At 44.7% G+C, this 72089-nt stretch overlaps 1 protein-coding gene across 5 annotated transcripts; it reads left to right on the plus strand.

The window, feature by feature from the left end:
- The first annotated feature begins 9105 nt into the window (after positions 1–9105).
- LOC147616555 (protein SPA1-RELATED 4-like) lies at positions 9106–51458 on the plus strand. Of its 5 annotated transcripts, none has more exons than XM_086777623.1 (11): positions 9242–9866; positions 20267–20465; positions 20653–20768; positions 20860–21053; positions 21322–23257; positions 23375–23532; positions 25247–26237; positions 49999–50145; positions 50247–50564; positions 50647–50706; positions 50789–51458. In XM_086777623.1, exons 5-11 carry the CDS (start codon positions 21551–21553, stop codon positions 50978–50980), a joined length of 3573 nt encoding a protein of 1190 aa, XP_086633749.1. In that variant the 5' UTR covers positions 9242–9866; positions 20267–20465; positions 20653–20768; positions 20860–21053; positions 21322–21550; the 3' UTR covers positions 50981–51458. The 5 variants fall into 5 exon arrangements, with proteins under 5 accessions (XP_086633748.1, XP_086633749.1, XP_086633753.1 ...); XM_086777627.1 differs by having other exon boundaries at positions 20885–21053; XM_086777626.1 differs by having other exon boundaries at positions 20890–21053.
- Positions 51459–72089: the final 20631 nt, after the last annotated feature.

Here is a 72089-nt window from a genome sequence, read left to right on the forward strand (position 1 = left end):
ATTTGCAAATCGGCTATCATTAGATCTGTATTGCAAAGGAAGATGTTCCTAAAATTGCTTTTAGGACACGTTATGGCCATTATGAATTTTTAGTGTTACCATTTGGTCTCACTAATGCAACATGCCTGTGGTCTAAGAAGTGATTTGAATGTGCAGATGAAACTCTTGCATTAAGTTAGCAAGGCGTGTGAAGTACAATACACAAAAAATGATCTCAAAGAAATGCTGCAAATGGGGAAGGCCAAGGATGAGTTCCAAGAGAAGATCATCCGAATTCAAAAAGAAAGGCTGGAAAAGGATGGGCAGGATTCTAAGTTGACCAAGTATATTCAGAATGTGACCTCTCTGAAAAATGAATTGGCTTAGGAGCTTGAATATTGAAGCTATGCTTCTTGATTAAAAAGCAAGTTATTTTGTAAATGCTCCCCTTTATATTCTAATTTGATTCCTCACTTTTTTAAAAAAGTTTTTTTGGGCAAAATTTTGAAGAATTGGCTCCCCCACCACACACACCACACATTGAACCACATATGATCCATATGCCGGTTCCAAAGCCCATGGATGGAGAACTCACCACCAATTGTGCGTGTATGCCTGTATACACACATGTGCTTTCATGTGTGTGCGTTGCATGTGCATACGTATGTGTGCTAGTGATTTTTTTGGGCAAAACTTAGAAGAATCGATTCACTCCTCACATGCACATGCACACGCACACGCACACGCACACGCACACACACACATTCATTATTTATACAATTCATAAATAAACACTAAAGAACTTGTTGCATTATCACCCCCAACAAGCAAAGAATTACCTGATTTTCCACATATCAATAAGGAATAAATCTCACCAAGTAGTAGTCACACAAATGACTCAAAAAATATAGACATGAATCAACAACACGAAGACAACATATTAGACTATAGTAATGAGAATTCTAAGATTGTAACATTGTCCAAAATGCCCTCTAGTTAGTCCCATACTTCAATGCTAATTTATAAAGGACTCATGCAAGTACACACGGCGTAGGGAAAGATACAAGTTATGTTTTTCATCTTATGCAAAACCTCTTACTTCCATCAAGGCATGTGAACATGCGTAAGTTAGTATAGAGGAGTAAAAGAAGGTAGTGGAGTGTAGAGAAAATGTGTGTGTTCTCTACAAACCGTCATCACCACACATCAATGAGTGAATGACATGTGGGCCAAACTCGTAAACAAATCAATTAAGTTCATATTTATTGAGTCAATAAAAATTTAAAATCATAAACAATTCAAGTCAGTTTCATAAAATCATAAAGAATTCAAGTAAGTTCAATTTCATTGAGTCAAGCAAGAATTAAAAAATATTATGTGAAAAATGTCAAAGTAATCATGACTTGGAATACGTAGTAAGCTACAATACCATAACTAACGAACAGTTTTCCAAATCACAAGAATTATTATCCCCATTATACCCCACAGACATCCTAAGGCCATGTTTTAGAAAGGTGTCGATGCCAAGTTTGCTAGTTGTAATCCACCATCACTCATCATGCTCTCCATAAAGACAAAGGGGAAAGACTTACCTGCTAACATCCCAAAAATAAAACAAGTTAGTATTATGAATTTATTGAAGTGGGATGCATATGTCAACACCCTTCCCTCTTTGTTATTGGTGAGGTGTCTTCATAGACTCTCTGAAAACGATGGTTAGCATAGCTTCAAACCAAGGCATCAAAGAAATAAGCATATTAGAGTTCAAGGTAGGCAAACCATCAGGTTGGCCCCCCATATCATACGAGTGTACTTCAAGGTAAGGGCATACACTAAAAATCCCAAGCCACTCATAGCATGGTGCAAACTACTCTATATACAATCTATTAAAGAATCAAAGGAAGTCCTATCAAAGCATCAAAGGAAGTCCTATGTATACTAAAATTTTCATTTACTTCAATGTAACAATTTAAATAAGGTATCATCACAGGCATCACACGAAAGCCATAATCTCACCAAAAATTTGACAATAATCATCTATATGGACATGTATCATATGTCAGGACTATGGTCCTACGGAAGTCGAACCCTAGCATAAGTTAATAGCTTTCGGAGTCTCGAGAGTATTATTAGTGCTAGCGGGGTTCAGGGGTTAATGGGCGTTAGGGTTTGGTCCATGTGTGTACACATTTAAGTTAGCACGGCTCTTAAGTAAGATGGGCGGCCGGGCTAGGAGGTGTGGACACAGGCCAGGGTTTTGCTATAAAACCCAACGAGAAACCCTAACTCGTCATTATATGGTTGGGAGGTGAACCGACTTCCACCCTCTCTTCTTCTCCACGCCGAGGCTATGGCGGCTTGAGGAAGACGCAGCCGTAGCGGAGGCGTTACACTGGTATCAGAGCTAGCGGCGACCGGCGTGACCTGTACGAGAAAAAGAGCTCAACGCTGCAGCAAAAGAAACGAGCGCCGCCGCCCGTACGGTGACCTGCACGAGCGCAGCCTACACGCGTCCGCGTGAACAGCCCACAGCGAGCGCCGCCACCCACCCGCCGTCCGTACGGCCCGAGCAGACGGCCACCACAGCGGACGCCGGTGGCGACCAAGGCAGACCGGCAGTCCTCGAAGGCGATCGGTGAGCGATCGTTGGCGCGCCGTTGGCGAGCGCGCGAGAATTCTCCCTTACTTGAGTGGCACAAGGGGGAGGCTTCACCATCCAAGGAGTGGGGTTTTGAACCCACAACCTCAAGCTCCAAGGCAAGTGTGCTAGCCACTTCACCTTTTCACTTGTGTTGTTCTTCTCTTCAAAAGAGCTCTACTTATTCTTTCAAGGGAGGACACAAACTACAAGGAAAGTGACACAAACTACAAGGAAAGTGACCTTTTCACCTTCAACTTTCCTTCTTTCAATTTGTGAGAGGAGTTTTCTATGCTCCAAGTTTGGAAGTTTTTGGTGGACGGATCTTCAACGACATGCTACATGCAACACACTTTTTTGCATGCATGTGTTGATTGACGACTCAAGTGGTGATTTCTTCTCGATTTCCGTGCATGCAAGAGGACTTCTTCTACGACGCTTCAATTGGAGTTCACTTTTGAAGGTAATCCGTTCTCTATTTGTAAGTGCATACCATGGCCTCAGCGGAACCGTCTCATGTTCACTTCGATTTTGAGAATGATATGCATGATGTTAGTGAGGCACACCCTTTGGGTGGTGGTGTGGGTGATTCGCGACAGGCCGTTGCGCCTGATCGGGATGACAACATGACCGATGCCGAAGGGGATGCGAGTCCAATAGATGATTATGGTTTGGTAGACACGGTAGAGTTTGGGCGTCTCACTTCAAGGGTAGTTGCACTTGAGCGCACTATAACAAATGTCAATACCAATCTCACAAACATGAGCACGCTTTTTACTGAATTTATGGCACGTTTTGCAAGTGGATCGGCGGCAAGTGGAGGGCCTATTCCGATAGTTATGCCTCCTCTTGTTCCAAATCCTATAGTAGAATCTATTGCACCATCTGCAACGCAGGAAGGGGCTATGTTGAAAAACGTGAAGCCGCCTGTGTTTAAGGGAGAGGAGCGCGATCGTAACAAGGATGCGGTCCATACATTTTTACACAAGTGGACGGACTTGCATCGCTTACGCCGCACTCCCGCTGCTGTTATGGTCACTGAGACGAGTCTCACACTTGAAGGTAAAGCCTACAAGTGGTGGATGAGTCTACCTATTGAAACTCGCCCTAAGACTTGGGAGGAGTTTGTGACAGCATTTAAAAAGGAGTTCTTACCACAAAACGAGAAAGATCGGAGTTGGACAGCCTGGGACAAGTGCAAGATGGAAGGTCTTACACTTAATCAGTATGTGTCCAAATACCGTGAAGTCATTCTCAAGCTAGATGGTTTGGACGACTTTCAAAAGGTTCGTGGGTTTGTTAGAGGCCTTGATAAAGAATATCAGGCAAAGGTTAAAACCCAATATCCTAAAACTTTGGAAGCGGCTATCCAAAGTGCCCTTATCTTTGATGACACCATGGATAAGAAGGGCATGGATAGACCGGCCAAATTCAATGGCTCGCAATTTAATGCTAATAAGCGTAAACTTGCCAGCAATTCTACTGAAAACACAAAGAAGTCTAAAGGGTCAAGTGGTCCGTTGTCTTCACAAGACTTTGAACGGGCCAAGAAGGAGAAACTATGTTATCATTGCTTAGGTAGTGATCATGAGAAGAAAAATTGTCCACAGTTGCCTCGCAAGAATAAGGATAAGGAGAAGGTCAAGGAGAAGGCTGTACACATGGTGCAAACACTTCCCTTGGATGCTGATCCTAAGTATTCTGCGGTAGAGGTTTCGCACACTGCCGAGATGCATGAGTGTAATCTCACTGCATCTATGTGGCAAGAGACAGTTGGACCACATGATTTGGTCCGTATGCATGGCTCCATTTATGGTCATCGAGTACGTATTCTCATTGATGATGGTGCTACGCACAATTTTTTGAACTATGCATTAGTTAAGAAATTAAAGTTGCCGGAGACAAAGAGTTCTCATCGTTATGTGGTGTCCACCATTCAGGGGGATGATCACGATGTGTGGGATACTCTAGTACGGCAAGTGCCTGTGTTTGTGCAAGAACACACTATGGTCCTACGGAAGTCGAACCCTAGCATAAGTTAATAGCTTTCGGAGTCTCGAGAGTATTATTAGTGCTAGCGGGGTTCAGGGGTTAATGGGCGTTAGGGTTTGGTCCATGTGTGTACACATTTAAGTTAGCACGGCTCTTAAGTAAGATGGGCGGCCGGGCTAGGAGGTGTGGACACAGGCCAGGGTTTTGCTATAAAACCCAACGAGAAACCCTAACTCGTCATTATATGGTTGGGAGGTGAACCGACTTCCACCCTCTCTTCTTCTCCACGCCGAGGCTATGGCGGCTTGAGGAAGACGCAGCCGTAGCGGAGGCGTTACATCATATCACCAATAGAATTAAAGGTAAGCAATGATAACCTTTAACGCACCATGTCACCAGTAGAATTAAAGGTAAGCAATAGAATTAACAATAATCATCCATATAGACATGCATCATATCACCAATAGAACTCAAGGTAAGCAATGATAACCTTGATGGACATGCACCAAAAAAGATTATGGACACGTACCATATCACCAATAGAATTAAAGGTAAAAAATAATGAACTTTATCAAAATGGACACATAACATCTCACCAATAGAATTAAAGGTAAAAAATACTCAAATAGGAGTAATCTTATCTTAAGTTCAAGGTCTTAAAGGGTAAACTAGATTTTAAATCAAGAAAACTATTGTTTTAAGTAAAACTAGACATATATATAGACCAGAGGAGGATCAAAAAGAAGATGTAATACCTCTACTATCCATGTTATACAATAGTTTTGTCCAAACAAGAAGAGGTATAGTGGTGGCGACTGGCACATCAACTTGAACAAGCTGCTCCACAAGCTTTAAAGAGCCCAACACCATTGTCTCTACTAGAGAAGCTACCAACTTGTTTAGTTTAGTAAGGTTCACCAAGCATCTTATATTACTACTTAGTAGAGCACCATGTTGTAGGATAGAGGAGTGAAGATTGCAAGAGATAGCCTCATGAGCATAATGGCTATCATACCTAACTTATTGGGAGGAAAGCAAGCATGGAGAGGCAGTATCCAAATAGAAAAAAAATCCACCTATGCTTGAAGAATATGTTGGCATATGCTTTGTAAGGTTGCCTTTATAAAAAAGGCACAATCTAATAGAAGTGCCATTAGGGTACAATTTCTCCAACTTTTGTGTGTGTCTCTCTTTTTCAATATTTTAGTCTCTATGCCCAATTAGTGTGCAATAACCTTAATCTCTTTTCATTAGCCATTAGTTATGCTTAAAACATGAGCTTTTTCTTCTACCTTGATCCACCCTAAACCTATTAGTGGTATTAGACTTCTACACTTACATTAAGCAAATGACTACTAGATTGCTTTGTAATTAAGCCTAATCACAATTTAATTATAAAAAAAATAATTTTATGAGATTTCCCTCTTTTTGTCAAAACCTATAGCCCTTTTACTGTTGAATTCTCTCTCCACGCAAAAGCATTTGACGAAATTCAACTTGGGAAGGCTTCTTAGCTCCTAGGCACTGCTCCTCATCACCACATGTACACAGAAGCTGCCGCTAGTGTCATGAATCTGCACCTACTCCAGGGAGTTTTTTGAAGAAATTTGATTGATATGGCTTCATTAAATCAAATTATCGCAATTCCTCTCACCTCTAGGGGTTTTCGGGCATGGCAAATTGATTTGCATCTTCAAATTTGAGAGAAAACGTCACTAACTACCTCAACCAGGCCTATACACACACCTTAGAAGGTTGTTTTAGTAAGAGTGAGATTAAAGCTTAATACTCTTGTGTTTGTGGGCTCAAAACTCACTTAAACACATCGCTCTCTTGAACATTTTTACTTGTATGTTTGAGGAGGCCATCAATTTCTTTCCCCAAGTTACCTTATTTTTCTCTAATACAACCAAAATTTTACCATCACTAAAATTACTGATTAAATATCACTAATCTAAATGTTCAGAGTTGTGGGACTTTTTGATGCGCTTTGTAGATCCTATAATTCTGATAGGGGACTTTAATACGGTGGAGTCCCCCCCAGGATAGATTGCTATGCATGGGACATACAATTAGAGGACTAGAAAGAACTAAATGAATGGACCTAATAAGCATCCATGCTCGGTAGGATATGTCCTATGATAATGAATTCACATGGGATAATGGTAGATTGGGCAACCAATTAAGAAATGCACGGATGTGCTGGACAAGTGCTATTCATCCTTTGGAATTAACAATCTTTTTCTCAATACCAAGGTCAAAGTCCAATGCAACATTGTTCTCTTGGACCATTACCCCAAACAAATGAAGTCAGGATGAATGTTTGTTGAAAAATCCATTGTTTTATAATTCTAGATCGGTTACAATCAATTAGACCTTTAGTGTTGTAAGAAATTATTGTCATATCTTTCATGCCTTTTGATTTTTTTATTTGTGGAAAGAGGGGAGACCATGCCCCCTACTTGGGGCTGTCTCCTCTTAAGGGCAAGTATCTCAACTTTTGTTTGCCTTGCGTTTCTGATGTTCTGTTTGATAATGGCCTAGCGAAGGTGATTCCTCCCCCCTCTAGGCGGGATTCTTCCTGAGCTTGTGTTGGGCCAGCACCTAAGTTCACCAATGAGACATCTTGGAAGTCCATATTCTCTACCTCTTTCTCTAGATCATTTTGTACTTGGTATCTCTTCATCATTCTCCTCACTTGAGGAGTCTTTGATTGTTTGGGTAGGATCAGAAATGCCAACCAAGAGTGGGGAGAACCTATTGTAATTTCTCTTTCTTGGCTGGTTTCTAGAGCCTTGTGGATGCCCTTGGCCTCTGCCTCTTCTCCCAACAAATTGAAATCCTTAACTGTCTTCTTTAAGTTCTCAACCTAGGGGGTTGGTGGTTGAGGAGGGAGGGGGGGTTGGTGAATGGGGCAATTCCTAATAAAATGGTCTTTGGCTCCACAATGGAAGCAGGTATTCAGGATGTTTTTGAAGACCAGTGGTTGGTCTAAGATGAAACCCATTCCTACATTAATAGATAAGGAACTAGGGAGATCCTTACTTATGGCTATTTCTACTAGGGCTTGAGGGTGCCAATGTGGGTTTAGGTCCACATTTGATCTCACTCCCAACAGTCTTCCGACTGCAGGAGCTTGATTAAAGGGTGTAAATACAGAGGTAGTTTAGGTAGTTCTACCCAAACAAGGCAGAGGGTAGGTTTGGGACCAACATGAGAGAATTCAGGGGTCCAAGGAAATAGGGACAAAGGGGAATTTCTCAGGACTCATTGTCTTGCACCTAGAGCATTGAGAGCCATACCTTTTTCTTTAAATAGGAGACAAAAATAATTATTGGGAAGGTACTAGGTATATTTCACTATGACCCCCCTGAAAGCCTAGTTTGCTCTCATCCAAGCTTTGAGACCTTTGGCTAGAGGTCTTGGCCCATAGCAAAGGCCAATTAGGACGCTAGTCTAGTAGATATTTTGCCATTCCTGTACTAAATCCAGAGGAAGGGAAACAAAAATCTTACCACTTCTGCTTGGTTGATCTTTTCTTCTAGTAGCTCCATCGCTTCCATCCGGGTGATGTTGGTGTCCAGATCCACTTGGGCCCCTCCTGGTTTCTTCTGTGCAGGACACCCTTCAACTGGGCTAGTTCCATCTCACTGAGGTAGTATAACTTGGTCTTTGAGTCTTCCCTAGTCTTAGTCTTTTTTGGCCTGGTTAGGGTTGCGGGATGGGCCAACCGAGCTCTTTATAGCTAGTTTGTAAAGGATTTGAAAAGAGACCTAGTTTAGGCGAGGAGTCAAGTATGGCAAGGGAGAAAAGAGATTATTAACACGCACAGAGGTTGGTGCCACGTGTGTGGACTGCTGTGATAGGGCAAGTCGGCAAACATAGAGCCAGTTTGAACACATGTGAGAGGAGGAATCCCGCCGCCTGGCGTTGCTCCCACTCCTCTGCCCGATGGGGGAGGATTTGGGTGGGATTCCTTGCAGTGTATTCTTGATGATTTGTCTCCACCAACTGGGAAGTGACAGGGTTTTTGTCTTTCTTTGCCTTGACTGTTGGCACCTGCTATACGAATCTTGGATGATGACGAAGGTCGTTGTACTATGCTTGGTGAGGCAGATGAAACAAGGGTAAGTCCCTATAGCCTAGAGGCCATCGGGACAGTGGGGCCTCCCTGTTCTTGGCGTTGTGAGCAGTAGGAGGAGTACAATTAACAGACGAGAAAGGAGTTGATGTGATCGCTGTGCTGACAAAAACCCTAATTTGTCACCATCAGATGCAACTGTCCGTACATTATCGCACTCACCTGTCCCTTTCTTATTTCCTCCCAAAAAAATCACTAGTAGCTTGTGTACACACGCGTGACACACACACACACATAAAAATTTTATAAGATCCTCCCTTTGGAGCTATCCTATGGATTAAGTGCGGTTCATTGGCTTGCCTGTGATGTTCAAAGACTCATCTCATCAAAAGAGAGAGGGAGAGAAAGTTCCATCAAGATTTATGGATCATATGCGGCATGTTTCGCTATGACATTAAAAGATCATATGCATGCAAAATATGCCATGCCCATAATTCTCATGCTTTTCAATTATTGTAGTGAGTGTCTCCAGAAAAGGCATCAATTGTTAGCTCGAGTGTCAATGCTGCACATGACCCTAAACTTGGGCTGAAAGTTACTGAGATGGCAACGCTGTAACGATGATGATGAGGTGGCACCACAGTGATGTGCCACGTGGCTGAGGCCATGTGGGTGGAAGATCGCTAATGGCGGAGAAGTAAGGTGGTGGGTCCTGAAATGAAGGGTGCCTTCACAGGCGTGCCGTCAAGATGGAATTCCATATTGGCCCTTCATCTCAATTGAGAAAAAAAAATAGGGTTTCCCGCAGAACTGTGTGCAATCCACAGTTGCAGTAGAAGCCTTCGGTTCACAGCTGAGGAGGACGAAGAAGAAGCAGCAGTTTCCTTTGGAAATTTTGGGTTTCCAGAAGCACAGAAGATTTTAGGTTTTCCTGAAGCTCTGAGATTGTTCGCTGAAGAAGATGCAAAGGTGCAGAGATTGTTTTGCTATGTTCAGACGCGACCTTGGAAACAAGGCTTTTCAGGAATCTTGAAATGCTTTTTATCTACAGAAATTAGGGTTTTTCAGACTGCAAAGAATGGTGTGTGATCCATAATTGCAGAAGAAGAGAGCTGGAAATAGGCAGAAGATTAGCAGAGTTAAACTGCCTATTGGGCATTGCAATTATTTTCTCAGGTATGATCAAGAATGCTCTCTGCATCCTTTTAAGTACTAGTGTCCTACCATTTTTCCGATTATTTCCGACGAATTCCACATTTGTTTTCTTTCACGCTGAATTATCTTCGGACGCAATTTTATATTATTTTTTCCATGAAATGTGGTTTTTGAGGCCGCAAATCAGTTTTATTATCAATGTGAGGCAGTAAACTGTAAGATGCCTGATTCCATTACTTTTGTGAGCCAGTCAGATGCCAGAAAATTACTCTATTTTGCAGTGTTTGACAGTGGGTCTAGGCTACAATCACGACAGCTTTAGAGATTGGTATCACATTCACGGGCTATTGATGAGAAAGTGGCTTGGTGGAGGGACCTTATACTCACTTAAGGCGGTCTAAAGGTCACCTTCAATGGATCCTTCAAGTAGGGCGAAACAATGTGGTGAGTGTGCTGCCACGTGTGCTGGGGATCTTGTCTTTACGTTCCAGACGATGCAGGTGACCCACACTGTCATGGTGATGCCAACTTGTGAAGTAGTCCATGGGAGACGGTCTCCTCTCTTGTGTTCAAGAGATGGTCTAACATGATCTCCACCCTGGAAATAGTACCTATTTGATCCACTGGTTATCTGGGATTGTTGAATTTTCACAGTCATGAGACCAAGCTCCGCCTCAGGTGTTGCTTTTACTCTTGAAACCATGGCCTACCAGGTTCTCGCTGCCATCTCATGGTACAGCCTTCTCAAGATACAGTCAGATGGTCTCAACTTGCTGTACTATACTGCCTGGAATTCTGTAAATTTGTTAACTATAGCCCATAGTCACAAGGAACGGGGGACGGGGACGGGGGACGGGGACGGGGACGGGACGGGGGACGGCCATAAGTAGGGAACGGGGACGGGGGAGGGAACGGCACTCAAAAATAACTTTTTTTAAAAGTTTTTCTACTCTACCCTTATTCTACTTTGGAAGTACATCAAAATGAGCACAAATTTACATAAAATGGTAAGCTTTTGAGTCATATTAACACCGGATGGTGGCCGATTGTGGCCAGATAGCATGAGACGATTCTGGAGAAGGTTGGCACGCTGCCAACCAGGCTACATGCATATGTGGTGAGTTATTATACACCTACTGCATATGGGCTGTAAATTTTGGGTCCGTTGCGGCGCGCAGTTTCACACCAGCCTACTTGGGGGAAGGTGCGGAGGGGGGCGTGAGCCCCTCTCTGCAGGGGGTCCGGGGGGGAGATGACTCCCCCCCGGCCCGAAGGGCCGTTTACGCTAAAGCCTAAACTCCATGCTTGTAGCCTTGTAGCCTTGTTCTTATATAGATATTAGATAGGCAAGAGAGAGGCAAGGGCAAGTGAGAGAGAGAGAGGGGCAAGGGCCAAGCCTCAAGGGCCAAGGCCCAAGGCCCCAAGGCTCAAGCCTAAAGGCCAAACCTCAAGGCAAGAGAGAGGCCAGGCCCAAGGCCCAAGCCTCAATGCCCAAGCCTCAAAGGCTCAAGGCCACCCCAAACGACTAGAAACGGCTCCGCAAACGGCTAGAAACGGACAAAATAAACCAGAGAATGGCTCCCTGCCGTCCCCCCACAGGGCCGTCCCCCACAACCGTCCCCGTTCCTACTGCCGTCCCCTTCACCGTCCCTTGTGAGGGACGCCTCCAGGGGGACGTCCGTCCGTCCCCGTCCGTCCCCGTCCCTGCGCCGTCCCGTTTCGGCGTCCCAACGTTCCTAGGCTCCGTCCCCGCCGTCCCCTGTGACTATGCTATAGCCCTACTAGCGGTTGCCCAAGCATAGTTCATCAGTGCATGATTGGTGAAGGTAGTATGGGCTGGGATGCTATGTTATCTTCCTTGATGTCACGTGCATCCCGCACTTGGATGCCACGTAGACATATGTGAACAAGAAGGTGCAGGACCTAGGACCTGGAGTAAAAAACTGGTCCCATGTTCGCCCAGTCCGGGATGAGTGAGCGAGGGTTCCATTGTGCGCGTCGAGGTCAGGTGTGCATTGTATTGCACATGAAGCAGTGCCAGTCCATACTGTGAGTCTCCCTCTCTGGAATGATTTTAGGTGTCCTATGTATTTGGTTTGCAACCAGATGCCAGGCATCTGTCTAGAAGCATGTAGGTTGCATGTAGAAAAGAGGCTAGCCCCTGTCTAGAAGCATATAGGTTGCATGTAGAAAAGGGGCCAGCCCTTAGAGCTACCCCAAAAAGGAGAGTCATCTCTTGCATTGGGCTTTGGGTGGGCTTAGGCCACCTAAGAGGGGCCAGGCAGGCCCCAGGACTTGGCCACCAGCCCCAGCAGCCCCAGGAGGGGCTGGGCAGGCTGTTGGCCAGCCCAATAGGGCTTGGCCAGGCAGCCGACTGGCCTATGGGCCAGCCCAGCCAGGCAGCCGACTAGCGTATGGGCCATCCCAGCCAGGTGGCCAGGCCTGGGTGCTGCCCAGCACGGAGTCGGCCAGGCCAATAGGCTGCCCAACATCCAATGGCCAGACCCAGGCACTGCCCAACAGCAGCAGGGGGCCAGATCATTTTAGAGTGAAACGATGATTAAAATAGCATATATTTGCTGGACCAGGTCATGGAGGGAAAATAGGACCAGCCAACTTGCTCCTAGAAGGGGTATAAAAACCCAAGACTATAATTCAGTCATTCATCTCATTATTCACAAAGGTTGGTGCGTTCCAAGGGCCAGGACAGCCAAGGGGAAGGTGCTTAACCATGGTGAAGAATTGCAGGTCAAGAACCAGTCTTTATTTTCAGATTTACATCATTCAAATAAAGCAAATACACCATTCGTGGTGGGGGCCCTACAGTGGGTATTCAGGATCCAATACTATGCTCTCTTCTCCCTCTCTCTCTCTCTCTCTCTCTCTCTCTCTATTTTTTGCACTTCTTCTTGTATGTTGTGCATTATATTCGTCGTGACTGATTGCTGAATTCTGAGCATTGAAGTTACCGATTCTTCCATCGTGCTTCCGCAGGTTACATTGGTATCTGAGCCTTCTTCAAGTGTGAAGATTCAACGAGAACAAAAAAAAAAAAGATATTTTTTTCTTGCTTGTGTGGTTGGTTGCTAGACTCTAGTGGACCACCCCTTTCGGTGTGACTTCTGTTGCTAGGACGGTTGGTTTTAGCCGCTGGAAGTCTCCCACACGCAAAGTGGAGGGTTTGATTGCGCCCCGGAAAGGATTCCATGCGTCGCCTTGCGTTGTCTTTGCAGCAGCACGGGATGCTGCTACATGGTCTTCTATCATTCGAAGACCCCATTGCTCGTATCTGCAACTCGAACGTCGAACTCGGCTGCTGTCGTAACCCTTCAAAAGGGTCATTCGGTAGAGGATCTGCTGTCGGGAACTGGAAAACGGAAGGAGAGGGAGGAGGAGATGGAGAAAAAGGGGCTATAAAATAGGTGCACTCTTCTAGGGCCAAGATCTGCGTCTTCTGCTCTTCCAATTCGGTGCTCTGTTCTACGAGTGTTTGCATCATCTACTGGAACATATCTTGCACACTCATGTCTGCCGCCCTCGAAGGACTGCCTGTTCCCAAGTTTGTCGTTCTCTCTCTTCGTCGAAGCTTGCCATAGCAGGAAAATGCTCTCATGAAAGATATCTTGCGGCTTTAGATGCGAGAATGACACCAGTGGCTTCCTCGAGTCATTTTTCCGAGAAAATGAACTTCAGTAAGTATAATGGTAAGATCAAACCCACAATTCTTTATTCCTGGTTGCATCAATTTGAAGCTTGATTTGTTGCAGTTAGAAAGAATGATCCTAACAGAGTGATCTTGGCTAGTTGGTACTTGGAAGGTGAGGCCATTCCTTGGTGGCCCCAATGGACTCATGTCCACACCAGATTAGGTATGACAGCTTATGTTTGGGACGAGTTTGTCCTTGACCTTAAGCGGCGGTTTCTACTGTCCCATTACCTTGAGCGACTTGAAGATAAGTATCGGGGGCGCATCAAAACGCGCAACCCATCCTATAGTTTTCCAATAAGATTTCAAACTTGTGTTTGCAATTGGGCATATCTGACAATGAAAAAAAAGGGTAGTTCCTTTATGGTCTTGACACACAAATCCAGTGGGAAGCTAGCCACCTTTGAAGATGCACTCTCGCTTGCGCAGAGTGCTAAAATGAAGTTCAATGACGGAAAGCCCAAGACTTCCTAGGCTGCCACTCCCAAGGCAACGCCTCGGGGAGAAAAGGCCAGAACCAGATGGGGTCTTCCCCAGGACTAATGCGCCCAAGCTTACTCCAGACCAGAAAGCTCAGGTAGGCAAGACCGGTGGAAAATTGAGTACTGAGGAGATAACTTAGTACAAGGAGGGTAGGTGTTTCTTTTGTCACATAAAAGGAGACACTTCTAAGGATTGTCCAAAGAAGACTACCACTCCACAGACAACTACCACAGCCTCCACCCCAACGGTTGTCCCTAGTTCCTCAGATCCCAGTGCTTCGGTTGGTGTAATCATTAGTTGGGAGCTAGAAGATAAGCAGAAGGGCGCCCAAGACCAGGAGTATAAGCACAACGAATTGCTCAAGACCTTGGGCTACATAAGTGGCTAGAGAGTCGTCGTCTTGTTTGTCAGCAGCAGCACGGAGGACGTGGTCACGGAACAAGCTGCTCGGCGAGCCCGTTTCGTTCTGACTTCAGTAGACAAGAAAGTTGAGGGATTTATCATAGGAATGACGACGAGTATCAAGTTTGAAGCTCAGGGTGCTAAATTAATGATTCAGGGCATAGAGTTTGTGCAAGATTTTATGGTTGCCCCTCTTGTAGGAGCAAAGCTAATTCTGGGAATTTAGTGGTTTCACAAGTTTCAACTAGATATTGATTGGGACAGAGACACTTTTCGGATTATCCGGAATGTGTCCAAAGTCCCAGTGAGACCATTAAGTGTGAGCCAGGAATCCCGAACTGTACTCTCATAAGCCACTTCAGGCTAAACGAGAAATCAGGAAAGGCGCACAATGCGTGATGATATACATCCAAACTGCGAAGATGGTGGCCAGTGCTTCAGAGAAGTACGAGGCTCTCCATTAAAAGTTCCAGAAGATTTTTCTTCAAGACAATCTCCCTCCCTAGCCCCCCCCGTCTAGACCGGAGGACCACAAGATAGACCTTCTCCCAAGCGTGGATTCCCCGAGTAAGTTTCCATACTGCCTGTCCAAGGCAATGGATTCGGAGTTGGACCACCAACTCCAAAAACTGTTGCAATTGGGCTTCATACGTCCTAGTGTGCCGCCATTTGTAGCATTGATCCTGTTCGTCAGGAAGAAAGATGGTTCTTCTCGATTGTGTGTCGATTATCGTGCACTCAATAAGCTAACTATCAAGAGTAAGTTCTTTATGCCTTGAATAGATTATATTCTCAAGAGGCTGAATGGGGCCAAGGTGTTCTTGAAATTGGACTTAAAGAGTGGGTACCACCAGGTTAGGATTGTTGAGGGGGGACATCCCCGAGACAACCTTCCGTATGGAGCGGGCTCACTATGAATTTGTGGTCATGCCTTTTGGCTTGACGAACGTTCCAGCTACATTCAACTGCATGATGATGCGCCAAGGGGAAGGTGCTCAACCATGGTGAAGAAGTGCAGGTCAAGGACTAGTCTTTATTTTTAGATTTACATCATTCTAATAAAGCAAATACACCATTCATGGTGGGGGTCCTACAGAGGGTATTCGGGACCCAATACTGTGTCCTCTCTCTCTCTCTCTCTCTCTGTCTCTGTCTCTCTCTTCTCCCCCCTTCGTGCAGTCATTCTCTCTCTTCGTTGCTCCTTTCTCTCTCTTTGCCCCCCCTTCCCGCAGTCATTCTCTCTCTTCGTTGCCCCTTTCTCTCTCTTCGCCCCCTTCCTGCAGTCGTTCTCTCTCTTTGCCGCCCTCCTGCAGTCATTCTCTCTCTTCACCCCCTTGCTGCAATCATTCTCTCTCTTCGTTGCCCCTTTCTCTCTCTTCGCCCCCCTTCCTGCAATCGTTCTCTCTCTTCGTCGCCCTCCTACAGTCATTCTCTCTCTTCGCCCCCTTCCTGCAGTCATTCTCTCCCTTTGTTGCCTCTTTCTCTCTCTTCGTTGCCCTCCTGCAGTCTTACTCCCCCTTTCCCCACCCGCCCTTGCTCAGGCCCCCAAGGTAGCAACATAATCCTATCTGCTGCTACTTGCCTCCCCACTTGCAGCTGGCCATCTATGGGGGCCACCAGCTGAGGACCAAAATCAGTACTAGAAGGGGGACCCCTTCAGTCCAACATGAACAGCTCGCCTGCAACAAGGACTAGAGGTGAGGAGGAGAGGAAATACAGCTTGATTTGGGCGAGCACACAGAAGATCGGTGACCCCCATATGAAAACATGCCTGACCACCATGAGAGAAGTATGCAAAATGCAGGATACAGACATTGAGCACCTACAAAAGAAGCTCGGGGAGAACAAGGATAGTGATGACCATAGGTGTGAGTTGCGTGCCTCTATGTAAGAGGAGATGGATAGGTGGAAGGCAGACAATGCAGGCATACATGACAACTCAGCTAAGCAAGATGTAGGAGGAAATGGTCCAAAACTAGCCACCACACCTCACTAATCACGGAGCTGGAGGCCCAAGTCGCCACCCTTAAAGTGGAAAACGAGACCTTGAGGGCATGTACTCAATTCGAAGAAGGAGAAATTCAACTATCCCTCAATGATGAGCTGAATACACTTAGAGAGCAAATGAAGACCCTGTAAGAACAAGAGGAGAAGAAGGCAAACGAGGAAACCACATGGGCCGAGGTGATTAAGAAGACACAAAAACAAGCACAAGTACCCTTCTTTGAGATAGATGATCCCATGTACCAGGAGATTGACACGATGGGTAAGGATTTTGGAGCGGACATCACAGGATACAACAGCCCGCACAGACTATGGAGAGTATCTCTTAGCCCTTGGCGGGACTCATAGCCTAGCCATTTATAATGGCGTGGCAAGATGGCCTAGATCCAACTCCTTCACTTCCTACCCCTTCGGACATGGAGCCAATACAGTGGACTATCTAATGGGATTCCTCTCTCTGATCCCACTCATTCCGGAGTTTACCATCTCTCCTCGCCCCATCAGTGTTGCAGCCGACCATGCATACGTGGCCTTCTCCCTCACATGCTGATACACCATGCAACCACTTGCTTTGCCCCATCACCGTCCGAGATACCACTTCACTAGAGAGACCTCTTCCATCTATTCTGATCACGTCTACTGCATCCTCTCCGACCTCGTCGACCCCCAGATCCCACTTGATGAGCTTACCACACACCTCTCAGCCACTCTCCATACGTCCGCTGCAGCCGCCTTCCTGCATTCCAGAGCCACCCCTACATCACCAGGAGGGACTGTCCCACAGAATAGCTAGTACGACGAGGAATGTCGTGATACCCGAGCTTGTCTACATCGGGAGATGTCACTAGGATCCACCACTCACCAGCAAGCGCGAGTGATCTTTCGACATCTCACACGGAGAAAGAAGAGAGCCTACCTAGCCAGGCTTGAGCAAGAGCTATACCAGCTATTTCTTGGAAGGGGCTGTAAGGAGGCCCGCAGGATCTTCGAGGATCATCGCCTTCCGACTTCGATTACTTCACCCAGCACACACCTGGCACACCTATGCCACCTCTTTCTACCATGTCCCGGAGCAGCCACCTCCCCATCCACCTGAACCTCGCCCCCCACACTCTTCCTTCTTTCACCTTAGCATGGCGAGAGATGCTATTGACAGGATGCAGACTGGGAGAGCACAGGATCATGATGGACTCCTCACCGAGCATTTCTCCCATGCTAGGGACATGCTAGCCCCTTTATTGATTCACATGTTTAACAAGGCTTTATGTGAGGGCTTCCCCGTCAGCTGGTCATTGAATACTATTGTACCTATCTTGAAAGCAGGCGATCCCATGGACCCCAACAACTATAGGACTATCATGATTGGTCACACCTTGGCCAAGATTTATGGTTCGATTTTGGAGCATGAGCTTAGTAGATGGTCCGAGGAGCAGAGACTCAGAGCTTCGGGGGAGGCAAGCTTCAGGAGAGGGCACTCCACACTAAATCATATCTTTACACTATGGGGGATCATTGAGGGGAGAGCTCACGGGCATCGGATATACTGCTGCTTTGTGGATTTCCGCAAAGCTTTTGATACTGTCTCATGGGCCAGATTGAAGAGGAGACTGCAGGATATGGGAGTGCCAGTAGAGATGCTGTGGGGCATCATTACACTCTATGAGTCAATCACAGGCAGAGTACGGGCTCCAGAAGGTGACTCAGAGATCATACACAACACTATCGGGGTGAAGCAAGGCTGCCCATTGTCTCGTGCTCTATTTGGTCTCTACATTAACGAGATCTCGGATTACATAGATAGACAGGGAGGACCAGGAACACATTTGGCAGGAGTCTTGATACCGATCCTCTTGTATGCAGATGATATTGTTCTTATTTCTGATTCACCAGAGGAGCTACAGAGGCATTTGGATGCATTATGGGCCTTTGCGAGGACGAGGACCTCACTGTGAACCTTGGAAAGACCAAGGTCATGATCCTTAACACCTCCTCACAGTGGATAACTTGATAAGTAGATCTGCAGTATAGTTTACATACAGTGGAGAGCCTGTGGAGTATGCTACCTCATATGTATACCTTGGGATCACTTTTGCTGGACCTCAGTTCTTGATGCGGAAGGCGGCCGACGCTAGATTGATGAGGGGATATGCAGCCCTTGGCTTGCTAGAGAGGCAATGCTCATAGATACAGTTTTAGGAGCCGAGGACGAAGCTTTGGCTATTTGATACTCTAGTTACACCTGCACTACTATATGGTGTCCCCATCTGGGGTCCTAGCTTATACCACAGGAGGAGACAGAGAGAGCCGGCCGAGACAGATACAGAGGAGGTATATGATGGGTGGAAGCCGATGGAGAGTCCCCTAGTGGCGATGATTTCACGCATGATTAGGAGTAAGCCATTAGTGCCACATGAGATTGTGCAAGCAGAGATGGGGGCTGCACTGATAGTGAGAGAGGCTCTATTCCAGACAGTGACATACTGGCATAGGCTATAGGAGCTTCCACTTGATAGATACCCCCGGCTAGCCCTGGAGTCCTCGAGACAATTGATACTTGAGGGAGATACAGAGTGCTGGTATGCACAGGTAGGCACTTGGTTTGGCATGCACGGTATGCAGATGGAGGCACTCCCCCTGTTCCAGTACAGCATAGAGGCCTCGTCATTTGCTCTCAGCCACACAGAGCGGAACAGGGTTATCAGGAAGGACATTGTCAGATTGGATACTCAGAGGACATGGAGTTCACCTAGTCGTCCACTGGGGACGAAGATGGCCTTCTACAGAGATCACCTCCTATGCTTGACAGAGGATGGGTTCATCATCCGCCCACGCTACATGGACATACACGTATCCTTTGGGGTGAGATGTGCGATCGGCCAGATCTGCACCTCGTCCCACTAGCTAAGAATGGAGACTGCCAGATATGGGCCTAGAATGCCACACCAGAGGATAGGATATGCCAGCTCTGTCACACAGAGCCCGAGACAGAGGATCTTTACATATGCCGATGCCTTGTATACTATGAGATTCGGGGGAGGTTCCATTGCCTCTTCCGAGCTGGGTTCGGACCACTTTCCAGGATCATGGACTTCTCGGATCAGAGATGCCTGGGACTTTTTCTTCTAGAGCTTCGTAGACAGAGGGAGTCCTTAGTGAGATCCAGATCAACTGTACTTGCTCGAGGACCAGCACAGAGAGCTCTCATCGACTTCTTCCATACCAGCACTCCGAGGGCCAACCCCATCATACCCAGACCACAAGCTAGTGTAGGATCTCGGCCGAGAGGTGTGACACTCAACAGAGCCACTGAGTTATGCAGAGCTCGACATCCCAGACCCCATGGCCCTCGCCTACGGCCACGCCACCATAGGAGGATTCGGGCCATCATCGCAGGACTCTCTCGCGCCAGCTCAATTTTACCACCTTGAGCACCATGTCACAGCGGCCCATGAGGGATGTATTAGGGTGATATGAGTGCTCTCTGCTCATGTACCTAGATCAGATTTTAAAGTTATAGATTTTTGTTATCTTTCTTTATTACTATTTTGTACCCAAGATGATGTACCTCATGGCAATGATATAACCTTTTGGTCTCATAGGTCATTTTGGCCTTTTGAAGACGTTAATACAACTTCCTTCCTTTCTTCTTTCTCTCTGTCTCTATTTTCTGCACATCTTCTTCTATGTTGTGCATTATATTCGTCGTGAATGATTGCTGAATTCTGAGCATTGAAGTTAAAATTCTTCCACCGAGCTTCCACATGTTACACTTGATTACATAGCCCACTCATCAACATAATATCTGTCAAGTCTTGTGAGAGTGTAGGGGCCATGGTGGTTAGAGCGGGAGAAAAACAAACTCGGAGGGAGGTGGCAGAATATCTCTAGGTATATGTGTGTGTGCTCCTGCACAACCAAGAGCATCTCCTTCCAAAGGGCCATTCTGGGTGTCAGTCGATGGGGGGACAACCCTTCCCACCTTGTATGTCCTAAGACGTCTTGAGCATGTTGATATCGCCAATCAGGTACCATGCATTGGCCAAATAGGTCCATCCGAACCTTTATCCTGGCGTAAAAGTCTTGAATTGTAAACATTGAGAGAACTAATCTGATCTTCACGCTCTTAAAAACTTATTGGTTTAGAAAACTTATCTGCGCTTCGCGCTCTTAAAAAAAGATTCGTTGTGCTTTACCTGTGATTGGTTTGCCAAGAGGCTGGGGCCAGCAGGTATGGCTCGTGGTTGGGATAACTTTACTGCATCTAGCAAATAAGACGGGCATCAATGGTCTCTCCATCACTGCTAGGTCTCTGTTCATTCATTTTCGGGGTAAGGATTCTGGATCTGTTCCTCCTCGCTATGGGAGTCTGCTCAGATTTGTCGGTCACCTTGTCAATGAAACCATGTGGTGTGGTGTTAGTGATGCACCCTTGCTGGCCTGGAAGGCCAGCCTATAGGTCGCCTTGAAGATGGCCATGGGCCGGTCTGCTTCTTGGAACCCTGCCTAGCAGAGAGAAATTCTCCAGAAGGCAAACATTGGTTGACGAGCTGGAGATCACGTGTACAAAGATTGGATGCTAGGGAAACAGTCTAGATTCCAGCAATCACTCTGAGGTAATAAGAAAAGGAGTTTCAAACATTGAAAAAGGTAAAACTAAGCAAACCGAAAACCAACCAACAGACAAGGAAAAATACAGTAATAACATTTTAAAGCAAACGGTATTTAATTGTGCCCATCAACACCCCAAGCACAAGCTACTCATTGTGTCAATTAAAAGTTCTTTTTCAGTGTCTTGGTCATGTAAGCATTCCCTTGCCTGGTGGTTTCAACATCAGTTTCATTTTTTTTCATACTGACTGCATCTTTGTAATGTTGTTTAAGGCACGATGGCTCCTATGTGATCACTTCCGAAGCGCGCCCAACAGGTTGTTTGGCTTCAGTTACTAGTCGCCAGGAGTGTGAACTGCTGGGGAGCTCTATGATGCTGATTGGTTTTGTGAGATACTTGTCAAGGTGATGTAAATGGCAACAACATCCATGCTTCTTTTGGTACATAACCTTGTTGGAAGCGTGTGATTATCATGTATCCAACAATCCTTGTGTTTTCTTAATGGAGGATAGAGGATCTAGTGGGGATGTAAGAGGCATACAGACATTCATGGTGGATGACAGTACTGCGGTTGCAACTTCTAGTGGACATGAGCAGATCAAAGGCAGGTCAAGTCAGGCACAGGTAGCCTCAGGGTCCGAGAAAGAAGGCATATTTGACAGAAGCTCGTGCTTGAGGTTTAAGGGCATGATTACTTCGAGTCCGCAGTCTAATGTGGTTCCAGGTTTGGCTTTTGCTGGGGCCTCAAGAGCTGTAGCTGACCGTAATGCTAGGAAAGATAGTGGTATTGGAGAAGGGCCTTTTCCCGTCAGACCACAGCTGGCTTCAGCACTTCATACTGGGAACATTTCCTGCATCAGACCCAACCTTTCCGATATGATTATGGAGCAAAGGAATGACCCAAGGACTCTATTTGGGAAGCAGGGCGAGAGGTATAGGCAAGAAGTTCGTCAGCAGCAAATCCAGCAATGGGTCTTGAAGCACAACTTTTCTCAGGACTCTTTACCGAGTGATTGTTGGCCTGACAAGTATCCTCAGACAATACAAGACCCCGAACATGAGAGCTCAGAATCACTTGAGAAACCTGACAGTGGCAAACAAGCAGAAGCAGGTGTAGGCAAAGAATCATTGCAACAGTCCAGTAGGACAAAGTCCCTTTATAGTGACCCTTGGAAGACTAGGTTTGCAAAGCTCAGCACACATCAGCCTCCTCTTGTCTCCACGAATGCTATCACAGCGGATTCAGGAATTTTCCATGCATCAAAAGGTGCTCTTATGAAGAAAAGGAAAATGGAGTATCTTGAGGACGGGGCAGATAAGTCTGCAATGGCTCTCTGCAAGCAGTCTGAGTTGGTATCGTTTTTTGAGGGATCGTATCCTAGCAATGGTGATGTTGGGAGCAACATCACCTTACGTCAGTGGCTGAATAGGCCATCCCGGATGGTGGACCATTTCGAGTGCTTACACATTTTCAAACAGATCTTGGAGTTTGTTCATCTTGCTCACGCACAGGGCGTTGTCTTGAGAAATGTTCGTCCTTCATCATTTATCCTTTCTTCCATGCATCGGGTTTCTTTTCTGGATTCTGCAAGCTCTAGATCTACTTCTGGGTCATCAGATGCTTCTACAGGTGGAGCATCTGGTCAAGCCTCCCTTTTAGACACAGCAACCCTTAGCAATGATATTTCCACTTCAAGTGAGGGGAGGGCATTGTCAAGTAGGCAAGCAGCAGCTCCAAATACCCAAGAGATGCAGAGTTTTGAAGACCATCTTGATGGATTCAGGAGCACCTCCAATAAGAGACAAAATATGGTGTCCTCGAAGAGGTTAAATGCTTTTGCTGAGAAAGCATGGGACAAGTTGGAGTTTGAGGCATGGTTATCAGGTCCATTTAAAGGATCCAGTCCCAGCAGCCAGAAAAGCAGCAGCTTTGGGATGGAGTCTCTAGAGGATGACTTGAGAGTCTCAGCAGATGCACCAAAGGATATATCCACTAGCAAAGCTTTCATGGTAGCAAAGAAATCAGAAGTGCAAGAGAGATTGACACTAAGTTCTCTCTCAGGTGATGAGGTGCAACAGGATGAACACTTTCCTCTGCGGCCTACCCACCTCATGGAGGAGACATGGTATGCGAGTCCTGAGGAGGTCTTAGATGGAACATACTCTTTTGCATCAGACATTTACTGTTTAGGAGTACTGCTCTTTGAGGTATTACCTTCTCTTTTCTTTAGTTTCCTTATTCTAGCTGCTAAGTAACACAGCTTCTTGCATTTTATCTGTCCAGATGCAAGGCCAGATTTTTGAATTTTGTTTGATTTGTTGCAGCTGTTCTGCTCATCAAGTACGTGGGAAGAATACTCAAGGGTAATGTTAGATCTTCACCATAGAATATTGCCCTCTCGAATGCTTTCAGAGCGGCCAAAAGAAGCTGCCTTTTGCCTGTGGCTGCTCCATCCAAACCCGAATTCACGACCAGAAGCTAGGTAATGTTACTTGTCTTGTAATGTCCTTGTAAAGATTTTAAGTTGATGTTAATCCATCTTTTTAATCCATTGGGAGTCTTTGTATGCCCAGTTGATCGTGTATCTGTAAAATTGATAATGCACTCGTGTGCTTGCGTTTTCATGTCCATATTCTTGAGCAAATATCTTATAACACTCTCCTAAGCACGAGTAAGAGGGTGTTGTAGTCAGCCATGGATGAGCTCACAAGGCCAATGTATGGTCTACAAGTGGGTAAGGAGGGGCGATCTCTTTCACAACCTACACCAGCCTCGCCTTCTGCTTTGTGGCAGCTCACGCGCCTCCCAGCTCTGCATCTGCAGGTTTCTAGTCCTAGGGCCTGCTACTGCCTCCAATTCTTGCCTGCATTGTTGTTGCATGCGTAGAGTCAAGGGTGGAAGTAGTGAAACACTACATGTGCACCCTGTTTTACTAACTAAAATACACTCTATGACTGTAAAAGGGCTTACACACAATACCATGTATGAGTACTGTTAGGGATGAAAGATGCTTGAAATGGAATTTTGGAAGGTGGGCTGCTTCTGCATGCTTGCCGGGCTGAACCAATGCAATTGTGTGCTGAAGTGTGGGCTGCAAGAGGTGTTGCAAAAGATGGTAGAGAGAATGAATGAAAGGGAGGGGTTATTCGCTTATAGACAGCATAGGGTTGGCTGACTGGCAGCATCCCTGGGTGGCTAGGCGGACTTTGGTCGATTAAGCTGTTGGTTAATTAATATGTTTCCTGTCTTGCTACGTTGCCAAATTTGTCAGGCCTGACTGTTCTACCATGATACCATCTTTGGCATCTTTGTCACCTAATGCTCCAAGGAGGATGTGGGAATATTTTCAGGCCGTTGATTCTTCATAAAACCTAGCAGCTGTTGATGCTCCTTGAAAACCTAGCAGCCGCTGTGCTAGATATTCTGCATCATTAGTAAGAGTAGAGAGAGAAAATTTTCGACACACTTTTAGCGAGTGCAAACCAAACTCCTCATCTTTGTTTTACGAGTGCAGACCAAACTCTTCATCTTTGTTTTACTGGTTAGAGCAGCAGCAATGTATGGGGAAGATTTTGGGCTGTAAACCTCACACCTTTGTAATGGAGCCAAGAAGATGCTCTCACGATTTGTTTGCAATAAACCCTGTGTCCCACACATGGTTTTGGCGGAGTTTGCAGCCCGCAGAGGCCTCAGTTCAACTCGTCACTTACCTATCAGCCAAGGATGGCTTGGATTAGCCTAATACTGTTTGTTCACACTTGGCTTTATGGGCAATGAAGATACATGTCTTTGAGAATGGGAGATTATCGAAATACACATTGTACATGTGCATTGTATTCATGGTTGCCTGGAACTGTGGTTTTTGGGTGCAATGTTTTGTATGTTTGCTTGATTTGTATGTGTTAGTCCTCCGGGGCTGGGGCGCCTGGATTTATGTCCCGCAGGACTGAGAGGGGAGAAAGTTTATAGACTTCTGCAAGGAATTTGAATTTTTTCATTGTTCCATGGGCGAGGCTGATCAACTTCTGGCTTTTTTGAATATATTTTCTATTTGATTATCAAGGCAGGTAGCTCTATATCAACAGTCATTTGTGGCTGTTTTTCTGTCCAGTTTTGTTGTTACTTTCCTATATCACTAAAAAATCAAATGCATTAAATATGTGTTGCTTTTTGCTTTGCATTTTCTTCTGCAACAGTGAGCTGCTGCACTCTGAAATTCTTAATGAAGCTGGCGAAGCACTTGTAGAGAGGCAGGCAGCCATGAACATAGAGGAGAGCGAAGCAGAAACAGAGTTACTATTGGACTTCCTTCAACGTGCACAACAGAAAAAACAAGAACTATCCAGAAGACTCATAAACGATCTCTCTTGTCTCACATCAGATATACAGGAAGTGAACAGGAGGCGGTCTCTTCTAAAGCACACTGGCATGCAGAGTAGTGGACTACTGGAGAATCAGGCCATGTCCAGCAAGCTTACTGAACACGGAGGTTCTTGCAATATTAAAGATTCACTGTTGAAGAATCGGGGGGTTTTTGATGGGGAGGCTTCAGAAATGTCGGTGCATGGTCTTTCTGTAGACGTCAGCAGAAAAGGGATTCAAGTGGGCAGTGAGTCTATGCAAAGACAAGAAGAGTTGCGCTCAAAGTGTGCCAGGCTGATGAGAAACTTTGATCAACTTGAGCAAGTCTACTTTTCTATGCGCTGGAAAGTTCAGCCTTCTCAGACATGCAGGAGTACTTGTAATTTTGGAAGCCAAAATCAGGACACCACGACTGCTAGCACAGCAACAAATGTGCCACTTGCTGGTTCGGGCACTCAAAAGAGCTCTGAAGTTGTTGGTATTGGTACCCAAGCGAATGATTCACTTGGATGCTTTTTTGATAGCCTCTGCAAGTATGCAAGGTTCAACAAGTTTGAGGTGAGAGCAACTCTACGGCATGGAGATTTGCTCAACACTGCCAATATGGTCTGTTCTCTAAGCTTTGATCGCGATCAGGAATATTTTGCAACAGCTGGCGTATGTAAGCGGATCAAAGTTTTTGAATGTGATGCAGTATTGAATGAAAGTATAGACATACACTATCCTGTGATTGAAATGACAAACAGGTCAATGCTCAGCAGCATTTGCTGGAATAGTTACATAAAAAGCCACATTGCCTCAAGTGATTATGATGGTGTAGTGCAGGTAAACTGACGTTATCCTTGCTCAAGCTAGGAAACTGGTTTAATGCCTTTGATTTTGTGAAGAACGTTCTTTTTATAATGACTCTAGTGCAGAAATCCATGCAAATGCACTGGTTTAAATCAGCTCATTGAAGGAATACCTATAAAAAGTTATTACACTTAATTACCCACACACATGGCCCGTGCGTGCTCACACATACGCTCTGCCCAAAATTGCAGCACCAACTCACTTAGAAATTGGAATGGCGTGCACCTCCTCAGGGGACAATCAATATCAAAAGAAAAGTAAATAAAATTTTGTGAAGGTATAACAGAGTCTATAAGACAATGATATCCTATCAAAATGCATCCATTATATAGTGGCATGTTGTGAAACGTAAATTTTCAAAACCAACTACTACCTGCTATACAGTATGTAGGGCACAACTAGACATCAGATAACATCTGACAGGCAGAGTTGGACATCTTAGGTGACACGTGGCACTGCTACATGACAGTGATGATGTGGTGGCGGTAACATGGCAGTCGGGTACAGGTGGCCGACATCAATACCAGGCTTAGTTCGGTACGTCGTACGACTGAAATCGTACGTACTTGTTGTACGGTACGGTACCGTACGGATTCGTACGATACCGTACGATTTTTGATTTTGATTTTTTTTTTTCGTCGTCGTCGTCGTTGTTGTTGTTGTTGCTGTTGCGTGGAGCAATTTCAGTCTTCTAGAGAGCCATTTATCGCCATTTGCAGCCTATAGGGAGCTGTTTGTCAGCGTGTGCACTTGCCATTGCCATATTAGGCAAGCGATCATATTGCCTGATGAGGAGAACGAGGCAATCTTCATGGAGCTCTATAGTGAGCTTGTGGCAGCAGATACTCGCAGCACCAAGAGTCAGCATGGACGGGGGCCCGAGCAGTTGGAGTTCATAGGCCTCCGCCTTCGGCATCGGCAAAGGGTGGCCTTCGCACATATGTGAGGCGGGGATCCTCGAGCTCCAATCCCCGCCTTCATGATGATATTCCATTGCCCCCTCATGATGATACCCCACTGCCTAGAGAGCCCTTGTTTGATGATGATGGCAACCTACTTAGCGAGAATGATCCCCAGAGTGTCTCGTCCACCTTCGAAGAGTCCTCTTCAGAGAACTCTCTTGATGGACACTCTAGTAGTGATCATGTTGATGATCATGCAGATGTTGGTGATGATGTAGACTTTTGATATGTTATAGCTCTCTAGGCATTGGGCATCTATCTCCTTCTAGCCCATCGATGATGTATTGTAGTATGTAGTATCATGTATGTACGCATGTTGGAACTTGGCGGTCGCCCATGCCATGAGTTTTTGGCCTATCCTTTTGTAGCAATTTTGTACTCTAATGGCATGATGACATTATGTTCATGGTTCTACTATTTTGTAACTTCTTGTCTACAATTTTTAAGTTTAGGAAGTATTTAAAAAAAAAAAAAACGTACTAATATCGTACCGTACCTCAAAAAATTTTAAGGTACCAATTAGTACCGTATTTTATCGTACCGTACCGTATCGTACCTTTCGTACTAACTAACCATGATTAATACTACTGGCCGACTAGGAGCATTGGTGCATATATATACATGGGTAGCCAAATAGTCATATTCGTATGCTTTCCTTAGTGTTGGACTTCACAAAGGTGTATGCTTCCTTGCGTTTGGCGTCCTCGACCCTTCGTTCATCATTGCGTTGGGCTTTTTTGGCCCTTCGTTCTTCAGCCCGTTTGGATTCATCATGTTGGGCTTTTTTGGCCCTTCGTTTTTCAGCCCGTTTGGATTCTTCTTTTTGTCTTTGTTGCTCCATGATGAGGAACAATCTTTCAAGCTATGAAAGTTCTTTAGGCTTTTCGTCTTCTTTGATTGCTTACTTGACTTTTAGCTTCCTCTTTGGCTTTTTTTGCTTTTTCTACTTTTTCTTCTTGAGACTCAAGTTGGAGCTTGAGAAATCTATCTTGCTCCAAAATTGCTTGGACGAAGTCATCATTGAAGTAAGTGTTTCTTTGGTGGTATCTTCTTTGTTGATCTCTCCTTGATGTCTTCTTTGGAGCTTTTTGAAGAGGTGTCTCCTGACATTGTGGAGGCCTGGGTGATTTTTCTTGACCATAGTTTTATATAAGCTCACACTTTTGGGTAGGTGAGTTCGGTCACAACCTGAAGCTGTGATACCAATGTAGTATGCAATAGGTGGACCGTTGTGACATGCAACAAAGCCTTCTTTAAACCTGTGAGTTTATGCAATCCATTGTACTTAAGAGAGATTAGTTGAGAGAGGAGATAAGAGTCGACATAGGATTGGGTCCCAATTACCCACTGAAGGGCCCCTGCAAGCAGAAGTATTTGCTTGTATTACTTTGGAAAACTTGTACAATGATGTGAATGATGAGTGTGGATTGCCAAACACAAGGATGAGGAAGACCGGACGTTGGCTGAACCATATGTTGACGCAATAGCACCATAGAAGACTCTATGAAGGCATGCATGCAAGTCTAGATCTACTGAGGATATGCACATATGTTAGTTGAGGATGAGATAGCCGGCCCTCACAGGAGGAGAGATGGTATTCGCAGGTTGCACGGGCCAAGATGGAGCTATTGTTTCTGAACACCCCCCCCCCCCCCCCCCCCCCCCCCCCCCGCGCGCCCCCCTCGCGCCCCCCCATTGTGAGAGCCATCACCACTGATTTTTTTTTCTCTCTCCACACGGGTGTCCCATAATCCCCACAAGTGATGGACGCGTGCGAGAGGGTCTGGTGGCACATGAGAGAGGTGGTTCCCCCCGCGCTTCGGTCCTTCTTATTGACTCCCTTCACTGCAGAAGAGCTGGCGGGGGCATTGATGGCTCTTCCTAGGAGCAAATGCCCGGGGACGGATGAGCTTCTAGTTTTTGTCTTTCTTTGCCACTAGGACCTCATGGAAGGCGGCCTTCGAGCTGCCTTTAATGAGATTATGACCACAGGTAATGTAGTATGCAATAGGTGGACCGTTGTGACATGCAACAAAGCCTTCTTTAAACCTGTGAGTTTATGCAATCCATTGTACTTAAGAGAGAAGAGTTGAGAGAGGAGATAAGAGTCGACATAGGATTGGGTCCCAATTACCCACTGAAGGGCCCCTGCAAGCAGAAGTATTTGCTTGTATTACTTTGGAAAACTTGTACAATGATGTGAATGATGAGTGTGGATTGCCAAACACAAGGATGAGGAAGACCGGACGTTGGCTGAACCATATGTTGACACAATAGCACCATAGAAGACTCTATGAAGGCATGCATGCAAGTCTAGATCTACTGAGGATATGCACATATGTTAGTTGAGGATGAGATAGCCGGCCCTCACAGGAGGAGAGATGGTATTCGCAGGTTGCACGGGCTAAGATGGAGCTATTGTTTCTGACCCCCCCACCCCCCCCCCCCCCCCCCCCCCTTGTGAGAGCCATCACCACTCATTTTTTTGATCTCTCCACACGGGTGTCCCATTATCCCCACAAGTGATGGACGCGTGCGAGAGGGTCTGGTGGCACATGAGAGAGGTGGTTCCCCTTGCGCTTCGGTCCTTCTTATTGACTCCCTTCACTGCAGAAGAGCTGGCGGGGGCATTGATGGCTCAAATGCCCGGGGACGGATGAGCTTCTAGTTTCCGTCTTTCTTTGCCAGTGGGACCTCATGGAAGGCGGCCTTCGAGCCGCCTTTAATGAGATTCCACAGGTGCCATGCCAGAGAGGCTTTCAGAGGGTTTGATACACTTGATTCCTAAGGAGGGTGGTGACAGATTGGAGATCCAGCAGTGGAGACCCATCACCCTTCTTGGGACCGCCTACTAGATCTTGGCCAAGGCCATCAGCACGAGACTTCAGCCTTTCCTCTCCCTGACTTAATCCATGACACTCATACGAGTTTTGTTCAGGATCTGAGCATTCAGGACAACATCTTCACGTTTTGGGAGGCGACAACTTCGGCCCGGATGTGGCAGCAAGACCTCATAGTGCTACTCGTAGACTTCGAGAAAGCATATGCTAGGGTTGATTGGAGCTTTTTGGAGGGCACGATGAGCCGGATGGGATTTCCCGTGGAGTGGATTTGTGGTGTTTCAGGACTTTACTCGGCACAGATTTTCCCTTTCCCACTCGGTTCGATAGGGCTGTCCTTTGGCACCTTACGCTTTCCTATTTGTCGCCGAGGCCATGAGCAGTTTTCTCTTAGCACAGGAGACGGAGCTCTAGGGATTGCATCTCCCCCTCCGTACTCAGGAAGAGCTGCCAGACTCTGAGTTTTCTGATGACACAACAACTTACCTATTAGGAGATGTGGAGAATCTCCAGAGATTCATTGAGGCAGTCGAGATCTTTGGTCGCGCATCAGGAGCGCATATCAACTGGCACAAGTCATGTGGTTTTTGGGTAGGCTTTGCACCCGCCCTGGCTTGGCGCCCAGTTGAGTCTTTCGAGTGGATCCCTAGGGGCACTCCAATTCGCTATCTTGGATGCTAGGTGGGTATCGATATCTCTCCTGAGCAGCAGCTCGCCCCTCTTCTTCTAACATTCGGAAGAAGCTTTTGTATCGGAGTTCTTCGAGGCTCTCCCTAGCTGGTAGAGTGGTGGTGGCGAACCAAGTCCTTCTTGCCACCATGTGGTACATTACGTCTTGTTGGGCCTTCTCCCGAGCATGTATTGGTCAGATACAACGGTTGATCCGAAAATTCTTGTGTGCCGGTAGTGACGGGAGGCCTGCCAGGGCCAAGGTGGCATGGAGTGATCATTCAGCCATGGCATAGAGGGGGCCTAGGCATCATTGACCCTGCTAGTCAGAGCTGTGCCCTGCTGGGCAAGATGATTGTTAGAGAACTCCTTCCCGGTGGTGAGCCTTGGAAGGACTTCCTCTTGGCCCGTTCAGCCCGCACCCCGAGTCTAGGGGGCCCTTGGCCATAGAGTATTAGATGGATCTTCACTGAGATGCGAGCCCGCGGACTTAGCCCAGCTTTTTAGGACAGATTTGCAGCCAGTTTACTCCGAGCTTGGGATCACCTCAGGCCGGCCCTTAGGCAGCTAGCTCCGGTAGCCTTAGAGGAGCGTCTTCAGCAACCATTGATCTGGACAGAATTGGCCTTCTTGGTCTCCACGTTCATTTGCACTTGTGGGTCCTCATGCAAGAATTTAAGTTCATCTTCCTTGTCTTTGAGAAGCCTTTTCATATGCTGAACTTCAGCCTGTAATGCATTAGGCTCCCTATCTTGCACTTTCTCCTTGCCATGCGACTGTTGTCCCAACAATACCAAGTTTGGATCATGTGCAACATGAGCATATGTGTCGTGTAATGTATTCGTAGCATGTGTTTTACTAGAATACCACTTCCTCAATCCTTACTCGGCTGTCCATACTACAAAGTGCCCCGAAAGCTAGTTCTCCATAGTACTGGCTCCAGAGGTCACTCTCAGGCACAAACAAGGTTGTGAAGTTGAATTTGGGAAGCCTCAGCAGCAGCTACAACCAGTGGTGCTAGGAAAGCTGGTTCTCCGTAGTACTTGCACTGTAAGTAACTCCCGGGCACAAACAAGGTTGTGAAGTCGAATTCCGGAAGCGTCAGCTGAAACCGGCATCTGGTAGAAACCAAAGTGCGGTAGACTAGCAGTCACCCAAACACGGTTGTAATCCAGCAAATAAGATAGATAAAAAGGGAGCTAGAGTGCTCCTACACGAAAAGAAGAACGACACCTGTTGGCCCCAAAGCTTGGCGCCCCTTTCGGTATTTCTTTATTCAAATTCAATGGAAGAGTTTAAATGAATACATCATGAGTTCTGCACCTCTGGTAGCCACCTTTGGTCTCGCACCGTTTTCCACAGGAAAAAGGGAGAGAAGAAAGCTCTGTTCGGCTGTGCGCTGCCTTCCACAGGAGAGAGAGAGAGAGAGAGAGAGAGAGAGAGAGAGAGAAATCTGTCGGCTGTGCACTTCCTGCAACCAGCAGCCGTCTGCAATCCTGTCGACTTCCCTTCCAAGATAGAGAGAGATACAATCTAATCCGCCGGCCTGTTGCAAAGAGGGAGAGAGCATGCTGTTTAGCCCCGCTCTCTGTCCAGCCCACGTACAGTGTTCTGCCCTGCTCTCTGTCCAGCCCATGTGCAGTCCAGCCCGCCTTCAATCCTACTGCCAGCCCACCAATAAGCAGGAGAGAGAAAGAGCTCTTGCACGTGTAGCTGCAGCCAGCCTGTTGCAAGGAGATAAAGGGCTTGCTGTTCAGTCCCGGCGCACCACCTTCCAACAGCCCACCTGTCACTAGAAAGAGAGAAAAAGCACACGTATGCTGCAGCCGACTCTCCTCCAAAAGAAGTTTCCCCCTAATAATAGGGTAGGCCTCCCCCAAATGGGCCACGATGCTCTAAAAGGAGTATTCTTTTATTTTAAAAGGTTTTTAACCCTTTGTCCCCTCCACACATGGGGTTGTTTAAATAAAACCTTTGTTCCAAGTATGAACCTTAAACATATATCTTGCTCACCGACCACCATGCTCGCACTTACACTGCACAAATTCACAAGGTCATGACACAACAATAGCTACACACCACGGGCAGTGCCTATGGGCACCAAACAGGTACCGTATGTTGGGTGTTGGACTCACACACTCACACACACAAACCTGCACATTAGGGTTAGGTGCAGGGTAGAGAAGCTCACACACAAAAGAGAGAGAGAGAGAGAGAGAGAGAGAGCCAAAAGTGTGGTATCCACAAAATGCAAGTCAACCCTTGCATGTGTGCCACATCCATATAATATAGAAGTACAAAATATTATATGTTAGAGTGTCCTTTCACACTTGATGTCCAAGGGGAAAAACCACATGGGAAAAAGTGCCCTTGGTTAAGCCCTGTTCACACATAGCACTACCATAAGTGAGCATATGCCTACAAATCCCCCCTGTAGTGGAAGTGTGAACCTGTACAAGGTAGCAGATCACTCTCTGTATGAGAGTAAGCCCAAAGCTTTGCGGAAAGCTTCAAACTTTTCTCGAGGTAAAGCCTTTGTGAATAGATCTGCAACATTATCCTGTGTAGGGCAATAAGATAAACTGATCTCCCCTGCATGTAGCCTCTCTCTGACATAGTGATAATGAATCTCTATGTGCTTGGTACGTGCATGAAATACTGGATTTCGTGCCACGGCCGTAGCACTCTGGCTATCAGTGAGAATGGTGGTGGGTGTCTGCTGACACTCACGAAGATCAGCCAATAGTCTCCTCAACCATACACAATCTACTGTAGCTGTAACGACTGCCCTGTACTCAGCCTCACAAGTAGATGTAGCAACAGTGGGTTGCTTTTTACTCAACCAAGATATGCATGAGCTGCCAAGAAAAAAACAATTCCCACTGGTGGATTGCCTGGTATCATAATCACCAGCCCAATCTGAATCACTGTATGCATAAAGCTGCAAGGTGCCCCCCCGGGATAGAACAAACCAAGATCCAGGGTACCCTTAAGATATCGAAAAATGCGTTTGACTGCTTGCCAATGCTTTGTGCCTGGGCTGTGCATGAATTTGCTCAACAAAGACACCCCAAAAGATATGTCTAGCCTCGTGTTACACAAGTAAATGAGGCATCCCACTGCCTGGCTGTAAATGCCGGCCTCAAAAGGCTCTCCAATATCATGCATAGTAAGCCGTACACCTGGTTCTACCGGAGTAGAAATGGGCTTACATTCATCCATGTGAAATCTTTTTAGCAAACTTTTTATGTACTTAGTTTGCTGCATAACAATGCCATCATCTGTATGCATAAACTGTATGCCGAGATAGTAGTGTAAAGGCCCCAAATCTGACATATCAAATTCAGCTTTCAAATCAGCTTTGAAATCTGAAATTTGTGCTTTGCTTGTACCTGTAATGAGCATGTCATCTACATACAAGATGACTATGAGAATATCAGCATCGGTTTTCTTCACATATAATGTGCTTTCAGCTGGACTATTCTCATAACCTTGGTTGGTTAGATGAGCATGTATCTTATCATACCAAGCTCTTGGAGCTTGCTTTAACCCATACAATGCTTTGTGCAACTTGCATACTTTATGTTCCTCACCAGGAACTACAAAACCAATGGGTTGATTTACATATACTTCCTCCTGTAAATCCCCATTTAAGAATGCAGTTTTGATATCCAATTGATGCACTTTCCATCCTTTATGGGCAGCCAATGCAATCACAGATCTTATTGTGGTCATTCTCGAAGTAGGAGCAAAAGTCTCTTCATAATCTATTCCCTTTTTTTGGGAGTAGCCTTTAGCCACAAGTCTTGCTTTGTACCTGTCAATAGTACCATCAGACTTTCTTTTGACTTTGTACACCCACTTTGTTCCAATTACATGCTTGCCTTTAGGCAATTCCACAAGATCCCATGTATTGTTCTTCATGATAGAAGAAATTTCAGCTTGCATAGCTTGCAACCAATGCTCATTCTCATGTGCTTCTTCATAAGAAGAAGGCTCTTCTGAATCAAAGAGACCACCCATTGCGAATGCAGACTCCCCACGATGTACATTCAAAGCATGGCTGGAACTAGCCCTTGTTCTACCTGTGAGTGGAGCTGCAAGTTTGCTTTCTTACAAAGTTTTTAGCAACCATCTTGGCACTGACTTGGCTGTGTCTATGGCTGTTTGCTCTTCCCTGACAAGATCTTCCACTTCTTCCACAGAAGGGGGCTGAATGGCTGGCTGGTTCACATGTTCTACATGTGGATTTTCTTGTGTAGGGGCTGGCTGATCTGAATCCCCCCTAATTGCAATGGGTAAAAGTCCATCAAACATGTCCTGTATGCTTGTATCATTGCTTTTATACAAGCTGACCATGGGCTGTTCTGAATTTTCAGCAAATACCACATCTCTACTCACAAAAATCCTTCGTGTAGTTGGATTATAAAGACGGTATCCTTTGCTTTCATTGCTGTAGCCCACAAAAATGCATTTAATTGCTTTGTCATCAAGCTTTGTTCGGAGTTGTTCTGGCACATGTGCATATGCCAAACACCCAAATGTACGCATATAATCCACTGTTGGCTTTCGGCTATACCAAGCCTCAAATGGTGTTATGGTTTTCAAAGCTTTTGTTGGACACCTGTTCAACACCACCTCTATTTGAGCGAAGTGTTTGGACTTTACATGCACACATATTTTCTGCCATTGCTACAAAGTGTCGAAAGCATGTAAACACATCTGCTTTTGCTTTCAAAGGGTAAGCCCAAGCAAACCTGGAGTAGTCATCAATGAATGTGACAAAGTAAAGATGCCCCCCTATGGATGGTGTCCGCATTGGACCACATACATCACTATGAGCTCTAACAGCTCCATCTTTGGGGAATGGTTTCCGTTGCATCTTTCCCAAAATACACCCCTCACATACATGTCTTGGCGGAGACTCAAGAGGCGGCATATTATCAACCATGCATCAAACTCTGAAAATTTACATGCCCAAAACGAGCATGCCATAGCTCTCCATCATGCATAGCAGGAGTGTGGGCAGCCACTGTATTTGCATCATAAGTGCGCTTGTCATAGCTGTCCAGCTTATACAAGCCTTTGTATCGTGTTCCAGAAGTGACTATTTCATAACCCTTTGATGGGTCTTTTACCAAACACTTCCCATCTTCAAATTCAACCTTTAAACCTTGGTCGTTTATGGCTGAGACGGAGAGCAGATTTTTCTTTATTCCTGGAACATACAATACATTTTTCATACATATATTGGCACCATTGGCTGCAATAAGTATGACATTACCAATTCCCTTTACTGGATATGTGGTATGATCTGCACATGATAGAGTGCGGCCATTTGAAGCATAAACCAAGTGCTGAAATACATCTTTGCATGAAGTGATGTGGCTCGAAGCACCACTATCAAAATACCATGATGCATTCTGTCTGTCAGATGCAATGCAAGACATATCAGTGTCTGAAGCACCTGGTGTGTCACTAGTGCATGTGACCAAAAAAGTGTACTCTTCCTGGATTACATTAGCTGATTGCTGTGCTTTGTCATCCGAAGAGTCTGCTACTGCATTGCCTGCTTCTTTCTTTTTCTCTTTTGCAATCCTTTTCCTACATTCACTGATGTAGTGTCCAGGCTTATGGCAGTAGTGACATTTTCCCTTCTTTTTGGGCTTGTTTGCATCCCCTTTGTCAGACTTTTCACCACTAGAAGAGGGCTGTCCATGACCAGCCTTGCTAGACTGTTGTCCCCCATGCCTAAAGCTCTTTGCTTTACCCTTATCCTTGGCTGTAAATGCCTTTTCTCCACCACGGTTGCTCGATAAGTTTGCTCTTGTTTGCTCTTCCTGCAAGAGTAAACCCACGAGCTCTTCAAAAGTGACGGGATCACCACCTCCTCTCATCGAGAGGTTGAGAGAGGTGTGAAAGCCCAAGTAGGAAGGCGGTAAAGAATGAAGAGTGTTGGTGACCATCTGTCTGTCTGGGATAACCTCATCAATGTTGAGCAATTGTTCCTGCAAATCTTTCACTTTGGTGAGATGATCTGCCATGGAGTCACCCTCATCCATAGAAAGAAGATCCAATTGCCTCTTCAAGTAGGCAACTCTTGCCTCGTTGCGTACCTGATACATTGCTTCCAATGTGTCCCATGCAAGCTTCGATGTCTTGCACAAACGAATGTGCGGAATAATAGTCCTTTTCACTGAAAGGGCTATCAATGACATGGCCTGTGCATCTCTAGAGTCCCATCTCTTCTGCTCGTGTGGGAGCAGGATCTACATCAGGAGCTCTTTGAGCACCTGCCCTTTGAGGCGTGGCTGGCTGAATGGTATGTGGGCGTGTGTCATCACCACACATGATGCCCCAAAGCCCTTTGGCTACCAGCAAATTACGGATCATAAAACTCCAAAGGGAGTAGTTAGATCCATCCAGCTTGTCCTCCTGGGTGAGCACACCAAATACATCTGTAGCATTCTGTGCCATGTCAACAAAGTATAACTGCAAGCAAACCAAGCACCAATGTGCAGTGCCAGGCAACCAAATGTCCTGTGCAAATGTATGCCTGCAAACCAAAGCAAGTGTAAACCTGCACCAAATTGTCCAATTACACCCAATGTGTATACATACGCGACAAATCGCAGCTGTAATGCCCAATTACATGCTCCAATCTGAAAATCCCCAATTTTTATGCACTCCAATCGCTTCAATCTGCATCTAATTGGCCAATTTTCACAAAAGCCCCAAATTTCTGCAAGTGAAAGAGGTTCAATTTGCTGATTTTGACCTCAATTTTGAAAACCCCCAAATTTCTGCAAATGAAAGAGGTTCAATTGGCTGATTTTGACCTCAATTTCGAAAACCCCCAAATTGCAGGCAAAGTAAAATGCCCAATTTTTTTAATTTGTTCTGAAATTGAGAAATCCCCCAATTTGCCTGAATCCACCACCTGCAATCTTTCAAATCTTCCTTGCATTTTTTTTTTGTTTGCTGAAACACAGGTGCCTGGGCAGCCGGGAAGACCTTGTTGAAGGTAGTCGTTGCAGGTGAAGGCGTTGGAGGGAGTGGTGTTGTAGGGAGTTGTTGCAGAGCACGGATGGCAAGACAGAGGCGTGTAGAGCTGCAGACGGGTGCACAGTGGTCACGAGGTGTGCAGAGGACAGCAAGGCGGAGGCGTGCTCTGGGCGGTGGCGAACCAGCAGAGGCGGACGTTGTGGAGCTGTCGGGTCCCAGCGGGCGAGCAGCAGGCGTGCTGGAGTTGACTTGCGATAAGGTAGGCGGAGGCGGCGAACAAAGACCACGAGGCAGTCGTGGGTAGCGCTGGGAGCGAACAGAGGGCGCCTGAAGTCGGGTAGGGTGTGCCGGCGGGCTTGGACCAGCGCGGATGCGTGGAGTCGACGGTGGAGGTCGAGACAGAGCAGAGACGGCCGGCGGGCCTTGGACCAGCGCTGGTGCCTGCAGTCGACTGGTGCCGGTCGAGACGGAGCAGGGCCGACGAGCGAGCCAGCCGGCGGGTCGAGACGGCCTGAACGGAGACGTCGGACGGGAGCAGACGGCGACTGGAACGGAGAGGCATGGACGGAAGTGGTCGGCCGGAACAGAACGGCAGGTTGAGACGACGCTGGCCGGCGGGTGCTGTGACGGAGCTGAGGGGGGCCTGGGCGGTGACAGAAGCGGGCGCCGGCTGGAGTTGGCAGAACGCGGAGGTGGTGGGCTCCCCACTAGTGCCGCCCGCATTTGGCGGCCGGACGGTGGAGCAGCTGGACGGAACTGGCGGACGGAAGCCACGGACGGACGGACGTCGACGGAAAAACACAGCGTCGACGGAAATTCGCAGTCGACGGAAAAAACACAGCGTCGAAGGAATTTCGCAGTTTTTTTCTGCAGATTCACACAGGCACTGCTCCAGGGCAAGCTCCCAGCTCTGATACCAAATGTTGGGTGTTGGACTCACACACTCACACACACAAACCTGCACATTAGGGTTAGGTGCAGGGTAGAGAAGCTCACACACAAAAAAGAGAGAGAGAGAGAGAGAGAGCCAAAAGTGTGGTATCCACAAAATGCAAGTCAACCCTTGCATGTGTGCCACATCCATATAATATAGAAGTACAAAATATTATATGTTAGAGTGTCCTTTCACACTTGATGTCCAAGGGGAAAAACCACATGGGAAAAAGTGCCCTTGGTTAAGCCCTGTTCACACATAGCACTACCATAAGTGAGCATATGCCTACACCGTAGGCACCAAGCAGGCATAGATATCAGCGCCAAGGGGGCTGGACTGCAGGTACACGTCAAGCTCCATAAAGCGTATAGTGTACAGCCAGCAACATGGTCCGCTGACCGCAGGAGAGAGATGGCGACCAGCAGCAATAGGACGTTTTTGTGACGGCAATGATGAGGGTGAAGTCAGATGTCAGTGTAGGGCAATAGGGCGTTGGCTATGGAAGCCCTCTTTCACTTCGTTTATCTGCAAGCAGGTAGTCGACTAGCCTTGCTAGGGACGGAGAGAGAATTGTGCATTGATTGGGCCCATGCACCCACCGTGGGCTACATGGCAGCCCACACCACACACTTGGCATACATGCCTGCCTAGGCTAGGTGCCCATACCTCCCTCTACACACATGAGAAGGTGTCTTCTATAATGGGTCCCACCCCTTTGACACTTTTTTTTCAGGGAAAAAGATCCTTCTATTAGTTACCGAATAAAACAGTCATAATGGCTAAGTACAAATTCAGCTCCATAGAGGGGAGTGGAATCAAGAGAACCGAAAAAAGGGGAAAAGGATGCTCTTCTTCCCTGGTTGGTCACTCTAGGAGGAGAAGGCTACCTCATACAATGGGTTTGGGGGGGTGGGGGGGGGGACAACTACACAAGTGGTCACTCTAGGAGGAGAAGGCTACCTCATACAATGGGGGGGGGAGGGGAACAACCACATAGGTAATCTATAATGCCAAGTGGGCTTACCATTATTGTTAGTGAGAAAAGGCCAATGATGCCAAATCATTAGGAAGGCCTCGCGGCGCTTCTGCATGCGGTCGAAGCCACCCTGAACCTCCCCCCACTGTCCCACGGAGGGTATGAATGATATCAAGCTAGATGCTTCGGATGGACTTTGCTGGTTGGGTGAGGGTGCCATCAGTAATCTCGCTACAACTAGCTCTCCAAATATGCCACACCGCAATACTAATGCAAATCTCCCATTTGTGGCAGGAAATAGGGGTTCAATGATTAGTGGAGGAAGCTGGGAATGGAACTGCAGAGATACAGAGATGAGAGACCTGCAAGGCAAGGCCCCCTGCTAGGGTGGCCCCAACGGCAGTGGCCCACGCAACTGTGCCTAACTGTGTGGGAGGGGGCCTGGCCCGTAGAGAAAATGCGAAAAATCTTCTACCAAATTTGCTAAATCCCAAAGGCAATGTTACTAGGACTCGTGGAGATGGCCACACCTTGAACAAATTGTTGGCATACCTCCGATGGCTAGCCAAGTGCCTACTGCTAGGCTGCCATGGAAAGAGAGTGATCTTTTTTTACATAAAACTGACCCATAGCCTCTTTGAGAAATCTGAGAGAACCGAGGGAGGGAGGTCCTGAGACTGCTAGTGCCTTGCTGTGCTGATGGAGTGCCCTCGATTGCGGACATCTGAATCCTGCAGCCAAGCCGAGCCGTGCGGTGTAAGAGAAGAAGGGGTGCTAGGAGCCTCCTCTCTATGAGAGTAGTCGTGCCATGTCTACTCCCCCGGATCCCATTGAAGTCGTGTGAGAGGGCAGCCCTCCCATATCCATATTTATCGGAATCCCTCTCTGGCCACCTTGGCCAGCGGAGGGTGCATCCACTAAAATCAGTCACCCTCTCCCTCTGCAAGATGCATCCACTAGAATCCCCCAAAGGGGTCTCTGCGCTATCGAGTCTACCATGTAGGCCGATAGTGAAGGTGAGTAAGGCGAAGCTCTCATCAGAGCCAACGGTATGTCGTGTCTGGTGAACACTCGCAACCACTATGAGGGGAGGGTCTGGGATTGTAAGCATTTAGGTCACCATCAGTTGCAGAAGCATTAACATAAGCATTAGCATCAGCATGATCATCATCAGCGTCATCACAGTATCATCAGCATCATTCATCAGCAGCAGCAGCCACAGTATCATCTCCATCAGCATTAGCATCTTCATAAGGGGGCTGGGAACTGTGTCGGGCAGCCAGCAGGTATGCTGTCGGCTGCCATCAGAGGTCCCACAGCAGGCGGCTGGGTGCTCAGCCTTTGGCCAACAGTAGAAGGGGGAAAAGTGCAGCATAATCAGCAAGTGAAAGGGGTCTTTGTCCAACAGAAGTGGCCGACTGGATTAGTATGCTGGCCGACTGCAGCCTCAACACATATATAAGCACATCTCACAAGTCAGATTTATCATCGTTTTCGGCATGACAGGTAGTAGAGCATAAGCAGAAGGGCTAATGGTCAGTCACACCTAATCTCTCTCCTCTCTATCTTAATCATATGTTAATTAGTATCAATGTTCTTAATCATGCTTAGGGTTCTGGATCAGTATAGCAAGGCTTCCACGCATGCAACATCTGAAGAAGAGGGGCTAGCTGCTACACTTGGGAAATATCGATACCAACCTGGCATCCAAGACAACAAACTGGAGCGTTGCTCGGGATCCACTGAAAAGCCTCAATTGGCCTCCAAGTTGGGGCGAGCGATGAGCCAATCTAGAATCCATATGACTTGTGCTAGTTGATCTGTGCGCCGAATACATGTCAAAAGATCTCGTATCGCATCAGCGAATCTCTGGAGGTTCCTCTCATCTCCGGATATGTATGCTGCTTCATCGGCAAACTCTGAGTCAAGAAACTCCTCCTGCATGTGGATGGGAAGACGTAGCCCTTGAAGCCTTGGCTCCTAAGCGGAGAGAAGACTGCTCATGGCCTTGGCAACAAACAAGAAGAGATAAGGTGCTAGTGGGACAGCCCTGCCGGACCGAGCGAGAAAGCGGAAATCTGTCACCTTTGGCTCCTTGAGTGAGAACTTGGCTGTGCGAAGTCGAATAAAGCCCAGAAACACCTTGGACCCATTCCTCTCGGGAAATCCCATCCGGCACATCGTCTCTCCAGAAAGGCCCAGTCCACCCTCAAAATCGAGAAGTAGAACTATAAGATCTTGCCTCAACCTAGCCAAAGCAGTCGCCTCCCAAAAGGGAAGATGTTGTCTAGAATGCTCCAATCCTGGATGAAACCCGTCCGTGTGACATGAATCAAATCGGGGAGGAAAGGTTTTAGTCTCCGGCTGATGGCTTTGGCTAAGATTTTGTAGGCGGTCCCTCACTGCTGAATCTCCAATATGTCCCCACCCTCCTTGGGAATCAAATGAATCAATCCCTTTGACAGCCTCTTTGGCATGGAGCCCGTGGTCATAATTTCATTGAAGGCAGCTTTGAAGACGTCTTCCATGAGATCCCAATGGCGAAGAAATAGGAAACTAGAAGGCCAGCTTCTCCTGGGCATTTTCCCTTGGGAAGTGCCATGAGAGCCTCCGCAAGCTCCTATGAAGTAAAGGGTGTCAATAGGAAAGTCCGGAGAGCCGGGGGGGAGAGGGGGCACCTCTCTCGTGTGTCGTTAAAACCTGCTCATGCGCATCCAGCACCTGAGAGGATAGGGGGACACCCGTGAGAGGAGGATGGAAGAAATCTATGGCAATGGCTCGCACCTGGGGGGGGGGGGGGATCCGGAACTATGGATGCAGCCTGGCCTCGCAACCTGCGGATACCATTCCTCTGCCTTTGTGGGTGTGAAATCTCAAAAAAATCTTTGGCGACCCTATCCTCCATCTGGGTCCAAAAGGACACTCTAGCATGGTATTTGTACTCCACCCTCCACTACTCAATAGAGCTAAGCTTATTATGGACTACAGCCAACTAGGCATCAATCCTCGGGCTATCCGGCGTACTGTCTGAAAACCGCTACGAGGCAAGGCTCCAACGGATACTCCTTTCTTGCTCTCTGAAGCCAGCTAGTTTACTTAGTGCGGCCTCCTGACTCCTGATCTCTCCAAGGCCTACGTCCAAAGCTCTTGCGGTTGAACTAGGTGGAAATCCTAACTCTCCCAAATCTCCTCAATCCTGCTGCAAATCTCGAAATCCTGAATTAGGCAGTTTGGGATCCGGGTGCTGCTCAAATATTCATCCTGCCTCCATGGGTCCTCCAGGGATAGAATGACGAGTGTATGATCGGAGAAAGTAGTGCCTGCCAGAATGCCAACCATGCCACCTCGTCCACAAGCCCTATCATCCACCTAAAATCGGTCTAATTTGGAAAGGTTGGGGCCTGTACTCCTCTTGTCGGATTGCAAGAAGCACAGGCTCCTGGGGCTCCGACCAAACTCCAATAGATGCCAAGGATCCTGTCCCCTCAAAAGTTAGAATCAGCTCCTCCAAAGCCGAGTACTCCGTGCTTGAAACTATGACCATACCACCTCCGAGTTTGTCCTCCGTCATCTCTAACATGTTGAAATCACCACCCATGCACCATAAATCGGCCTTCGGGTGGGAGTCACAAACGGTGCTCCAGAAAGTGGCTCTGGTTGCTGTGGTGTTTGGTGCATAGAGGTTTAGGAAGCTCACTCTGTTCTCTCCAATCTTGATAATCACCCACTGAGCTCTCCTAAAGACAATGGTGTCTGAATTGATCATTGTGGGTAACAATTGCTTGTTGACAAAAATGCATAGGGTCCCAGAGGGGCCAAAAGCATGGGACCAAAAGGTGTGATTCCTGTTGTGAAGATCTTCTCAAATAGATGATGCTCTTGGAGGAAGAGAATGTTGTTGGGTCCGCCAACTACAACTCTATGAAACTCCTCTCTCAGGATCCCACGCCTCTTTAAACACTGTGGTCCTCCCAAGCCCGGAATGTTCCATGAGATAGCCTGCATAAGTAAGAGCAGTGGGAGGCGGAACTGTGAGAACTGCCCTCCACTTGAAGTGTCTTGGGCGTGGGTTTGGATGGAGAGTAATCACTATCTATCCTGGGGCGAAGCCTCGCCAGGTGGGCACGAATCTTGCCCTCCATGTGGAGCCACTCTATCGGGGTCTTGGAATATGCATACTCTGAGCTCCATGTGTCACAATGAAGGTATCTGTAGGAGGGAGGAAGAGGTACTGCCACCAAAAAATTGTGACGAAATACAAGGAGAAGCACCTCCAGATTGGAGGACACCATCTTCCCTCCCGAGTCCTTGCAGCTAGAGCTACCCACCTCCATCCGTGCCAATGGCTAGAAGTAAGTGAGCACATTGGTGATATGCAAATCATGAAGAGGGTGTGAAAGCTTTATTACCTGCCCCTGAATGGCTGCAGACACACTCTGTGCTCCATTCTGTCTCCGACGCTACACTAAGAGGGAAGGAGAAGATCATCACACCACTCTTTGGGGTGGAGGGCATGGAGTGATACACAGATACGGAAGGGGGTCACTGTCTCCTCGAAGATACCCGCTCCCTAGACGGGGAGGCATCAAAGAAAGTTGTAATCTATTGGTTGCCCCAGAATTCGCCCGCGCGCGGCCCGGGGGGGGGTGTGCAGCACCAGGTGACTTTGGAGGGACAACACACACCGGGGAGGCAATGGTGGTCATCACTCCTACAGGTTGAGAGAAACGATGGATCAAGGGGCGAACCAAACTAGGTTGCTGCCTCCTCTCCGGGTTAGGTGCAGCCCGTAGGTATGCTCTGGTGAGACCTATATATATATATTTGCGGGGGGGGGGGGGGGGGGGGGACGAAGGCTGAGGAGGGAGCTCGGAGAAAGAAGGGAGGGAGGGGGGCCGAGGTTGTGAGGCCGGGCCTGCCTGGGACTCTGAAGGGTCAGAGCGCCTCATGAGAACGTGGAAACCTGAAGAGGGATCACAGCGAGGTAACAGTCTCCAAAAAGGGGAAGCGGGTGCTAGATTCCTTGATGGGACCGTTTTTTTGGGCCCGGGGGGGGGGGGGGGGGGGATCGTTGTCGAGGGGCTGTTGTGATAATTTCTCATAACGGTTGTCTGACAAAACTGTATCCCCCTGAGGTCTCCCAGCCTGGCGTGCCAAACGGCACCACCGTGTTGTGGAGGTACGACAGTGGTTCCGCCTCAAATTGGCGGCCTGCCACTCTCTTGCATTGGGGTCCTTAGGGGGCCGAGATCTGGTGCTTTGAATCTTGGGGGCCAAGATCCCCCCTCCCCGATGAGGAGATGAGCTGGGAAAAGAAAAAGGGGGGGGGGGGGTGCGTTCTCTTGGACTGACTATAGGGACAAGCTCTAGCAAGATATCCCCTCTGATGGAAAATGAAGCATTGCCAAGGGAGGCTAGAGTACTCAACTCTATGCAAAATAGGAGCATCACGGAGGCACAAAAGCGATATGGCATGTGGAACTGTCTCTGGAGAGGCTATGCAGATGTTGCTGGACATCCACAGCAACAAAGAGAGAGAGTGTTAGGGCTCCAGCTCACAGCCACACAGATCGAGATAGACAGAGTACACAAAAGTTGAGAGTGAGAATCAGTGGAGTTGGAGTGAACCATCCACATATCCATCCATCATAATAATATGAAAGTACAAAGCAATAGATAGTGTCCTTTCACATTGGATATCCAAGGGGCAAAACCATATGGGAAAAAGTGCCCTTGGTCAGGTCTTGTTCACACGTAGCACTACCATAAGTACGCGTTTGCCTTCAAATCACCCTTTAGTGTAAGTGTGAACTTGTATAAGGTAGCAGATTATAAAGTGCCCTTGGTTAGGTCTTGTTCACACGTAGCACTACCATAAAATCTCTCCTGTAGTGTAAGTGTGAACCTGTATAAGGTAGCAGATTACTCTCTGTATGAGAGGAAGCCTAAAGCTTTTTGAAAAGCTTCAAACTTCTCTCAAGCAAAGTGTGCGTAAATAGATCTGCAACATTATCTTGTGTAGGGCAGTAAGATAAATTGATCTCCCTTGCATGTAATCTCTCTCTCACATAATGATAATGGATCTCAATGTGCTTGGTATGTGCATGAAATACGAGATTTCATGCCACGGCCATAGCACTTTGTGTAACTATTTGGTCCTCCATGCTCTTTTCACATGATAGAACTCATGCCCAGACACATGGACAGGATGCCTGTATTTCATGCCACGGCCATAGCACTTTGTGTAACTATTTGGTCCTCCATGCTCTTTTCACATGAAAAACCAAATAACCAGACACATGGACAAGATGATGGACACATGGAAACAGGGTTCCTAAAGTTGGAATTGGGAAAAGCACCCGTCTTGGTCAAAAAGCAAGAAAAAGCAAAAGTCAAACTTTGTTGACCAAAAAGTTGAGGGCATTGTTGGAAAGAGGACATCGAACTAGATCAAAAAGCTAAAAGCCGCTTTTTCAAAAAGCTGCTTTAGGGCCAAAAAGCAAGGCCCTGAAGATTCTAAAAGCATAAATCAAGAACTTTTGACTATTATTAAAACAAAAGCAAGGAGGCAATGCAAAAGCAAGAAAATTAAAACAAAAGCAAAGTGTGGCAAAAGCATGGATCCCCATCAAGTATATAAGAAACATGTATCCTCTTGGTGAGACATAGAAGACTCGTGGAGAAACTTGAGGGAGAATTCGTGAAGGATCATCGCCTACATCATCTCCACTCTCTACCTTTCCTCACGCCACCTATTTTCTCCACCTCCACCGGCGGCAACCACCCTTGCAGCACCAACACCAATCGCTGCTCCGCCCCTGCAGCGCCCCCATCAGTTGCTGCTCCGTCGCCCTGCGCCTTTACTTTGTGAAGTCTGCCGTTGCCACCTGCCAGTTGCTGCTGCCTTTATCTGTTGCGCTAGCACTTTGCCCAGCAGCGCTGCCTTTCTCTGTTGCAGTGCCATCACCAGCACCATCTCCGCCTCTACCAGAAGCATCGCCTGCAACGCTCTGTCCAGCAGCGCCGTCTCTGCCTGCAGCTGCACCGCCTACTGCTTGGCTGCGCCTCCTCGCCTGTTGCTGCCCTGTGCACAGCCTGTAGCACTCGTATCATCTCTGGGGATTGCTTGTATGCCTGTGCCATCAGACGCCGCCTGCTGCCGAGTCTGCAAGCAACCACGCTGCTTCTGCCTGTAGTACTGCAAGCACTCTAACAGCCGCTTTGACGCCATTGTATGAGCATCGCCTCCTTCCTGAGTACGGTTGTATCGCCTCTTGTTCAGTATACAGATTTTGTATATTGTTTGCTACCTTCTAAAGAGATGGTATCAACGCTCGTCAACAGGAGTTCCACCACCGTCACTTTCTTTGGAAGAAGGGGACTACCTTGTGGATATTTGGGAACATCAAACAAGGGATTTTGGTACTAGCCTGGTGTAAGTCTTTTGTGGGTCATCCTCGTGGTGAGCTTGGCATCAATTATCTTGTTCCTGGACATTGACTCGGCCCGATCTCGACATCGACACTTTTGTTTGATATTGGATTCATTTGTGTATTGGTCTTGGCTTGGAAAAGCCCATGGATTTGTCGTGAAATAAATTCCTAAAGAGGGGGCGAGAATTGTTCCCCGCTCAGCGTGTACTGTGTGAAACCCCCTATTCCCATCTCTCTCTCTATCTTTATCTCTCGTACACGTGGTTGCATCTCTCCTGCACGCTCCGTTGGGCTTACACTTTGGCTATCAATGAGAATAGTTGTGGGTGTTTGTTGACACTCACAAAGATCAGCCAATAATCTCCTCAGCCATACACAATCTACCCATTGTTGTACTCAGCCTCGCAAGTAGATGTGGCAATAGTGGGTTTCTTTTACTCAACCAAGATATGCATGAACTGCCAAGAAAAAAAACAATTCGCACTGGTGGATTGCCTGGTATCGTAATCACCCTCCCATTCTGAATCATTGTATGCATAAAGCTGCAAGCTATCCCCCCGGGATAGAACAAACCAAGATCCAAGGTACCGTGTAGATAGCGGAAAATGCATTTCACTGCTTGCCAATTCTTTATGCCTGGGCTGTGCATGAATTTGCTCAACAAAGACACCCCAAAAGCTATGTCAGGCCTCGTGTTACACAATTAAGTGAGGCATCCCACTACCTGGCTGTAAATGCTAGCTTCAAAAGGTTCACCAATGTCGTGCATGCTGAGCCATAAACCTGGTTCTACTGGAGTAGAAAGCGGCTTGCACTCTTCCATGTGAAATCTTTTTAGCAAACTCTTTATGTACTTAGTTTGCTGCATGACAATGCCATCATCTCTATGCATAAACTGAATGCAAAGATAGTAATGTAAAGGCCCCAAATCTGACATATCAAATTTAGCTTTCAAGTCAGCCTTGAAATCTGAAATTTCTTCTTCACAAGGCCGTGTTATGAGCATGTCATCTAGATACAAGATATGACTGTGAGAATATTGGCACCAGTTTTCTTCACATACAAGAGGTGCTTTCAACTGGACTGTTCACATAACCCTGGTCAAATGAGCATGTATTTTATCATACCAAGCTCTTGGAGCTTGGTTCAAACATATAATGCTGTGTGTAACCTGCATACTTTATGTTCCTTGCCAAGAACTTCAAAACGAATGGGCTGGTTTACATATATTTCTTCTTGCAAATCCCCATTCAAGAATGCAGTATTGATTTCCAACTGATGGACTTTCCATCCTTTATGTCCGGCCAATGTAATCACTGAACGGATCGTAGTTATCCTGAAGTAGGAGCAAAAGTCTCCTCATAATCTATTTCCTTTTTCTAAGAATAGCCCTTAGCCACAAGTCTTGCCTTGTACCTGTCAATGGCACCATCATACTTTCTTTTGACTTTAAACACCCACTTTGTTCCAATGACATTCTTGCCCTCTGGCAAGTCCACAAGAACCCATGTATTATTCTTCATGATAGAAGAAATCACGACTTACCTGGCTTGCACCCAATGCTCATTCTCCTGTGCTTCTTCATAAGTAGAAGGCTCTTTTGAATCAAAGAGACCCTCCATGGCAAATGCAGACTCCCCATGCTGCACATTCAATGCATGGTTGGAACTAGCCCTTGTTCTTCGTGTCAATGGAGCTGAAATTTTACTAGCTTGCAAGGTTTTCAACAACCATCTAGGCACAGATTTGGCTCCTTGTATGGCTGTTTGCTCTTCCCTGACAACATCTTCAACCTCTTCCATAGAAGGGGTCTGATTTGCTTGTTGTTCCATATGTCTTACATCTTGTTCAACGTGAGGCATATCTTGAATAGGGGCTGGCTGAACTGAATCTCCACTAATGGCTATATGGGTAAAAGCCCATCAAACATGTCCTGTGAGCCTATATCATGACTTTTATACAAATTGAGTATGGACTGAAGTGAATTTTCAGCAAATACCACATCTCTGTTGACAAAAATCCAGCGTGTCACTAGATTATAGAGACGGTATCCCTTGCTCTCATTGTTGTAGCCCCCAAATGCCATCTAGCTTTGTTCTGAGTTGCTCTGGCACATGATGGTACCCTCCAAGAAAGCCCAGTCCACCCTGTTGTAGGCTTTCTCAAAGTCAAGAAGTGATTATTGTTGTATCCTCCCAGCTCAATCGTGCAAAGGCCGGTCCCTCTCAAAAAGTGAAGATGTTATCCAGGATGCCTCTATCCCCGAAGAAACTTGGCTGTGTACCATGGATAAGATCAGTAGGGTGAGGCTGGAGTCACTTTGGGGAGGATTTTGGAAGCTATGCCCAGGTGCGTGATGGGGTGCCACTGGGCACAACTGCTCTACATCTCTGCCTGTGTACAAGCAAGTTTGCAACCTTCATGATGAAACACATGATAGAAACCCACAATGCACGTGAGAAGTAAACTCAAGTATCTCAACCCATAATAAATTCCTAAGTATCTTGGCATTTTGATAAACCTGTAGTAAACTCCTTAGTATCTTGGCATTCTGATAAACCCCTCTTCAGTCAGCATGAGAAAGTGGTTTTTGTATAGATTCATTCTAGATGAGAGCATGTCAGGTTGACTTTATGCAATGGTTGTAGAGCTGCCAAAGGTTCTGTCTGTTTGGTCTATATATGACTGCTCCTGATCGTGTGTATTGGAAAGGCTATAATACATCCATAAAAAAATTCGTGAGATGTCAGGGTCTCTACAGTATCTCCAGTCAGTGTCATCTTCAGCAACTAATTACCGTTCATGCAATTATAAGCTTCAAAATCAATTTATGTTGTCTTGAGTTCCTTTTATCTATGGTACCTTTGTGTAAAATAAAGGTAGAACACAAAAACTTTTCTGTAATTGGCTTGCAGCTTTGGGACGCTAGCACCGGCCAGTCTTTGATGCAGTATGAGGAGCATGAGAAGCGTGCATGGTCGGTTGATTTTTCGCAAGCGGATCCCACAAAGCTGGCAAGTGGTAGTGATGATGGATGTGTCAAGATATGGAGTATAAACCAGGTGCAACCTCACAATCGCCTTATATTTGTACAAATTTTCAATGTAAGCATGCCAATCTATGTAGCCCAGTAATGATGATTTGGAATTGTTGGTGTTTGAAGGAGGGCAGCATCGGGACTATAAAGGTGAATGCCAATGTCTGTTGTATACAATTTCCAAGGGAATCCGCACATTTGATAGCTTTTGGCTCAGCAGACTACAATATCTACTGCTATGATCTACGGAGTACACGACTCCCATGGTGTATTCTGGCTAGTCATAAGAAAGCAGTGAGCTATGTGAAGTTTTTGAATGCCAATACGCTTGTGTCGGCTTCCACGGATAACACACTAAAGCTTTGGGACCTTTCACAAACAAGCTCAGCTGGAGGGATTTCCCGGACTTCCCTACAGTCTTACACGGGTCATACTAATGAGAAGGTTAGTAGTTCTTGTGAGAACATAAAAATTAGTCTGCTTTGTGCGGCAATCTCAGTTTTTACATAAAGGTTTTATTCTGCAGAACTTCGTGGGGCTTGCTGTCATGGATGGATACATCGCGTGTGGTTCAGAAACCAATTCAGTAAGCTTGTCTCAAAGATAACCATTCTACAGCTTTTTGATTCTCTGCACTATTGAGTTTCTAATGTGGGGATGCTTATCAGGTCTTTGCCTATCACAAGTCCTTGCCTATGCCAATGGCATTCCACAAGTTTGGATCCGTGGATCCAATTTCGGGTCTGGAGTTGGAAGATGATACTGGGCAGTTTGTTTCTAGTGTCTGCTGGCGAGGCAAGTCACAAACACTGATAGCAGCAAATTCTATGGGCAATATCAAGGTGCTGGAAATGGTCTAAGGATTCTGTGCACATGGTGCCCTTGTGCTTCTGGAAAAGCTTTTTCTGCAATGTAGCCATTAATTCAACCTTTGTGTCAGTAATCAAGTTCGTGCTTGCCTGAACCTGCCTTCTACTGTGAAAGGCCATGCAAATGGTTAACTGGCTCGGCTCAATGTAACATACTGAAGAGACTTTATAGCTACAAGTATACCAAGCAATGGCTAAGCAATGTTCTTTCAAGGAGATGGTGTATCAATTTTTTCGTTTGGCAGTTCATGACATATAACAGGTGCAGGAAATATAGTCAAGGGAAGGCCATAAATTCCTGAAAAACTGGTCCTCCCTTTGAAGGATGACTGACTTTTATGTGAAGGGTGAATACCCCTTTTTAAAAAGTACTGTAGCCTTCCAATTGAGGCCCGCCTTTAGAGAATGTTCAAGTTCTAACAACATGTATTTGTATGTTATGTTAAAGCTACAAAGCATTCTTACAAAAGCGTAAGCTTGAGCTGTTTCTTAATCAGATCTTTCATGTCATCTAGCCATGATAATTTGCAAGGGAGACCTCCCCCCCCCCCCCCCCCCCCCCCCCCCCTCTCTCTCTCTCTCTCTCACACACACACACAGATTAATTGTGATTTAGAAAAATGCATTGAATGGCAATACTTTGTGGGGTGAAGAAAGCAAATGATCTACTAATTGCATCCCTTTCAACGTCAAGGATCGACATGCAGTATTGTGATTTGTTGTGTAACTAAAAACCATGCAGATCTCGAGTTCAAATTTAGTTTTGACAAGTTTGCTTTGAAGGGTTATCCCACGGTCTAGGAGGGGTCCTAGTTTTGATGAATTTTCTTTTAAGGGTTATCTCAAGGCCTAGTTTTGATGAATTTCCTTTTAAGGGTTATCCCAAGGTCTAGGAGGGGTCCTAGATCCAAAGGTCTAGGTCCTAGTTTTGATGAGTTTTCTTTCAAAGGTTATCCTAAGATCTAGTAGCAGTCTTAGACCTTTATGCTATTAAATGAACCTTGCGAAGATTGATGGATTGGTGGGAGAAATATATAGATGGAGCCACTAGGAGTATATATATTCTTAGAAGTAGTGTACATGACTTGGAAGCTCAACTCATCACATTTCAACTATTTACATCTTAATGCTATAAGGAGGATGAAACAAGCATTTTTTTTTGAGAGCTGATGAATGTATGTTGTCTTTTCACCATATTTCATTTTTTTTTACTTCCTATCTTTTGAGGTAGGGATGTGTGCTCTAGAGCCAGTATAGCAACTTTCTTAGGATAGTATTCCATAAGATAGTGGACAAATAACTCTCTTATAAGCGTGCACATGCGTGCAGACACACACACACACACAAGAAAGAGATCCTTTTATTAGTATAAATAACTCTCTTATGTGCATGCATGCACACACACACAAGAAAGAGATCCTTTTATTAGTACAAAAATATGTACATTCACGTAAGTGTTCACGAAAAACCGAGGTTTAGTGTTGGGTGAGTGGCAAATTTTGAAAGTTTGACCTTGAAAAATAAAAAGAGTTTTTTACAATTGCAAATTTTAAGGGTGTGAAATTTATTGATCGGCAAGAAAAAAATAAACGTTTCTTAAATCTGGTGTTGAAAGGGGTTAAAGGTTTTTGTATTATATATATAATATGTAGAAATTTATGATTCTAAGTCTTAAATATAGAGGCTACCTAGGGTGTCCACGTGGCATTGCCCAATTACCCAGGTATCATGGCCACACCTTATCAATAGTACTAGTATGACTAAATTGGTAGCAATAAGGCAATTAGAGAATTTAGTGTGATGTAATCTATGTACCTAAATAGTAAGAAAGCTTTGGTTGTTGCTTTTTATACTTGCTTTGTTACTCATGAGTATATTATCTTACAAAAAATTGAGTTTTGTATGTAACAAGTTTTTTTTAAAATCACAGAAGGTTTTTTTTTTAGAAGAGATTAAATATCTCTTTCCTTTTTTGCATTTGGCTACCTAGCTTTTTTTATGCAGCCTTGATCTTGTAAATATACACTTCATTCCATGATAATAAATAATAATGGCTTTTAAAATTTATCTTGTTTGTTTAAAGTTAGATATTAAAGGGTTTTTGAAGGCATAGTTTTGGGGTTGAAGGTTGTGGGAAAAAAATTTGAAGTTTAATTTTTTATTTAAAAATTTGATTTGTTCGCACTAATGGTGCGGGTGCGATGGTGTGTATGGTGCGGCGTTGGGGCGGAGCTAGGGCAGGCGATGGGGCGCCAAGCTGTGCTCTTGACGCCATAGCAAGGCGCACAACGCCTGCATCCGCATGTATAAGCCCTGCCGACGATAATGCCTGACAACTGCCACCATAGTAGCCTACTCAGAGCCGCCCTTAAAACCACGCCTAAGTAGCCATTCCCGTCGCCCCCGCCTGTGAGAAGCAGCGCCACCGCCTAACCCCAACTCACCGCTACCCAGTGCAGGAGTGGAGAACAGGTGGAGAGAAAGAGGAGGGGAGATGAAGAGGAAGAAGGGGCAAGATGAAGGGGTGCCAATTGTCCCACAAAAATTCTACAATGGGAAAACTATCGTAGTAGTAATCAAGTATCTTATAACCAAAGCTGGAGACGACCTTAACTGGTTGTCATGAGAACATAGAACTTACAACAACAACAGGCTTAGATTTGGACAAAACCAAGCCCCACGTTTCAAGGATGATGGCCAAATTTGATGGAACTGGAGATTCCACTCAGTATTTCGAGAAATCCAATCAAGTTGGAAGGATTGATGATCCCACCAAGATCTGTATTTCGAGAAATCCAATCAAGTTGGAAGGATTGATGATCCCACCAAGATCTGTTCATTCGCGATTTGCCTTGAAGGAAAAGCACGCAAGTGATTTATAACGCTAAACCCACTTGACAAGGCTAGCTATGAGGTCTTGAGATACACCTACATTGTGGGACTCTCACCAAGTGGAGCCAGATAGAGCCCCACTGCATACATATATAACCTCAAGCAATTGCTAGTACCAAGTATCTTAATATGAGATGCACTCCCCTTGAAAGACTAGATGATTTATTACGCATCGATTGATTTATAATCATTCTCAAGAGCAAGAGGCTTCATGACCATCTCTATAGGTCTAGACACTAAATCTTTGTTAATGAGTGTTGCCGTCACACCTAGTAGACAATCTTTAAGATAGGGTTATAGAAGTCGTCCATCTAAACCAAGAGATAGAGGATGCATCATACAAAGCCTAAGTGATTAAGGGAGCCCAACCAGCACTGGCAAGAGTTCTAGTCAAGGACATGGACATGGATGAGTTGGCAGAAAATCCGCTTAACTCAATAGGCCAACAGTGGCTGGGCCATCCAAGGGCAACCTCAAGGTCATGCATCTACACTTATTTGCCAATGAAGAGATATGGTTTGGTGTGTAATATGCTTCCTAAATTATACTACAAGCATGAAGTGTTTGTTGTGGTAAGACCTAGACCAACAATTTTATGCATGAGTGTGACCATTGCCCATGGGACATAGCAAGTCTCATAGCCTTCTGTGCTATTACCATACATCTCGCCATCTCCATGAGAAACCTATTCTTTCTCTGAGCTATTGATGTACAAGGCATAGTGCACTGATGTTTGATGTCCTTCTCTAGCAAATAATCCTTGAATGTATTAGACATGTATTCTCTCCATCTATCTGAGTGGAGTGTCTATACTTTACATCCAGACATATTTTATGCCATTGCCACAAAGTGTTGAAAGTATGTAAACACATCTTCTTTTGCTTTCAAGGATATACCTGGGAAAAGTAGTCATCAATGAATGTGACAAAATAAAGATGCCCTCCCCTCCACCATGGATAGTGTCTGCATCGGACCACATACATCACATTGTATGAGCTATAATTCTATCCTTGGGAAATGGTTTGCAGTGCGTCTTTCCCAAAATACACCCCTCACATACATGTCTTGTTGGAGACTCAAGTGGTGGCATATCGTCAACCATATGATGCTCAAAGGCCTTAGCCAAATCTATAACTATTCTCAAGAGGCTGTAGAGAGTGTCTTTGGAACCAATTCACCTAGACCCCGCATTGCTAGATGTAGTGAAGGACTCAATGGAGGTGAAAGTTGGCCTTCCATGGGTCATCGTAGTCACCTTAGCATTTTCTCCAAGATGATTGGCGAAGATTTCATTTTAACCCCGTCTGAGGTACTGCCTCCTAGGGAAGATTCAATGTGCATCCCTTACACATTGGCAGGTCCTAGCCCACCTCTGAGTGAGTACAAACCAAGTGAGTCTGACTATTTCCCGTGGGACATACCAAACCTCATAGCCTTATTGTCCTTGGAAGTTTGAGCTCTGATAAGTTCTCTTTTAAAAGGGAATTCTCAACTTTGGAGAGACTTATGCGACTAGATGATTGGGAACCTAAAAGCCCACACACCGAAACCTGAAGAGAGACAAATGAGCCATGCCACATTGAGTGCTTTCCTTCCATACCAAAAGGAAAGATAATGAATAAGCTAGGACACTATTTGAAAAGCGATGAAATGAATGTTGTGCTACTTGTCATGTGTTACTTGTCATGTGCAAAGGAACAATGGTCTTGTGAGTCAGACCGACTGCTGAGATAAGATAAAGTCTACAGAGAGTATCAGTTTCTTTTATTGTTTTTCTTGTATGGTTTAATTATTTCATGAGAGAGAGAGAGAGAGAGAGAGAGAGAGAGAGAGAGAGAACTCTATTAGCATTGTAGGTTCCTTGGATGAAGCTCTCCCTTCTTTCTATATTCTCCTTTCTTCTTTGATGAGATGAGATGATGTCTCCAAAGAGATTGATTATACCAAATTACTTCATATCTTAATAAATCATTGAAATACTCATGTGTGAGACCGGGTCTCACACATGGGGGGGCAAATTGGACCCAATATGGTGTTTAGGTCTCTATGCTTTATTTTCTTGCAAATTATTATTTGAAGCAAAAATATGATTATTTTGATTTCGATTTGTTCCACTGCGCAACACGTATACAGTATGACCTTACATGAGAGAAGGAAGGCTGGTTTATGATTGGGAAACCAATTACATTTACATACATAAAGGCAACTAGTCCTTGAAGATAGACCTAAAATCGCATATTGTGCAGACTAATTTCCACTTCTTGGTTGTGCTACGGGTCTTAATGTGTTGCATTCTTTCCAATGTAAACAACAAGTGATAGGTGAGAGGGAGGATGTATCTTTAACTAAGAGAAGAAAGCGTGATTCTTCCTCCCCTGCTAGTGGATGAGAGCGTCGCCAGGTGATTCTCCTATCCTTGTTGTGGGTGTACTAAGCACGTAATCTTTTCCATGTAGTATCCTAATACGTTTGACTCTTTCCATTGTAGAGGGTTGGTGTGCCAGCAACTCCACAAAAGACATTGTAGAGGGTTGATGTGCTTGCAGTTCCACAAAAGTCTGTTTCCCTGCATGTTATAGTAATCTTGGACCACCCAAGATTACTATCAGAATCTGAGATTACTATGTTGGAGGGAGTCATTTCCTTGCAAGAAGTCTATTATAGTAATCTTGGGCCACTCAAGATTACTATCACAGTCCGAGATTACTATGTTGGAGGGCAAACATGTGATATATGCTCCCTCGAAATTCTATTATAGTAAACTCGGGCCACTCGAGATTACTATCACAGTACTATGATGGAGGGCAAACATGTGATAGCCATTCCCTAGAAAGTGTATTATAGTAATCTTGGATCACCTGAGATTACTATCACAGTCTGAGATTACTATGTTGGCAAGGAAAACTGCTAGTCAAGGACTTTCTATGGAAAGGAAAATTGGATCAGTGGGGGCCTGAGATTACTCATGTAGCCCGAGATTATTGTGTTGTGTTGGCAGAGAGCATCAACTTGGCTAAAATTTCTTTATGTAGTGTCATGGATTTGTTGTAGTAATCCATGGAATTATTTATTAATCATCCACACTTATGCACGTATTGTGAACTCAAAACCTTGTTAACAATTCTCGGGATACAAAGTTTAATTGAGCATATCACACATCAGACAAAGTTGAATTGAGTTGGAATATGTTGTGTGTACATAAGGATCATCCTCACTTAGGATGTTTGACCTCCTTGCGCAAGAGACTTGCCTCAGGTGCATGCCTCATGGTTAAAGGAAGTAGTGCATGGCAAGTGTGACATGATATGGTAATTTTGGGATCGACCATTAAGGTTTTGGTGTAGCAATGTTGTGGGCACCAAATGTAAGGCCTTTTTTCAAGACGCACGCGATGTCAACCACGATGATGCTTTTTATTTAGAACACCGGTTTCGCATGTCTCCTTGTTGGGTGCCTGAGTTGTGGCTTGTCCATCCATGGGTTGGGGTACTTATACTTGTGGCCTTTGTGGTACACCACAACCAAGCCAGGTTTGGGTGACGTGGGTTTGATTTTTTCGCACACTGCCTTGAGTTAGCATGTCGATTTGAGAGGAGCCACCAATGATGAAAGAGTGTCCCTTGAAACCTTTAATTGTTGTAAGATGAGTTCCACTTTGTTGGGACCTTTATTTGCCATTTCATGCGAGATGTTAGAAAGGATGTTGAAGAGATCTTGTATACAAAGGCATATCTCCTCTTCAACATTGGGTTTACATTCCATGGGCTCATCACATATGCCATTACATGTGTATTGTCTATTATGGGAAGAATAGATTCAAGTGTGGAAAATGCTTCGTGATTATCAACCGGATGCCATAAAGATGCTTGCGTTCACTGCTCCAATTTGGATGATCACAATAATTACTTTGCGTGCTCACATGGTACCACTAGGTTGGATTAGAGCTACTTTGTACCTTGAAATACAATGTCATCTTGTTCACAATTTGCAAGCAAGATGAGTCTTCTTGATACCATTGTAGAATTCGTTCTCCCTCAAGCAATCTAGAAGTGTGCTTCTTTGACGATCCATGAATTTTAAACCAACTATGTCAGCTATGTCACACAAACACAAAAAAAAAAAAGAAAGGTGATAGATAACATTCATGACACTAACGGTATTGTGACGTACCTAATTCCTGCTTTTGCTTGAAGAACTTAAGTAACGTTCCACCTATGCGATTGCCAATTTTGGAATCTCCTACAAAGTGCATGGATAAGGTCTACCATAGGCCAATTAATATGGGCATCCAAGAGTGTGTATTTGATATATTGCTATAACCTATCCACCAATTTTTTGTATGAACATTCCCATGGTTAACAAATGTTTGAATTTGGGCCACCGTCTCCTCCACATGTAGTTGTGCCCACACCATCCATTGGTTACATAGTGTGGACAATGGTGTTATATGTTGAATACCTTTGTAAACGTAGTTGATACCTCCCCACAAAATCCTCTTCTATGGCACTGTGCATGAGATTTGACATTTCAGTATATATATCATCTTGCATGTCTTTTGGAACCTGAAATCACACAATGCCAATAATACTCTTATCCCCAACAATCAAAGTACATAGAGACATCACACTATTGGATTGAAAAATATATTGAAATGCCTTTACCTATGGACGAACATTCTTGACCCATGCCTTCTTAGCATGGAACCAACACATGGCATGCAAATTGGCATGGAGTTTCGCTCTCCTTAAGAACCCAACAATGTGGGTCTTCATTGACCACATGTAGTATGGCTTGTAATTCCATTTGTGACTTGTCAATCAAGAGCTATATCACAGACATAACCTAATTTGGAGAAAATAAATCTAAGAGTTAGCTCCAAGGTAATGACCTCTTGATGGGTCCATGGATCACATGTGCACATCATGAACAATATTGGTATGCCCACACCAAGTTGATTTGGTAGCACTATAGCATACAAGGGTAATCCAAAGATGTTTGTCTTGAAGGTGTTGTTTATGGCCCAAGAATCATTTTGAGAGAAACACGTGGACATTTTAAACATCCATTCATCTTGAATAATTAAGATGAATGGTCTATCTTTTTCCTCCTCTGCATTAGGGTTATATTACTGACAATATAACACCTACATGGCATAATGGGTGAGATAAGAGATATTGTACATGTTTGAAGCCCCACTAAGGTAATGCATGCTACCCTTTTTTGGTGTTGTTTGCAAAAATAAAGCCTCCATGTAAATTGATGCCCAATCATCGTTTGAGGTAAGATGTGGATATTCCATGCTTTCTAATATCAATGCACCATGTCGACTTGATTGATTCAAGTGTGCCATTTACACCTCGATGAGGTCCTTCAACTCTTTGTTGTAAGATGTGGATATTCCATGCTTTCTAATATCAATGCACCATGTCGGCTTGATTGATTCAAGTGTGACATTTACACCTGGATGAGGTCCTTCAACTCTTTGATGTAAGATGTGGATATTCCATGCTTTCTAATGTCAATTCACCATGTCGACTTGATTAATTCAAGTGTGCCATTTACACCTCGATGAGGTCCTTCGCCATCTACAATGACTAGCTTTTGCAATACGTTCCCAATCCTCGAGACATGCGATCCTTAACTTCGGTGTCTCCTTCAAACAAAGGAAATGGGAATCATCCTCTCCCTCTCCCCATGCAAAGTCCATCTTTAATTATTTTGCCACCTCTTCAAATCAACAAGCACCCCTCTACTATCACATGTTTTTAACATCTCTAATGTCATGGTCACATCATCTTGGATCACTCTCATCATCATTTTATAGTTGTCCCAATCAAAGGAGAAAAAAGTACGAGATAAATGGTGAATTGGATTAAGTGAGACCTTGTAGCTTTCATTGTTGTTTGTTTTCCTAACCCAGTTATCATCAATGAATGGCTCTTTGACATCTAGACCCTCATTACTTGTGCTATCACTTATATCGGTATTGGAGTACTCTTCAAACACATCACCAAATGAGGCAATCCATCCTTGTGCAAGACCCTGTATAAGGAAGACCACGTACATAATGACCACTTGCTTTGTTATGTGTTCACCGACAAAGTGTTCTTTTTGGAGCTTGAACTTATGCATTGGTGTGAGAAAGAGAAGAGATAGAAATACCTTGATAATCAAATGGAATACCCTTCAATGATCCATTTTGTAGCAACACCCTCCAAGGAGAGAGGGGGAGCAAGAAAGAGGGAGAGGGGGAAGGAGAGAGAGAGACAGTGGGGATGGAATATGAATGATGCAATTGTAAATCTATCGTAGTCCTAGTTTTCTCGAGTTTATTTATTTCCTGAGATTACTTTCATGGGCACCTAGGTGCCTTATGCATGGAGCTCAAATTTGAAAAAATCTCTTACTTGTTATTAACTCACAATGATGTGCATACATTCAAGGCACACCACACTTTCTATTTACTACCACATTTTACCCGCAATGAATGATGGCGTTTTGAATCATGTTCCTCCCGAAAAAGATCGCCAACAATTGTCTCCCCGATGACCGCCTGATTCCCGCGCCACTCGAGATTACCTACCACCTGAGATCGCCGGCGGCGGTGACCATGCACTTGCCCACAAAACAGAGAGAGAGAAGCCGGGGAAAAAGGCCAAGCCGATAAAAAAGCCCACAAGAGAAGGAGAGTGCAACGATAGAGAAAGATGCGCCACCACAAGAAAAGGGAACATGAAGAGGAGAGCTAGAGAAGAAGGGCAAGGCTGGGCACACAAAGACTAAGACCACAAAAAGAAGGCCGCAAATCATCAGTATGACACTCGACAACATCACCAAGATAGACGGGAACAACAAGTAAAGCTCAAAGATGAAAAAAACCTAGAAGTCAAGAGAAACAGTGAAGGGGGGGGAAAGCAACAAGAAAAGAAACAAGGATGGCAAACACAAGAAAATATGTAGCAAAGCAAGCAAAAAAAAAGAACCAACAAACTCGGCAAAGCCAAACCAACGACGAAGCATTTGCTGGTAAAGTACACACACAACCTCGCAAGGCAAAACCAACCAGTAGGCGAGGTATGGTTTTATAAACCCTCTTTTGATTGCTTATTTTGGCTCCCCATTATTGAGTGGGTAGAAGAGCACTTCCCATGGAGGGTAGAGCTGATTGTTTATAGGTACATCGCACCCAAAAATCGCACCCAGAAAGTGTTACATGATACAATAGATTGTTTATAGGTACATCACACTTAGAAAGTGTTACATGCAATAGATTGATCATTGTAACACACAAAAAAGACTTCTTTAAACCTGTGATTTTGTGCAATCCACTTTACTTTCAGAGAGAATATGGGAGTCGACACCAAATTGGGTCCCAATTACCCCACTGAAGTGCCTCCCCTCCCTAGCCCCTTTCGTCCCTCCCCTTGCAAGCAAGATTATTTTCTTGTATTACTTTGGAAAACTTTTTACAATGATGAGAATGATGACTCTAGACTGCCAAAATGTAAGGATGAGGAAGATCGAATGTGCAGGCTGAACCAATAGCACTGTAAGAAGACTCTATGAAGCCACAAATCCCAAATTATTAAGGACATGCACATATGTTGATTGAAGATAAGAGGATCTTCTATGCTACCTTCGGGTGAATCACAAAGTTCTTGAGCGTGTTTTTATGCTCTAAGAACCTTGAAGGAACTTAAGCACACATGTTCTCTTTATCTACTTGTACTGAAAACTTGATGAACAAACGATTTATGCAAGGGACTAGGGGTTGCTTATATAAGTGTTTTTGTTATTGGTCGATGGTATTATATGGTTTTCGGCGTGATTTATTTGTCCATGAATGAGCCATAATAGCATTAAATGCTATGCTTTTCATGTGCGGGGTCGGGGGTGCTACTCGATTGTTGTATGCACTACCACTGGGCATATGTGATGCCGACTAGATATCATGGGGTGCCTTATGGACTAGCCCACAGGTTGGCCTATGTGCACATGCCTCTACCTAATATTTCTAAATGCCTTTTCATGCATCTACATGCACAACTACATGATTGACCCCTACGTGCACTATCCTCAGGCAACCGAAATTCTTTTATTCTCCACATGGGTTAAGGGAGTGACCTTGACACTTGAGGCTAGGAGAATGATCGACGTAGCTCATCTCTGACATGTCCTAGATTGGGGCTGACAATGGGGCCATGACACATGATAAATAATCTTAAAAAGGATATTAAGGATGTGTAATATTACATTAAATGTTGAGCCATTGTGTCACTTTAGCACCACAATGTTGGGTGCATGTGACATTCCCTCCTACTTAGCTTAGAAGTAGGTTCATGGCTCCCAAGTAGTTCGACAATATCTGCAGGTACTCCTGGAAGAATTCTTCATCTAGCCATATGGTTTCGTGAGTCTCTCAGTCCTTGAACTTTGTATAGAATTGTTGTTATCTGTGAGACGACCAAAACCATGCTTCCGGTGGATGAGAATTTGCTCGGGTTTGATGACTTTGGCTTCATCAACCATGTCAGGATGTTGCTCATTGGACCACCTACAATGCTGGTCCAACACAGGGCTTCAACCAAGAAACATGGAAGATGTTATGCATAGTCCAATTGTTTGGTAGCTTTAGCTTCATGAAGACATCATTGATTTTTCTTATGATCAGAAAAGGGCCAAAACTTCAAAATGAGAGCTTGGGACAATGCTTTCCCACTTGCTTCAATATCTGCTTCATGATGTAGAGATACACCCAATCTAGACTTGGCATCTCTTCTAAATTTTTTGTCTTGCCTAGTGTATGCTTCATGAGCTTTGGCGAGGCTCTCTTTTATTGACTCAGTGATTTCTGGAAATGTTTATGTGGTTTGGTTGGCCTCCAAGGAAAGGGATATCATCCTAGTAAGAAGTGACAAGAAATGGTCAAATGCTGCCTCATAAAGGAGCCTGACCAATTATAGTGGATGAGTGAGTATTTTTCAACATTGCCTGTACCAAAGGAAGATAATGGTTCCACTTCGACTACTAATCATGGATATATGACTTGAGAACATCAAACGCTAGTAGCTGATTATATATTTCTATCTGGCTATTTGTCTAAGGATGGAATGTGTTGGACAACTGTAACTTGGTCCCAAAGTTGTTGAATAATGGTATCTAGAAATGTGAAGTAAACTTTGGATCCCTATCAGATGCAACTATCCATGGCAAACTACATATGGGATAGCAAGGCAAAGAAACTAGGGATCGATATCTTCTGTTGTGGTTGTTTTGCTTGCACGAAAGCATGCAAAACTCATTAGATCATTCAACATTTGTCATGCAGTGTGTGTTCGTGGATCCAAATGTTGTTGGAAGGTGTCTTACAAAATCTATGTTGATATCTTGGAAAGGTCCTTCTAGAACTAGCAAAGGGTGTGGCAACCCTACCTGCTTTGTATGAGGAACCTTCACCTTTTGGTAAATCTAACATGATTGGACATGCCGATAGACATCCCTTCTCATTTTTGTTTAATAAAATGAACACTAACTTCTCTAATGTACTATTGATACCACGATGACCTCCGATAAGAGAGTCATAGGCATCCTGAAGAAGTGCTTGTTGCTTTTCCCTTAGTATGCATAGCTAGTTCTTATTAAACAACGAGAAATCTTGGATGATGTAATGACCTAGTTCTGACTAAAGGGCTAGTCTATACTAAGTCCCAAATTCCAAATTCCAAACAATCCTTATGCTTTAACTTCATACTATCTAAACATTTTCCTTGTATTTCAAGCACATTGGAATCTTGCAAAGTCTGAATGGTACCTTTGCAAATTAGAGTATCGACAAATTGTATCTTTCCTAGGTATGTATTTAATCATACCTCCAAATTGTTGGAATATGTGAGTCCACCTAGCTTGTTTGTCACTCCATTAGGCACTAGGTATGATTTAAGTGCCAATTAAGTGCCTGATGGTCTATCTTAACTGTGAATTCCCTCTCGTAAAGGAAAGGTTTTCAATGCTTAAAAGACTTCATCACCCCTAATAACTCCTTATCATATAGTAAATAATTCTGAATCTCTGTGTCATTCAATTTTTGGCTATAAATAGGCCACTGGGTACCCTTCCTGTTGGAGGATAGCTCCTATGGCTAAATTGCTTGCATCAATAATCTCCTCAAAAGGATTATCCCAAGAAGCCAACTTGAGAACCAAAGACTTGGAGGTAACTTTATTCATTGCATGGATTGGAGTGCTTTGCTCATATAACAGACACTTTCTGTCAATGCGTCTTCATGCCTTTGGAGCAAGTCTATAAAAGGTGTTGTAAAAAAGTATCCATGTGGGAACTATATATACTTGATAGAGACCTACTCAAGAGAGGATCTCTTGAGCATTCTTGGATATATCCCATTCGATTTAGGGTCAAGACTAATCTCATTTGCATTGATGACATATCCTACATAGTGGATTTCCACTACTCCAAATTTGCTCTTTTGCATTGAAATAGAGCTCATTATCTCATAATAATTTCAAGATCTTTTCAACATCTGGCTCATGGTGCTCTACAGTTGTAGAAAAGATGAGTATATCATCTAAAAATATATGTTCATCTAAAAAGATGAACATATATTTTCCTATGGGCTCCACAAAAACCCTACTAGACATCATCTTATTGAACATCGCTAGTACATTGGTGAGTCCAAATGGCATCACCATAAACTCGCAGTGGCCATGTTTAATCCTAAAAGGCTGTTTTTGGAATGTGAAGTTGTAAAGATCTGAACCTGACGATAGCCACTTTTGAGATCTATCTTTGAGAAAAGAACTTAACACCATTGAGTCGCTCAGGAATATACTGAATCCTGGGCTATTTTTGAGTGTGAGCCTATTGAGTGCCTTGTAGTCCATGCATAATAGTATGAACTTGTCTTTCTTTTGGTGTCCGACCTTGGTGGTTCACGAGCTTGGGTGCCCGACCACACAGGCAGTAAGGGTGGCTCTACAGGTCCCCCATCAATTAATCCGTTCACTATCTCGGTGAACACATAAGTAAAGAGGCAGATGTTGAGGTGCACTACAACAGCTAGAGAGATATCCACCGCAAGACATAAAGCAAGGAAGAAAGAATTCACCGAGAGAGAGAGTGAGAGAGAGAACTATCCACCATAGGATGTAGAAGTAGAGAGAGAAGGAAAAAGAAACATCCACCACAAAATAGAGAGAGAAAGAAAAAGAATTATCCACCACAGGATAAAAAGGGAGAGAGAAGAGAGAGAGAGAGGAGAACTTTTTAACGTCGTAGGAAACTATCCCAACAGACCAAATTGATCTATCCGACAAGATTTGAACTCAAGAGAGAGAGGGAGGAAAATACACCACAAGATTTAAAGAAAGAAAGAGGGAGAATTTACCACACGAGTTGGAGAGAGACAGAGAGAGAAAGAGAGAGAGATACGCACCACAGAATCCGAGAGAGAGAAAGAGAGAGAGGGATAACAGATTCACCACCAGATTTAAGTATTTTGGGGTAAGAAGGTTATTCATGCTAGAGAGAGAAAAAATAGAATTCACCATGAGAAATAGAGAATGAATCACAGAGAAAATAGCATCCACACACTTCGTAACTTGGAGCCGAGCATGGTTGGAGTAGGTGCATGACAACAACTCAAGTTTTTGAAGAGGAGGTAATGACTGTGCATCTGCAGCTATGACTGTTGGGAGATTGCCGTGGGCCGCTAGGTGGTGGGCGGCAGTTCGAATTAGGTGGCGGTGACAAGGGCAAGCATAATGGCAACGGAGGTGACAGGCGAGCATTAGAGTGGATGCGTGCTTGCACGGAGGCAAGGAGGTAGTATAAGGAGTAGAGTAGAATGAAGGCTTCGATGGCAGCACATTAGCAGCAACGAAGCATACCGCTTCCCCTTGCCATGTGCTTTGCTTGATAGATTCTTCCCCCCTGTCAGGGGAAGCATGGGGAATGTGCAAGGCAGGTAATTGTGGTTTTTTTTTAATGGTTCGCAGAGGGGTGTGAGGATGGGGGTGCGCAAGAGAGAGGGGGGGGGACTGGGGGTTCGCAAGTTTGGGGTGCGAGGATGGGGGTGCGTGAGGGAGGGGGGCTGGGGGTTCGAGAGGGGGGGGGCTGGGGGTTCGCAAGAGAGGTGGGATGGGGTTCGCAGAGGGGTGGCAGGGGGTACGCGAGAGAGGGGGCAGCTGGTCATAGTGTGTGGACATTAGCTAGGGTTAGTAGAGTGTGGACACAACTTATTGTGTGTTGTGTGGATTATGGATTAGTGCATTATGCTTTGTGTGAGTGTGGATATGGCTTCCCTCTATGGTTAGGGTTTGCAATATACATTAGGGTTTGCTCCTGTGTGTGTGTCTCCTCCCCCTCTACTGTTCTTTCAACATGGTATCAGAGCCTTGTGCTGTTTATTAGGGTTTATGAGTGAGTGAGTGAAGAGGGAGAAGAAGAAGCTGTGAAAAGAAGCTGTGAAGCTAGCCATTGGAGCTGTGAAGCTTGGAGCACACCAAATACTATCAGATCTGAAAGCTTGGCCTACCGGGTAAGGTCCTCTAAACATCCTTGAGCGGATTGCAGGTGATACAGGCAAAAACAAAGCAAATCAAAGCAAAGCAAAATTCTGGTTTTTGAAGCTTTCCATTAAAGCTTGGGAACATTGATGTATGGTGGAAATACGTGTGATTCTGGCAAAAGACATATGTATTTGACAATGAGGGATGTAATGGCAACCCATATGCAAGCCTTGAACAAACTTTGGAGCAATTTGGATGCAAATGAATGTATTGAAATCTCTGGTTTTTGAGCTCACACAAGAGGAAACAGAGTATTTTTCTGGTTTTTTGCCTACGAGGAGATCAAATTCTCATTGGTTGCTTGATATCTTCCATAATTTCTTTAGCAATTGGATGCTTTACACTTTGGAGAAGAGGGCTATGTGATTTGTTTGGTCAATGATGCTTAATTGAGCTGGGAATGAGCTGATTAAAACAGGCTGTCCACTGGTTGCAGAGAAACAGAGCATTTTTAAATGAGCAATTAATCCTTGGTGTTTTACAATTGGACAAATTCCTCTTACATGGAGTTGATGGACACAAATGCTAAGCTAATGAATGCCTGGTTGCCCAATTTGGACAAATTGACTGCTTGGACTTTTGCAAAATCTGGAGAAATTCCATCTTTGGATACCAGAAAGCCCAAGTATTCAACGTGGTCGGCAGAGAAAGTGCATTTGCTCTTTTTGGCAAAGAGTTGATGCTTCCTTAGAATCTCAAGAACTTTTCTGACATGAGTCTCATGGTCAGCTGCATTCCTTGAGTAAATCAGAATGTCATCAAAGAAAACTAGAACAAAATCATCCAAGTATTCTCTGAGGATGTCCTGCATTAGGCGATTGAATGTAGCTGGGCATTTGTCAATCCAAACGGCATAACAGTAAATTCATAATGCCCATACCGAGTATTGATGGTTGTCTTCGGGATATCTTGCTCATTAATCCTGATCTGATAATACCCTTATTTGAGATCTATCTTTGTGAAGATTTGGGCTCCACTTAGCCTGTCCAGAATCTCATCAATTCTGGGGATAGGATATTTATTCTTAACTGCTGCTGTCAGCTGATTCAGACCTCTGTACACAGAGTCTAAGCGTTCCATCTTTCTTTTTCTGAAAGAGAACTGGCGCACCCCAAGGTGAAACACTGGGTCTTACAAACCCTTGTTCTAACAGCTGTCTAAGCTGTTCCTTGAGTTTAATGGCTTCAGGAACTGGCATTTTGTACGTGCGCATGGCTGAGCTCCGGGGGTCAATTCAATCACATGATCTACTTCCCGGATTGGAGGCATTTCAGTTAGCTCTGCTGGGAATAGATCATCAAATTCACTTAACCATTCTGGTTCTTTAGCCTTAAGTTTTGAGTCTACTGGGTTCATTTTGACAACATAATTTTGCTGCTTCCTTCTAAGTCCTTTTAGCAATTTAGAAGCTTTTACTAACTGAAGGTTTGGGGATCCGGAAACTCCAGTTCCTTGAACTTTGTTCCCGTGAAGTTCATGGAAGGAAATGGTTTCATTATGACAGTGTATGTCAGCTTGATTTTTGTGGAGCCAATCCATTCCAAGGATCCCGTCAAAAACTCCCAGAGGTAAGACTTTGAACTGACAGTTGGTTACATTACCATCTAGATTGAACTGGATAAGATCTGTCTCATGGTGAGTGAAAAGAGTCTTCCCACTGGCCAGTTCAACTTGCATAGGTTTCCCTGATTTCTGTTCTAAGACTAGCTTATGCAAGCATCCAGGGGAAATGAATGAATGAGAACTGCCTGAATCAATCAAAAGTTTAAAAGGCTTATCCTGATACTCTGCTGGAGTATGGATGACGGAGAACTGCTGGTTAGGCCCTTGATTTTCAATGGCAGCATAGATTTGCCCTATTTCCTCTTCTACTACATCTGAAATTGTGACTGCTCTGGCTGCTCTACAGTCTGAGGTGGAACTCTTTCTCTTTGGTTGCCCCAGTTCTGGGAAGGAGTTCTGAGGTTACTCTGGACAGAGGCAGATGGCTGAGCTGGATTTCTTCTAGGGTTTCCCTGGCTTGGGCAAGACGGTGATTAGATTGGTATGAAGGGGTTGGTCTCTGAACTCGGGGTCCTTGACTTCCCTGTCCCCTTGACATGGCAGGAGTCGGGCAGCCTTTCAGTTGGTGACCAAAACCTTGGCATCCAAAACATCGGTTTTCGCCTCTGAGCTCATCCCTCTGATTTCTTGAAAGAGGTGGGGCTCCTGAGAAAGTACTCTGGGGGAAGGATCTCCTTCACGTCGGAATCTTCCTGCATCCTGATTCTGATTCGGGCCTTGCTGCCTCTTTGGGGGTGGAAAGTTTGAAGTACTTCCTTGGGCTTGGAATCTTTTAAAGTTAGAGGGTGCAGGCTTTGGCGGGACCTTTACTACAAAGGCCTTGGCAAAATCTTTTGCCATTCTTACTGCTTCAGCCATGGACACTGGCTTGGCATTTTTGACCAATGTGTCCAAGGGTTCGTTCATTCCCCGAATGAACCTGGCCATGAGTTGCTCTTCATCTAAAGGTGGTGAATATTTGAGTAGAAGAGCAAAGGCCTGGTGATATTCCTCGATGGTTTTGCTCTCCTGCTTTAGCTCTAAGAATTCGTTCATTTTGGTTTCCAAAAATCCAGGGGGACAAAATCTCTTTCTTAGATAGGTTTTTAGGTCGTTCCAGGACTGAGTATTTCTGTCCAGACGGTTGGTGTCACAGTGGTTCCTCCATGCTACCCTGGCTGTTTCCACTATTTTCAGCCAGGCAAAAAATATCTTTTATGCACCCATTTATGCATAAAAACCATTTATGATGAATATCACACTTTTAATATAAAAAAATATCTTTTATGCACCCATTTATGCATAAAAACCATTTATGATGAAAATCACACTTTTAATATAAAATATCTTTTATGCAACCATTGATGCATAAAAATCATTTATGATGAAAATCACACTTTTAATATAAAAAAATCTTTTATGCATACTTTTATGCATGAAATTCAAATATGATAAAAGTAACACTTTTATAATAAAATAAATTTCTTTTATGTATACTTCAATGCATGAAAATCAAATATGATAAAAGTAACACTTTTATATAAAAAAATTAATCTTTTATGCATACTTTTATGCATAAAAATCAAATACGATAAAAGTAACACTTTTATGCATAAAAATCAAATACGATAAAAGTAACACTTTTATAATAAAAACATAATCTTTTATGCCTAAAAATCCATTTTGACTAAAGTAACACTTTCATAATAAAAGAAAATTATTTCTTTGTGCATAAAAATCTATTTTGATGAAAGTAACACTTTCATAATAAAAGAAAATTATTCCTTTGTGCATAAAAATCTATTTTGATGAAAGTAACACTTTCATAATAAAAGAAAATTATTCCTTTGTGCATAAAAATCTATTTTGATGAAAGTAACACTTTCATTTGATGAGAGCATTGCAAATTGTTTTCTGTGCTTTTGAATGGGCTCATACTCATCACTATCAAGATCAATGTGGAGATGATATTTTCTATTATTATATACTTCGTTAAGCACGTTAGTAGAATGGTTGCTTACACTGTTGCTCTCCATCGACTACGTGTAAGGGTGAAGATAGGGTGATAATATCTTGCTTATACTATCAAGGGGTTTATTAGAATTTCAATTCTAAGCGCGAAATGCTTCATTAAAGAGCCCTATCTTAGTGTATAAGATACGAAAATAACTACTTTATGACAAGCTGACAAGAATTATATTAGAATAAGGTTATATTAGGATTCGAATTTATGAAAAGCTTGCAGCTATTCATAAATGCAAGAGTAGAATAATCACATCTTAAAATTTAGTTGTTTTATATTTGTACATTTTTTCTAGAGAGAGAAAATAGGAATTCGTGAATTTCTCAGAAGGCCTTACAAATGGTTTCCAAAATTCATGAATTTCTTAGAAGGTCCTACAAATGATCTTCTAAAACAACCTGCTGATGCAGATAGCACTTTGTGCTAAAAACTACCTCACTAGTTTGACATAGAACCAGCTGCTTCAGATGCTTCAAATGATGTAGAAACCTTCTCATACTTGTCCTCTGACACACTCACATCCTCATGTTGCTCTAAAATGATCAAGATATCACACTAATAACCCTCTATTGACTGCAAACTGAACCCATTCTGACTATTCTGACCAAGCTGACTTAGGCTTCCTCCCCTCAGTGTCAGGTGACACTTCTAGGACCTCAGAACACTCAAACCAAGTAAGAATCCAATCCTATGTGGACACTCAGTTGACTCCAATTGGCACAAAACTGCCACAGAAGCACCACTCAGACCACATAGCCTTTTGACTTTTGATAGCTGACCTCTTGACACACTTCTAACAGTCAGCTGTGACTCACGATCACTTCCCCTCAACTCTTACAAACCAAAGCAAGGACCCTACACCTTCACCTGACTATTCTAATACTCAACTGATATAGAACTGAATCTATACTCTCTCAACATATGCTGGCTGAGTTAGTACTGACTCAGAAATAGATTCCCAGTCATCATCAGACTGATACGCAGAGACACTCCATCACCATAAACTCAATCAGAGAAACAAATTATCCATGCCAGAATATCAAAACAAAAGACTTTGTATCCATACATAGCTGATTCATCTCAAACTCTCAAACTTCATCATCTAAACAAAACTCATCTATGTCTCAACCTTAAGAGACGTGGGCACCAACATAAGAAGTAAACACAAAAGAAAACTCAAGGGTCCCCCTCAAGTAGACCTTGGTGAGACAACTTTTCAAAGCTTCACCTTCAAACAACTTCAGTTGAGAATAAATCGAAATGGGTCAAGTATCTAATCGAGAAGCTTCTTAGAGAGCTTAGGGGACACTCCTCCTAGCCAACTCTCTATTCTCTAGCTCACCCTCTGGCTGATCCAAACAATCCTTCTCATTGCACTGTCTTCTTGTCTGCAAAGCTTCAACAATTGTAGGTACTCCAGCTTGCAACCTTCAAAAAAAATAAACCAACCTACATCAAGGAGACACTCTCCAATGTAGTCACTTTGGTGGTCTCTCTCGCCTCTCATATCAAAGATCCACACAGAGAGTACCCGAAATCTTCCCCCAATTCCCCTTCGGCGGCCTCAATTTCTTCTAGAAAATATCACCACCCATCTTCTTTGGTGGCTCATGTGCTTTCTATTTTGATTTTACACACTTGCACTAATCTACTTGACCATACAACGGTCATCTGTTCTAAAGTTTCAAACCATACTCTACGATTTATTATTTGTTGGGGGTTTGAGATAGGCACATCCTTTGGGCATTTTCCCTTGGGCATGAAAAAACCCATCAACATAATGGAAACAAGCATAAAGTATTGTATTTCATTCTATATAGGCAAAAGATGAGTAAATATATGATCAAAGCATGGTATATCACCCACTTTCAAAGCCATATAAATAGGCCTTAAATAGCCATATCAAAAGAGCTTTTAGTTTTCTACGCTTCCTCCCCAATACTCACACATGTGTAAAACTACCCAATCTTGATATTACATTTTAGATCCACTATGCTAGCATAGGAATAAGGATTATATGTTAAAAATACTATAGCCAAATACCAAGGTAAACATGTAT

This window comes from Cibotium barometz, chromosome 38 (assembly GCF_041138505.1).
Source record: "Cibotium barometz isolate CiBa-2024 chromosome 38, ASM4113850v1, whole genome shotgun sequence".
NCBI classification, from domain to species: domain Eukaryota; kingdom Viridiplantae; phylum Streptophyta; class Polypodiopsida; order Cyatheales; family Cibotiaceae; genus Cibotium; species Cibotium barometz.

Coding starts and splice junctions, on each gene's coding strand:
- LOC147616555 (XM_086777622.1), top strand. CDS start 21,551: ATGGAGGATAGAGGATCTAGTGGGGATGTAAGAGGCATACAGACATTC. Junction 23,258..23,374: donor TAGGAGTACTGCTCTTTGAG/GTATTACCTTCT, acceptor GATTTGTTGCAG/CTGTTCTGCTCATCAAGTAC. Junction 23,533..25,246: donor AATTCACGACCAGAAGCTAG/GTAATGTTACTT, acceptor CTTCTGCAACAG/TGAGCTGCTGCACTCTGAAA.